This window comes from Phyllobates terribilis, unplaced genomic scaffold, assembly GCF_046119375.1.
Source record: "Phyllobates terribilis strain yellow unplaced genomic scaffold, ASM4611937v1 Scaffold_13__5_contigs__length_258822181, whole genome shotgun sequence".
In the NCBI taxonomy this organism is placed as follows: Eukaryota; Metazoa; Chordata; class Amphibia; order Anura; family Dendrobatidae; genus Phyllobates; species Phyllobates terribilis.
This window is the reverse complement of record NW_027362773.1, coordinates 116854189-116926277: the sequence shown is the minus strand read 5'-3', so window position 1 is coordinate 116926277 and position 72089 is coordinate 116854189. Positions and strand designations below refer to the sequence as shown.

Below are 72089 nucleotides of genomic sequence, written 5' to 3'. Positions count from 1 at the left end.
TAGGCAGCTGGTGGTTGGGGGCAGCCCGTTCCTGCCTGCTGTACCTGACTGGACACAAATATAGGGCGAAGCCCCACATCAATTTTTTTTAATTATTTCATGAATTTCCTGAAATGATTTAAAAAAAAAAATACTTGAAGCTTCTCCCTATTTTTGTGTCCAGCCAGGTACAACTAGGCAGCTGGGGGATGGAATCTGCAGCGCAGGGAGGCCCAAGCTTTCTGCCCCCCCCCCCCCCGGCTGAAAATTGCAGTGCGCAGCCACCCCGGAAAATGACGCGTTCATAGAAGCTGGATGCTGTACCTGGCTGGCATACAAAAATATGGCGAAGCCCACGTCAAAAGTTTTGGGAAAAATTAATTAAAAAATAAATAATAATTTAGGGACTGCATCTTTATTAACTCCTCAAATGTCATTTAGTGTTAAAATAAAGGATTTATTTTAAAAAAAATTGATGTGGGGCTTCGCCCTATATTTGTGTCCAGCCAGGTACAGCAGGCAGGAACAGGCTGCCCCCAACCACCAGCTGCCTATTTGTACCTGGCCGGACACAACAATATAGGGAAGCCCTTTTTTAAAAAAATTATTTCATGAAATAATTAAAAAAAAATTGACGTGGGGCTTCGCACTATATTTGTGTCCAGCCAGGTACAGCAGGCAGGAATGGGCTGCCCCCAACCACCAGCTGCCTATTTGTACCTGGTTGGACACAACAATATAGGGAAGCCCTTTTTTTCTTAATTATTCCATGAATTTCATGAAATAATTAAAAAAAAAAATGCGTGGGGCTTCGCCCTATTTTTGTGCCCAGCCAGGTACAACTAGGCAGCTGGGGCTGGAATCCGCAGCGCAGGGAGGCCCAAGCTTTCTGGGCCACCCCCGCTGCAAATTGCAGTCCGCAGCCGCCCCAGAAAATGGCGCGTTCATAGAAGCGCCATCTTCTGGCGCTGTACCCAACTCATCCAGGGCCCTGGTGCGGTGGCTCACTGGGTAATAAAGGGGTTAAGGCCAGCTTGGCATTATCAGCTGGCCCTAAGCCCGAAATTCATGGGGTCACGCCAATATTAGACATGACCACCATGAATTTCTAGTAAAGTATTTAAAAAAACACAACACCCAGAAAAAAGTCATTTAATTGAAATAAACACACAATTCTTTAATGTTCTAAATTAAACCATACTTACCGTCACGCCCATTCCAGCTGAAGCCAACGATCTCCTGCAATAAAAGTAAAATAATAAAGCAACATCATCCTTACCTTTCCATAGCTCCCACGACAGCTTCAGCTCTGCTACATCGAGATGACAGGCTGGACCGCAGCAGAACGCTGCCATCCAGCCTGTCATCCCGCAGACACTGAGAAGCGCAGGCATACTTCCACTCCTCAGTGTCTGGCTGTGACGGCATCCAGATGAGCCGAGGTCATGTCCAATGAACTCAGCTCACCTCATGTATGTCACTGACAGCGTGGGAGAATTCTCACGCTGAAGCGCTGAGTGCAGGAGAATTTTCCCACGCTGTCAGTGACGTGCATGAGGTGAGCTGAGTTCATTGGACATGAACTCGGCTCATCTGGATGACGTCACAGAGAGACACTGAGGAGCGCAAGCATGCCTGCGCTTCTCAGTGTCTGCGGGATGACAGGCTGGATGGCAGCGTTCTGCTGCGGTCCAGCCTGTCATCTCGATGTAGCAGAGCTGGAGCTGTCCTGGGAACCATCGAAAGGTAAGGATGAGGTTGCTTTATTATTTTACTTTTATTGCAGGAGATCGTTGGCTTCAGCTGGAATGGGCGTGATGGTAAGTATGGTTTAATTTAGAACAATAAAGAATTGTGTGTTTATTTCAATTAAAGGACTTTATTCTGGGTGTTTGTGTTTTTCTTTAACTTTGACTATGGGGTTAGTAATGGGGGTGTCTTATAGACGCCTCTCCATTACTAACCTGGGCTTGATGTCAGCTGGCATTATAAGCTGACATCAACCCCAACCCTATTACCCCACTGCCACCGCTACAGGGCAGTGGGAAGAGCGAGGCTAAGTGCCAGAGTTGGCGCATCCTATGGATGCGCCATTTCTGGGGCGGCTGACGGCTGGTGTTTCTAGCCTGGGAGGGGGCCAATATTCATGGCACCCTTCCTGGGCTATTAATATCAGCCCCCAGCTGTCTGCCTAGCCTGTGCTAGCTATTAAATTAGGGGGGACCCCACGTTATTTTTTTTGGGGGGTTCCCCCATTTTAATAGCTAGTAAAGGCTAGGTATTCAGCTGGGGGCTGATATTAGTAGCCTGGGAAGCTCCGTGGGTATTACCCCCTTCCCAGGCTTCAAACATCTGCCCCAGCCGTCTGCTTAACCTCCGCTAGAGCCTAAAATTAAGGGGAACCCCACGCCAATTTTTTTTTAAATAAATCCTTTATTTTAACACTAAATGACAAGTACAGTAATCAACACTGTCACTGTACTTCATATATATGTGACTGACATGTTTCTATCTATCTAATCTATGTGTGAAGCTCTATTCTGTCTGTTATAAATTGTCGGGTACCGCTGCTGAATTGCCGGCCGGCTTTTTTAAAGAGACGGTGCACGAAAACACTAATATTTTTTTTAATAAATCCTTTACACTAAATGACAAGTACAGTAACCAACACTGTCACTGTACTTCATATATATGTGACTGACATGTTTCTATCTATCTAATCTATGTGTGAAACTCTATTCTTTCTGTTGTAAATTGTCGGGTACCGGTGAATGCCGCTGATGAATTGCCGGCTTTTCATGTCATTCTACATTATTCTTAGTTGTTTTACTTCATGTAGAATTAACCTACAAGGAAAGAAAGGGTTTATTTTCATTCCGATATTTCTGTCCCATTGACTTGCATTGGTTTCCGGTATCGGAATCGGCGATATCCGATACTTTTTGGGTATCGGCCCGATCCAATCTGATACGATATTTCCTGATATCGGAAGGTATCGCTCAACACTAGCAACAAGTTGTCTTTTTCACACGAGATTGGTGCAATTAACTTTTCATCACTTCCGACGGTCATGATGTCGTACCTCTTCAAACGTCTGTAGTGAATACTCTGTTTAGGTACCGCCACCTTAGCCTCCTTCACTTCTTTCAATATATTCTCGTATTTATCGTCCGTGAGATAAAAATTATTATCTCGCTTTTTCTCCACCACTTCATTCAAGAGCTCCGAAAAACGATCTTTCATTTCCTCACTCATGATCTGACAATCAGCTAGTGCCTGTGCAGCTTTGCCAGGCAGTCGGCTATGCAGCTTTGAGCAGTATGTGCAGCTTGCAAAACACTCAGGCAGTCGTCCAGCATGAGGACGCAAACAGGAAGTACGCCCATTTACCCACACTGCTTGGCAAGAATCCCATGTTCTTTTGTAATAGGGTTACTCAGCATTGTGTGAAAGACTGTACAACAGCACCATCTACTGGTCTAACACTGCCATTGATGAGTTAGTGATTTTCTTCAGGCAGTGATTGGGCAGCAATCTAAGAAGAGAACCCCAGGAAACTAGGACTTGAGGCAGGAGCTATTTTAGGGAGAGTGAGAGGACTGGTGCTGTGCTGACTAGCCTGAGCCCAGACAGGGCTGTTGCGCTGTTTTCTTCCAGCCTTTTCTCGGAATGCGCTGTCTTCCGATTCCCCTGATCAGAGACTACGGTGCTCGGGTGGAACAGACCGTTCATGGCACCCAGCAACTCCGGCTCAGAGCTTATCTGCATATCTTCTGGTTCTACCACATTGGAGCGGCAACGGTAAATCGTGTGAGCGGTGTTAGCGTCCACCTTGCAAGGGGCCCTTGGAAAGACTTTGGACTCTGCGCTCTACAGGAAGCTAAGTACAGGACAATTTATACACTATTACACCGGCAGCGTGAGTACTTCTTGTAACTTTTTGTGAGAGGGTGCTGCAGAACACTGATACCCTAAGACTCATAGGACGTTCTCTTTTGCATATTTTAGTGTGGGGTTAGTGGTTGTATGTTAGCGGGAAGTGGGCACTTTTTGTATGATCGGAACAATAATCATAGGATAGTCAGGATTGACATCTGTATATATAGAACGTACATACGTTAAGGATAGTCAGGATTGACATCTGTATATACAGAACGTACATACGTTACAGGGTAGCAGATACCTTACAGGGTAGCAGATTTTGTTCATTGTTATTACCATATTTTCCCCATTTACTCTTATTACATTTATAAAAACTTTGAACACTGTGTCCTCCATTTCCTCGCCGTATCTGCCTAATCAGACACCTTTCCCACTGTGTCCTCCATTTCCTCGCCGTATCTGCCTAATCAGACACCTTTCCCGCGGTGGCTTACACTTTTTGTTACACCCTTCTCAGCTACATTTACCAAGAAGCCGTGGTAAATGTGCACATTTACCAACTGCGCTTGGTTAAAGTCAGATGTTCCATCTTCACACCTGATATTTCTGACTTTTACCACGCTCGACGGTAAATGTTAACATTTACCAAGACTTCACAGGTAAAAGTCCAATTTTACTTTTCATTTTGAGCTTTTACCGACGGCCTCGGTAAATGTCCAGATTGACCGGTAAATCCTAGGTTTTACCGGCCTTCTGACTTTTACAGTAACATATATATAACATAGTCCGTGTCACACGTCAAATACAACCTAGGATTATACACTTTACCGGAGGTAAAGTGCCGAAAATTCTCTCCTTTCAACATATACGGACAATTCACACAGCTCAAGCAAGGGAAACATCCTGTTCTTTTCCTCCGTGTCAAAGTTATTTGGCTCTTCTTTTTACTGGGGCCAATATCGGAATGGACCACATCATCCTTCAAATTCCTCCAACGCTTATGCGAAAAAAGGGGTGGAACTGTAAACTCATCAACACCTGATATACATTTTCCCAACATATCCCAATGTCTCCGAATTATACCCGCAACTTGGTTGCTTTCCTCTGAATAAGTTGAGACCACAGGGATCCTTTTAGTCGTGTCTCTATCTCGTTATATATTATTTAACAATGTAGAGCGGTCGATATAGCTCTATACTTATATTTTTTTAAAACTCTCATGGGATAATTTCTATCTTTACATTTTTTCGTTAAAGCATCAAATGTTATTTGTACATTAGACTCATCACTAGTGATTCGCGTTGCCCTCAAGTATTGGCTAAAGGTTTATATGTGTGTATATATACACTGCTCAAAAAAATAAAGGGAACACTTAAACAACAGAATATAACTCCAAGTACATCAAACTTCTGTGAAATCAAACTGTCCACTTAGGAAGCAACACTGATTGACAATCAATTTCACACTGTTGTGCAAATGGAATAGACAATAGATGGAAATTATTGGCAATTATTAAGACACCCTCAATAAAGGAGTGGTTCTGCAGGTGGGGACCACAGACCACATCTCAGTACCAATGCTTTCTGGCTGATGTTGTGGTCACTTTTGAATATTGGTTGTGCTTTCACACTCGTAGTAGCATGAGACGGACTCTACAACCCACAGAAGTTGCTCAGGTAGTGCAGCTCATCCTGGATGGCACATCAATGCGAGCTGTGGCAAGAAGGTTTGCTGTGTCTGTCAGCGTAGTGTCCAGAGGCTGGAGACGCTACCAGGAGATTGGTCAGTACACCAGGAGACGTGGATGGGGCCGTAGGAGGGCAACAAACCAGCAGCAGGATCGCTACCTCCGCCTTTGTGCAAGGAGGAACAGGAGGAGCACTGCCAGAGCCCTGCAAAATGACCTCAAGCAGGCCACAAATGTGCATGTGTCTGCACAAACAGTAAGAAACTGACTCCATGAGGGTGGTATGAGGGCCTGACGTCCACAGATGGGCGTTGTGCTCACAGCCCAACACAGTGCAGGACGCTTGGCATTTGCCACAGAACACCAGGATTGGCAAAGTCACCACTGGCGCCCTGTGCTCTTCACAGATTAAAACAGGTTCACACTGAGCACATGTGACAGACGTGACAGAGTCTAGAGATGCCGTGGAGTGCGATCTGCTGCCTGCAACATCCTTCAGCATGACCAGTTTGACAGTGGGTCAGTAATGGTGTGGGGTGGCATTTCTTTGCAGGCCTCCATGTGCTCGCCAAAGGTAACCTGACAGCCATTAGGTACCGAGATGAGATCCTCAGACCCCTTGTGAGACCATATGCTGGTGCGGTTGACCCTGGGTTCCTCCTAATGCAAGACAAGGCCAGACCTCATGTGGCTGGAGTGTGTCAGCAGTTCCTGCAAGATGAAGGCTTTGAAGCTATGGACTGGCTCGCCCGTTCCCCAGACCTGAAACCGATTGAGCACATCTGGGACATCATGTCTCGCTCCATCCACCAACGTCACATTGCACCACAGACTGTCGAGGAGTTGGCGGATGCTTTAGTCCAGGTCTGGGAGGAGATCCCACAAGAGACCATCCGTAACGTCATCAGGAGCATGTCCAGGTGTTGTAGGGAGGTCATACAGGCACGTGGAGGCCACACATAATACTGAGCCTCATTTCGACTTGTTTTAAGGACATTACATCAAAGTTGGATTAGCCTGTAGTGTGTTTTTCCACTTCAATTTTGGGGGTGACTCCAAATCCAGGCCTCCATTGGTTAATAAATTTGATTTCCATTGATGATTTTTGTGTGATTTTATTGTCAGCACATTCAACTTTGTACAGAACAAAGTATTCAATGAGAATATTTCATTCATTCAGATCTAGGGTGTGTTATTTGAGTGTTCCCTTTATTTTTTTGAGCAGTGTATATATATAAATATATATATATATATATATATATATATATATATATATATATACGCAGTACAGACCAAAAGTTTGGACACACCTTCTCATTTAAAGATTTTTCTGTATTTTCATGACTATGAATATTGTACATTCACACTGAAGGCATCAAAACTATGAATTAATACATGTGTAATTATATACTTAACAAAAAAGTGTGAAACAACTGAAAATATGTCTTATATTCTAGGTTCTTCAAAGTAGCCACCTTTTGCTTTGATGACTGTGTAGCGCCCCGAGGGTTCGGCCGCTACAGGGGTATTGCACCTCTGCCAGAGGTGTGGTATTCCACTCCCAGGTAAGGATGGAGTATGGACCAGGGCTCAGTTAGCTGCATACAGCACACACACCCCATTTCCGAGGGACAGCTCAACGGTGCTCCCACTAGACAGAAGTGCAGGCACGACTGACTATGTCCCTGGCTGGAGTGGGGAGGGGGGTGGAACACCGAGTGCTGTAGGGGCAGATAGGGGTTGGTTCCTGAGCGTAGGAAGGAGCCCATTGGTTGCTGGTCACCTGGGCTCATGGTTAGAGGGAGGTATAAAAGGTGGGCACCATCTTAGCTCTGGGTGAAGTTCAGTGAGAGGAGGAGACCGGGAGTGGAGGCTCTGTAGGAGCTCCACTCAGGAGCGGGCCTAGAGAGAGGCCGAGGAAGAGAGAGAGAGGAGGTGAAAGGGAGCTGTGATTAAGTCTCATCCCAGTTCCACGAGAAAGGAACAGAAAGGAACAGAGAAGGAGAAGAAGAGACAGAGAAACAGAAGGGCTCAGGAACAAGAAGGTGGAAGGGACCCTAAGAACCCACGAGAATACAGGGTGAAGGGTCAGGCAGATTAAGGGTGCCGGATCCCAAGTTGGTGGAGGAGAAACTACCCTCAGCCAAAGACCGGACGTCGTGATCATTTATTGGTGCGACACCTCATCAAACCTGCTAGGAAGGCACCATATAGGACAGCGGAGAACGGGGCCCACGTTTACCCGCACAAGTCCGCGGCAGCTGGACAAAAGTGGGTCACTGGTGAGGCAGGCCAGAGAAAGGAAAGAAGGGTGTCCTGTGCCATATTCCTGAGCTGCCTGGGAGTTGACCGAGCCCCTCACCTGGTGGACGCAGCACGGCTCGGGCGGTCACTACCTGTACAGAAGTGACCCGGAGTACCTGAACTGTAAGTAAAAGACATTGGACTGCAGTACGTTGTCTGTGTACTCTTTCGCTCCTCCAGCACTAACGGTACTGGGACTCCCACCACCATCACTCCCACCATCCACTACACTGCCCTGGGGCCGCACTCTTCCCGTGGGGAGTCACACCATCCCAGCTGCACCCACCATCGGCCCCAGCGGTCTGCCCTGCAGCGGCGGTTCCTAATAACCGCAATCCACGGGTGGCGTAGTCGGACATTATCTAAAACATCTAAAAGACTGCCACTGGTCTGACCACCCTGAGCCACGGAACCGGGTTGCCACTACTACCCCCATCGTTCCCCAATTGCCCGGATCCGAGTGCCCCATGGCCCAGGGGGCGAGTCAGCTTTGGCGTAGTCGGCAAGATTTCGTGCCCGCTAACAACGGGTACTGCGTGCCTGAAAAGAGACTGTTTCACTGTACTAAAGATGGCGCCCGCTCCAGAAGAACGAGCGCCATAATGTGCATGCCGAAAGACAGCAGGAAGCCACGTCCCAGAATGGCGCCAAAGAAGGAGTCCACCCCCAACAGCCATGAATACGGCTGTGGAAATGTCCGTCAACGTGGGGGGGCTGCCCCTGAGAGTGATTGTCAGCAGAATGCCCCAGGACCACCCCCCATGGGGGCGGAAAGAGAAGAAAACTGTGGGGCAGGGGGTGGTCTGGATCAGTCTGGCCAGACCACACCCGGAGAAGGAGAGAGGAGCCAGCTCCAACACCTTGGCAAGGGGCCTGCTGCAGGCCGAACCACCATGCAGCTTCACGGAGCTGCTAGAACACCTCCCCAAGGAAGACCCCGAGTATGCGCGCGCTGCGCTGAAGGAGCTGGACCGGAGGATGGTCCGGGCGCAGCGGGACGTGATTGCCGGGTGGAAGGAGGAGATGACCCGGCGGGCCTTGATCCCGCAGCAGGAGGCACCGCCGACATCCAGCAGCACACCAGTCACCGAGGGCAATGAAAACAAAGCGGAGGCCCAGGACGCCGCCGCGGAGGAGGCCGCGACAGCAGAGGCAGGTAACGGAGACGCCCCTACCCCGAACCCGGGGGCCACCGACCTGCCCCTGCACCCTGTTGCGGAGCCCAACGTACCTGAACCCGCCATCGACACCGTGCCTCCACCGCTACCAACTGGTTCCCAGGCCGTCGACGCCGCCAGCGAGCCCCGCCCCACGCTGTGCCCTCTGACCCCGGGCGTGATCAAGAGACCACCATCACAGGCCTGGTCGCAAGGCCTAGCGCCCCCGGGCGCCGCTGCCCCGCCAGAGCCCCCTGCTTCCGCTGTGCCATCCCCGGGTGCAACCAGGAAACGACCACAGCGGGCCTGGTCGCAAGGCCGAGTACCCCCGGGCGCCGCCAACCTGCTCGCGCCCCCTGCCTCTGCAGTACCACCTCTGGGCACAGATCTTTTCGCCCAACATACTGGTCCGGATGGGCTTCCTTTCATCTGGCCTCCCGAGTATGTTAACCCCCGCCTTCGGAGAAGCCCGTCCGCGGAGGCTGAAGTACCATCTGAGCCCCTCATACCCGCTCCGGAGCCTCTGGAAATCTCCCAGCTTTCGTTGGAGGATGCTCAGTACGAGTGGGATCCAACCGGAGAGGACCTGATGGGGTTCACGCAAGAAACGCGGGCCGACGCAGCCAGCCGACGGGAGGCCTGCCGCCAACAGCTAGAGATGTTCGAGAGGGAGCAGCGAGAGCGGCGCGTGAAACAAGAGAAGTTGCAGGCCCGAAGTGCGGAGCAGAAAATGAAGGCCCGGCGGGATCCCCGAACTGCCCGCGGTCCCCGAGTCACCGGGACTGTCGTGAAATTTCAGATGGAGCATGTCTGGGGCTTCATCAGAGATCCGGACACCATCAGTGACGTATTTGTGACCCGGAGAGATGTAGAAAGCCACCTGCCAGAAGGTCATCGAGGGCGGGATCTATATCCAGGGGATGTGGTGTCTTACACCCGACACCAAGGCGTGAAGGAATGGTACGCCCTCCACGTCCGCAGAGTGGTGGAAGAGGAGGAGCAGTACCACTTGGACCCCGAGTACCGAGAGGGCCCAGACGGGCCTGAAGATTATGAAGAGCAAGGAGCAGCTGGAGGGTATCGCTACCAGTGAGCAGTGGCATACCAGTGTAAATAGTTACCCGTCGGGGTACTTTCGTGAAACTGTTTCCCGCGTGAACGTTATCCCCTATATCCCCTACCAGGCTGAGGACTGTGAGCAGCCATTCCCCTCCCCAAAACCGGCCGAGGACTGGGAACGGCCAATCCCCTGTAAATAGTTACGCTTTCTAAAGCGCCCCCTGCTGGTTTTATAAAAAGACTGCAATGTCTACCTCAAGATAAATCTGCTGGACTGTTGCACCTTTAAGAAGAAAGAACACCTGGTCGCAAGATGCACCGCGGCCATGATCCAAGAATACAAGAATGTGTTTTGCCTAAAATTGTTTTATATGAAGAGTTTAATATGCTGCTAGAAAATGTTTTACATAATCTTGCAACCGTTTTATATGACAAGTGACAAAAGAGTTCCAGTAGTGTTGAAAATATTTTATAATGCCTAGTGAAAGAAAAGTGTGTCCCATAAAGGGAATTGAACAATGTCGTCCGTTTCTGATGTAAAAGGTTATTGAAATAGTTTTGCATGTCCTGTACTTAATTGTTTTTGCTCTTTTCCAGCCCGAGGACGTGCTGTGGTTTACCAGAGGGGAATGTAGCGCCCCGAGGGTACGGCCGCTACAGGGGTATTGCACCTCTGCCAGAGGTGTGGTATTCCACTCCCAGGTAAGGATGGAGTATGGACCAGGGCTCAGTTAGCTGCATACAGCACACACACCCCATTTCCGAGGGACAGCTCAACGGTGCTCCCACTAGACAGAAGTGCAGGCACGACAGACTATGTCCCTGGCTGGAGTGGGGAGGGGTGTGGAACACCCAGTGCTGTAGGGGCAGATAGGGGTTGGTTCCTGAGCGTAGGAAGGAGCCCATTGGTTGCTGGTCGCCTGGGCTCATGGTTAGAGGGAGGTATAAAAGGTGGGCACCATCTTAGCTCTGGGTGAAGTTCAGTGAGAGGAGGAGACCGGGAGTGGAGGCTCTGTAGGAACTTCACTCAGGAGCGGGCCTAGAGAGAGGCCGAGGAAGAGAGAGAGAGGAGGTGAAAGGGAGCTGTGATTAAGTCTCATCCCAGCTCCACGAGAAAGGAACAGAAAGGAACAGAGAAGGAGAAGAAGAGACAGAGAAACAGAAGGGCTCAGGAACAAGAAGGTGGAAGGGACCCTAAGAACCCACGAGAATACAGGGTGAAGGGTCAGGCAGATTAAGGGTGCCGGATCCCAAGTTGGTGGAGGAGAAACTACCCTAAGCCAAAGACTGGACGTCGTGATCATTTATTGGTGCGACACCTCATCAAACCTGCTAGGAAGGCACCATATAGGACAGCGGAGAACGGGGCCCACGTTTACCCGCACAAGTCCGCGGCAGCTGGACAAAAGTGGGTCACTGGTGAGGCAGGCCAGAGAAAGGAAAGAAGGGTGTCCTGTGCCATATTCCTGAGCTGCCTGGGAGTTGACCGAGCCCCTCACCTGGTGGACGCAGCACGGCTTGGGCGGTCACTACCTGTACAGAAGTGATCCGGAGTACCTGAACTGTGAGTAAAAGACATTGGACTGCAGTACGTTGTCTGTGTACTCTTTCGCTCCTCCAGCACTAACGGTACTGGGACTCCCACCACCATCACTCCCACCATCCACTACACTGCCCTGGGGCCGCACTCTTCCCGTGGGGAGTCACACCATCCCAGCTGCACCCACCATTGGCCCCAGCAGTCTGCCCTGCAGCGGCGGTTCCTAATAACCGCAATCCACGGGTGGCGTAGTCGGACATTATCTAAAACATCTAAAAGACTGCCACTGGTCTGACCACCCTGAGCCACGGAACCGGGTTGCCACTACTACCCCCATCGTTCCCCTATTGCCCGGATCCGAGTGCCCCACGGCCCAGGGGGCGAGTCAACTGCTTTGCACACTCTTGGCATTCTCTTGAGGAGCTTCAAGAGGTAGTCACCGGAAATGGTCTTCCAACAATCTTGAAGGAGTTCCCAGAGATGCTTAGCACTTGTTGGCCCTTTTGCCTTCACTCTGCGGTCCAGCTCACTCCAAACCATCTCGATTGGGTTTCACACTTTTTTGTTAAGTATATAATTCCACATGTGGTAATTCATAGTTTTGATGCCTTCAGTGTGAATGTACAATTTTCATAGTCATGAAAATACAGAAAAATCTTTAAATGAGAAGGTGTGTCCAAACTTTTGGTCTGTACTGTATATATACTGTATATACATACACACATATGTATCTACACACATCTGCCACATTTTGGCTCAGCATCCTCCAAATTTGATGCATACATACATATTTACAGCACCTATGTACTTACCAATGAAATAATATCCCGTAAGTGGGTATGTTTTAGGATAACAGCTGGTTCACATGTGCCCATATCATATTCATGGACCATGGAGTCCTTGTACAAGCTAATATTTCATTTTGCAGATCGCTGGACCGCTCACAGGTGTTCCTGATCCGTCCATCCTCAGGACTGAGACTCCGCTGCCCATTGAGATCTAAACACCAGCTTTGCTCCCATCCATTAACCAGAATAGGTTCTCTTGACTTTCTCCCTGTACAAATCTTATTTCTTGCTGAGTCTCTCAAAGATATTGCTTAAAAAGGTAAAAAAAAATATGCCCTTCAAGAGGGGATGCTTGATATGGTAATTATATGGTCCCAACCCAATTTATAAGGCAAGAAATCCCACTTATTAAACCTGGCAGGGCACACCTGTGAAGTGAAAACTATTTCCGGTGACTACCTCTTGAAGCTCATCAAGAGAATGCCAAGAGTGTGCAAAGCAGTCATCAAAGCAAAAGGTGGCTACTTTGAAGAACCCAGAATATAAGACATATTTTCAGTAGTTTCACACTTTTTTGTTAAGTATATAATTCCACATGTGTTAATTCATAGTTTTGATGCCTTCAGTGTGAATGTACAATATTCATAGTCATGAAAATACAGAAAAATCTTTAAATGAGAAGGTGTGTCCGAACTTTTGGTCTGTATTGTATGTGGCACCCATAGGCGGATTATAATGAGGGCAATCTGGGCTACCGCCCGGGGCCCCGAGCCTCCAGGGGGCCCGGGGCTCCAGTGTGTCTATGGCCAGATTGCCCTCATTATACAGTGGTGGCCAAAAGTTTTGGCAGTCCTGCAATTCTGTCAGATAATACTCAGTTTCTTCCTGAAAATGATTGCAATCACAAATTCTTTGGTATTATTATCTTCATTTAATTTGCTTGCAAGGAAAAAACACAAAAGAGAATGAAGCAAAAATCAAATCATTGATCATTTCACACAAAACTCCAAAAATGGGCAGACAAAAGTATTGGCACCCTCAGCCTAATACTTGGTTGCACAACCTTTAGCCAAAATAACTGCGAACAATCGCTTCCGGTAACCATCAATGAGTTTCTTACAATGCTCTGCTGGAATTGTAGACCATTCTTCTTTGGCAAACTGCTCCAGGTCCCTGATATTTGAAGGGTGCCTTCTCCAAACTGCCATTTTGAGATCTCTCCACAGGTGTTCTATGGGATTCAGGTCTGGACTCATTGCTTGCTACCTTAGAAGTCTCCAGTGCTTTCTCTCATACCATTTTATAGTGCTTTTGGAAGTGTGTTTTGGGTCATTGTCCTGCTGGAAGACCCATGATCTCTGAGGGAGACCCAGCTTTCTCACACTGGGCCCTACATTATGTTGCAAAATGTGTTGGTAGTCTTCAGACTTCATAATGCCATGCACACGGTCAAGCAGTCCAGTGCCAGAGGCAGCAAAGCAACCCCAAAACATCAGGGAACCTCCGCCATGTTTGACTGTAGGGACCGTGTTCTTTTCTTTGAATGCCTCTTTTTTTTCCTGTACACTCTATGTTGATGCTTTTTCCCAAAAAGCTCTACTTTTGTCTCATCTGACCAGAGAACATTCTTCCAAAACGTTTTAGGCTTTCTCAGGTAAGTTTTGGCAAACTCCAGCCTGGCTTTTTTATGTCTCGGGGTAAGAAGTGGGGTCTTCCTGGGTATCCTACCATACAGTCCCTTTTCATTCAGACGCCGACGGATAGTACGGGTTGACACTGTTGTACCCTCGGACTGCAGGGCAGCTTGAACTTGTTTGGATGTTAGTTGAGGTTCTTTATCCACCATCCGCACAATCTTGCGTTGAAATCTCTCGTCAATTTATATTTTCCGTCCACATCTAGGGAGGTTAGCCACGGTGCCATGGGCTTTAAACTTCTTGATGACACTGCGCACGGAATACACAGGAACATTCAGGTCTTTGGAGATGGACTTGTAGCCTTGAGATTGCTCATGCTTCCTCACAATTTGGTTTCTAAAGTCCTCAGACAGTTCTTTGGTCTTCTTTCTTTTCTCCATGCTCAATGTGGTACACACAAGGACACAGGACAGAGGTTGAGTCAACTTTAATCCATGTTAACTGGCTGCAAGTGTGATTTAGTTATTGCCAACACCTGTTAGGTGCCACAGGTAAGTTACAGGTGCTGTTAATTACACAAATTAGAGAAGCATCACATGATTTTTCAAACAGTGCCAATACTTTTGTCCACCCCCTTTTTTAGGTTTGGTGTGGAATTATATCCAATTTGGCTTTAGGACAATTCTTTTTGTGTTTTTTCATTGAAGACAAATTAAATGAAGATAATAATACCAAAGAATTTGTGATTGCAATCATTTTCAGGAAGAAACTGAGTATTATCTGACAGAATTGCAGGGGTGCCAATACTTTTGGCCACCACTGTATGTGCGGCGTCGCAGCACATACCAGCAGACAGTGGCGGGGGGCCCCCGGACCGCTCCCCCAGCAGCGGCGCATGACCGCTACTTCTTCTTCGGCCGGGCCAGCACTGCAGCAGTTAACTTCCCTGTGCTGGCCCGGCAGCGTCACTGCTAGGAGACACTTCCCTGTGCGCGGCCGTGTCTCCTAGCTGTGACGTCACGTAGTGCACGCCCGGCCTGCAGTGCTGCACCGGAGAAGAGTAGGAGGACTGGAGCCAAGCCGGGGGATGGTGAGTCTGTGTGTCTGTGTGTGTGAGTGAGTGTGTGAGTGTGTGTGTGAGTGTGTGTATGTGTGTGTGTGTGCAGGCAGATATCATTGTGTGATGTCTGTTTATATGTATTTTTGTGTTTCAAATGTGTTTATGCGTGTATGTATATGTCTGTATATGTTTGTGTATTGAGTGACTACGTGCGGCCTCCTGCTGAGTGTAGATGGCGCTGTGCGGCATCCTGCTGTCTCTGGGGGGGGCGCCGTGCGGCCTCCCGCTGCGTATAGATGGCGCCATGCGGCCCCCTGCTGTGTATAGATGGCGCCGTGCGGCCTCCCGCTGTGTATAGATGGCGCCGTGCGGCCTCCCGCTGTGTATAATTGGCGACGTGCGGCCTCCTGCTGTGTATAGATGGCGCCGTGCAGCCTCTTGCTGTGTATAGATGGCGCCGTGCGACCTCCTGCTGTGTATAGATGGCACCGTGCGTCCTCCTGCTGTGTATAGATGGCACCATGCGGCCTCCTGCTGTGTATAGATGGCTAGGTGCGGCCTCCTGCTGTGTATAGAGGGCACCGTGTGGCCCCCTGCTGTGTATAGATGGCACCATGCGGCCCCCTGCTGTGTATAGAGGCACAGTGTGGCCCTCTGCTGTGTATAGATGGCGCCGTGAGGCCTCCTGCTGTGTACAGATGGCTATGTGCGGCCCCCTGCTGTGTATAGATGGCGCCGTGCGGCACCCTGCTGTGTATAGATGGCTACGTGTGGCCCCCTGCTGTGTATAGATGGCGCCTTGCGGCCTCCTTCTGTGTATAGATGGCGCCGTGCGGCCTCCTGCTGTGTATAGATGGCGCCGTGCGGCCTCCCGCTGTGGATAGATGGCTACGTGCGGCCTCCTGCTGTGTATAGATGGCTCCGCGCGGCCTCCTGCTGTGTATAGATGGCTACGTGCGGCCTCCTGCTGTGTTTACATGGCACCGTGCGGCCTCCTGCTGTGTATAGATGGCGTTGTGCAGCCTCCCGCTGTGTAGAGGTGGCTGCGTGAGGCCTCCCGCTGTGTATAGATGGCTACATGCTGCCCCCTGCTGTTTATCGATGGCTCGGTGCGGCCTCCCGCTGTGTATAGATGGCTACGTGCGGCCTCCCGTTGTGTATAGATGGCGCAGTGTGGCCTCCCGCTGTGTATAGATGGCGCAGTGCGGCCTTCCGCTGTGTATAGATGGTGCAGTGTGGCCTCCTGCTGTGTATAGATGGCGCAGTGCGGCCTCCTGCTGTGTATAGATGGCGCAGTACAGCCTCCTGCTGTGTATAGATGGGTACGTGTGGCCTTCTGCTGTGTATAGATGGCTACGTGCAGCCCCCTGCTGAGTATAAATGGCGCCGTGCGGCCCACTGCTGTGTATAGATGGCGCCGTGCGGCCTCCTGCTGTGTATTGATGGCACCTTGCGGCCTCCCGCTGTGTATAGATGGCTACGTGTGCTCCATATTGAGTCATACAATTAATGTAAGGCTATGTGCTCACGATGCAAAAATGCTCCGGATTTTTTTTGAGCGTTTCTGCATTTCTCTGGCCCTGGCATGTTATTCACATGCATTTCCGCATGCGGGTTGACAAGCGCTTTCCAAGTGATTTTAGCATCACTTGGAAAGTGCTTGACAACTTGGTTACACTATATAAATCCATGCAACCGGCATGGATTTATATAGTGTGACCGTAAAAGAATGGTAAAAAATAAAAAATAAATATATACTTACCTTCTGATGGCCTGCCGACGTCAGCGGTCGCGTGACCCATCACATGACTAAATGATGTCACGGCAGGTCCTTTTCAGACCATCGCGAGCTGCCGGCAAGCCAGGACTCATCGGATAAAGACACCGGGGGCCATCAGAAGGTAAGTATAACATTTATTTTTTATTTTATTCTTTTTTCACGGGTTCTATGGTACCCGGGTCCGGAGGAGAGTCTCCTCTTCTCCAAACCCGGGTACCATCTGCACATTGAAACGCATGGATTCCGCATCTACCGATGCAGTGATGCGGATTCCATGTGTTCCAATGCAAGTCAATGGCGGTGAAAACGCAGCGCTTCCGCAAAATAATTGGTAGTGCTGCGGATTTTTCTGCAATAATAATCCGCAGCGGAAATTTCCGCAGCATGAGCACAGCACATGCGGATTATCATTGGGGAACATGGCAGACCTTCTACGAAGCTTTTTTTAAGCGTTTCTGCAGCGGAATTGCCACTGCGGAAATGCTTGAAAAACGCATAGTGGGCACACAGCCTAAAAAAAATTATTATAATTAATATTGTGCCAAATTAATTTCACGTGAACTATGACATGATCTATCACAGGGGATCATGTGACATGTGATACATCAGGTGTGTGTGTGTGTGTGTGCGGGGGGGGGGGGGGCGCTCCTTCTAAACTGCCCGGGGTCCTTGCTACTCTTAATCCACCACTGGTGGCACCCTAGGAGTCCGGTTGCCACAGTGGAATTGCCTCCCTCACAAGAGGTGATGCCATGCCTGGAATCAAGCAGGGGTCCCTTAGTCAGGTATACTAACATGCAACATGTTCCTGGCTCCAGACCAGCAAGGGGACCTCGTCCCCTTAGCAACTGGGATCTGGAGGCGGGGTTAGTGAGACTTAGTGAGAGGAGTTGAAGTCAGGACGTCGACGAGGAAAGACCTAGGGAGTGGAGCTGCGCGGCAGTTCACCCCTCAGGATAGAAGCATGGAAGAACCGGACACCGGAGTCCGAGGCTGTGAGGCACCGAAGGCTCAGCAGCAGAAACTGGAGGGCAGGTCTCCTGGCCCCACCAGACGCCCGGAGGCTTGGCAGCACCGCAGGACCCAGCACCGCTACGTGGGAGCGACGCATCAGCTAGGCCCGAGCTGCCTGCCATACGGGTGAGCACAAAGACATTGTACTCAGGGACGAGGGCCACAGCACAGCTACAAGCAGCAGGGCCAGAGAGATTAGTGCAAAAGGGAAGGCCTACAACTGCACCTGGCGAGGTGGATTCCTTACTTGCTTCCAGGCTGCCCGGACTTCCATTTCTAGCCAGTACCCGTGTTCCGGTCTGCCTAATCACCGCAAGTAAACATGAGAGGAAACCGCCATTGAGTTGTGGACAGATTATTAACTGCGCAATCAACCCCTGCACTACATCACCCAGCATCATCTACTTCACTACAACATCTACACTGCCCTGGAGCTAAGCTCTACCTGTGGAGAGCCAAACCAACTCTGCTGCATTAAACACCAGCTTCAGAGGACCTGCTCTGCAGCGGCGGCTACCTATAGCCGCATACCACAGGTGGCGTCACAAATTGCATACATAAAAACGAAAAAATTCCCCTTTTTACTGACTGCCCTGGGTCACGAACCCAGTCACCGCCACTGTGACATCACCCCTAGCAACGACCGGCCCGGCACTGAGTACCCCACGGCCCAGGGGGCGCGTCACATACAGTGTCAAACCCGCAGCGTCAAGATGTTGCAGCATAGTGGATGGGATCTCTAGAAATCCCATGTCCGCTATGCATGCTGTCGCAGAGTGCATCTTCTTACAGTCACCACTGTACTTACGAGAGCTTCAATCAGCAAGATATCTTGAGTAAACAGTATTTACTTCATACTGGATAAACATGAGATACAATTCAGTGTCACACAGTCCGTGTGCTGCTGACATAGCACATTCAGAAAAGAAGAAAAACACAGGAAGTAAAAACAACCAACAATTGAGAGCTTTCCTCCCCCACATTACAGCAAGCATATAACTTTACACACTATCGCCATCTGCTGTCTAGTTAGTATAAAGTCCTCCTTTCACTTATAATAAGTCCTAATCTGTTGCATATGCCAACACCCTTTCTCAACAGTAAGGACTTATTTAATCAAACCCAACTTTTTTATTAATCTCTGGTGTTTATCAGCATTCAACGCCTTCATGAAGATGTCTGCTGTCATTTCTTCAGTAGGACAATACTCTAACTTCAAGACTCCTTGTTCCTGATGATCTCTCAAGAAATGATATTTCACATCAATATGCTTGTTTTTTGGATTGACTCTTTCCATCTGAGCAAGAACAAGACATCCTTGATTGTCCTCTTTCAGTTTTGTTGGTTCCAACTGTGGTTGTCCTAATTCTGTCAACAATTGTCTTAACCAACGTACTTCTTGACTCGCATGTGCTGTGGCAACATATTCTGCTTCTGTTGAAGACAGTGTCACAATTGACTGTTTCTTACTTGTCCAACTAATTGGTCCACCTGAGAGAAAAAAAATATGTCCACTGGTAGATCTTCTGTCAGTTGGATCTCCAGCCCAATCTGCATCAACATATCCTGTTAAAATGCAATTATCACTTGTGGGTAATTTCAGCTTAACATTGCTAGTTCCTTTCAAATAACACATTACTCTCTTCACGGCATTCCAATCAGCTTTATTTGATTTTGATACCTTTCTACTCAGGATTCCTACTGCTGCTGCGATGTCTGGTCTTGTAACGGTCACTAGATACAGTAGTTTTCCTATTGCTGTTCTGTATTCTTCATTATTTGGTAGAATATTTTTTTCACTGTTCATCTCTTTGAGATAATTAGTTTCCATTGGAGACTTTACTGTTTTTGCATCCTTTAATCCAAATTTTTCTGTTATGTCTTGAATCATGTGATTTTGATTCAGTAGGAAACTTCCGTCTTCTTCTCTTTCTACCTGTATTCCTAGGTACTGTTTTACATTTCCCAAGTCTTTGATTTCGAAATGTTGCTTCAGGATTTTTAGAATGTTTTCTTTATCCCTTTCTTGTTTAAAACAAAACAAAATGTCGTCTACATATATGAGTACATAAATCCATTTATTAATCAACCTTTTTATGTACAAGCATGGATCAGCTTTGCTTCTTTGAAATTTTTCATTTGTAAGTACTTCCGTGATTTTGTCATTCCACGCTTTAGCTGCTTGCTTTAAACCATATATGCTTTTCTGTAGTTTGCTAACTTTGTTTGGATTTCTTTCATCTTTGAATCCTGGAGGTTGTTCCATGTAAATGTCTTCTGATAAATCTCCATTCAAGAAAGCTGTCTTTACATCCAGATGTCTCAGTTCCATCTGTTTCATTGCTGCCACTGTAAGTGAAGTTCTTATTGTAGTGTGTTTGACAACTGGAGCAAATGTCTCATCATAGTCTCCTCCATATTTTTGAGAATACCCTTTAGCTAATAGTCTTGCTTGGTATCTTTCTGCTGTGCCATCTGTTTGGTATTTTACTTTAAAAATCCATTTACATCCTATGGCTTTTCTTCCTTCTGGTAAATCTGTTAGTGTCCATGTATTTGAATCATGCATAGATTTAATTTCTGTTTCTGTTGCTTCTATCCATTTATTAGCTTCTTCTTCAGGAAGTTTAGATATGTCTTCCCAAGAGGTAGGCTCATAGATTTTTCTTATGCTTGTCTTGTATGAGAGACGTTTTGGTGGTTTTCCTTTGTTCTCTCTCATTGAACGTCTTGGTTCTGTGTCTGTTTGTAGTTGTGATTCTTCACTTTCAGTATTTTGTTCTTCATTAATTTCTACTTCTTTCTCATCAGATATTTCTTCAGTTATGTCACTATTGTTTTTCTCATTTTTTGTTTCAACTGAAATCATAATGTCTTCATTTAAATCTTCAATGAATGTCACACTGTTACTCAACGTAACTCTGTCTGTTTTGGGATCTAGGATTCTATATCCTTGGCAATTTTTACTATATCCAATGAATATTCCTTCCATGGAACTGTTTTGAAGTTTGGAACGTTTTTCTGTTGGAATGAATATAAAAACTTTACATCCAAAAACTTTTAAATGATTGACACTTGGTTTCATACCTTGCCACAGTTCATATGGAGTTTTCGTCAGTTTTCTGTAGATATGTAGCTGTCATTGCTGCCTCACCCCAATATTTCTTTGGTAGTTTGGAATCTGTCAGCATACATCTTATCATTTCTGTTAGAGTTCTCTTTTTCCTTTCTGCTACTCCATTTTGTTCAGGTGTGTATGGAACAGTTTTCTGGTGTTCTATTCCATTTTGTCTTAAGTAGTCTTCTATTCTGTGACCTGTAAATTCACCTCCATTATCACTTCTGATGACAATTGGCTTCCTTTGAAATTTGTTACTTGATCTTGTTACATAGTCTACAAGTTTATCAAAAACTTCACTTTTGTTCTTAATTAAGTATGTGACTGTGTATCTTGAGTAGTCGTCTATAAAAGTCAACATGTATCTATTGCCTCCTGATGTAGTCACTTTCATGGGTCCACATACGTCAGTATGCACCAAATCAAGTGGTCTTTCGCTTTTCATCTCACTTTCTTTTGGAATAGATATCCTTGTGGCTTTGGATTTTATACAACATTCACATCTTATGGTAATTGAGCAATCTGATATCTTTAAATCTTTTGTCAATTCTTTTCTCTGTAGTTCCCTTATACTGTCAGGGTGTCTATGTCCTAGACGTCTATGCCACATATGAATACAGTTTTTGTGATCATGTGTACATACCTTCATCTGTTCCTTTGGTGTGTCAAAATAATATAATTGTTCATCTGCCTTGACTTTGGTTATCACCTTGTTTCCTGCAATAATTGTACACTCATTGGCTTTGAATTTTACTGTAAGTCCTTTTGCTGTTAAATGTTTCACAGATAATAATCCGCCTTCCAATTTTGGAACATACAACACATCCTGTACAAGTATCTTTGAATCTTGTCCGAACTTGTTTGAACAATTTAGCATACCTTCTGAGGTTATTTTGCTTCCATCTGCAAGATAAATGGCTTCTTTCTTATCTAAATCAAGATCAGTAAAGAAATTATTGACACTTGTCATATGACTCGTTGCTCCTGAATCAATAAACCAACCAAGTGATGATTTCTTGTTTGTTACTTTAGAGTGCTACCAATGTCTATCAATCAGAGCATCCTATTGACTTTCTCCCAGGCAGATAGATTGCTTGCAATAGATGTAATGAGTGAATGGAATAATGAAATAATACAAGAGAATGGGACAATGGAACAATGAAATAATGCAAGAATGGAAGAATGGAATATCATTGCACGTGTCATTATGGGCTCCTAGCCTTTATCTGGCTGTGCTGCTGCAGTCAGCTACAGTCTGCAGGGAGCCTGCAGACTAGGAAGAAGGAGGACCGCTGCTTGTTTGTTCACTAATTAGTTATACTCTCCCCATCCCCTTGTCTGCAGATGCATGGGACATTGGGGGGGAGGGGAGAATGTTTGAAAATAGGCAGACTCAAGCAGATTAAAAATGCATGCGTGGGCTGCAGCTGCAACAAGCAGTAAAGTTGTGGGTTTTAAGCTGTCTATTGATGAACAACATGTCCACCTAAGGGGAGTCTTTGTCCAAATCCCTACAATGGGTGCCTTCTTGAAGCCAGGGTGCAGTCATAGGCCAAAACCAATTCAGGTTATCGCTTCTCGGCCTTTTGGCTAACATCAAGTGTAGTATCTGTTCTCATTTAGTATATGTACTTTGCCTTTACCAATATATTGTATTGTAATGTTATTTATCTATCTATCTATCTATCTATCTATCTATCTATCTATCTATCTATCTATCCCTTCCTTCCTGAGATAAGCTGCAATAATGCATTTGTCCTTTGCTACACCGTTGCACATACACCATATACCTAGTCAGTGGCCTTGTTATCAGCTGCTACTCTTTTAATTCAACTGTCCCATCAGTTGGGTGTTGCTGAGTATCACGCATTTAAAAAAAATTGTGGGGGCGTTACGATTTCTTTAGTGAAATGCTGGCTCCCTCTGGTGGAGCACTGACTTCTTTAATTTTCTATCTGTGGATGAAAAAAAGATAAAAAACAGTTTGGTCTATGATGTTGTTTTAAAGTGCTACCTATGGCTGTCAATCAGAGCATCCTATTGGTTTTCACCCAGGCAGATAGATTGCTTGCAATAGATGTAATGAGTGAATGGAACAATGGAATAATGCAAGAGAATGGGACAATGGAACAATGGAATAATGCAAGAATAGAATAATGGAACATCATTGCATGTGTCACAATAGGCTCCTGGCCTTTATCTGGCTGTGCTGCTGCAGTCAGCTACAGTCTTCAGGGAGCCTGCAGACTAGTAAGAACATGGACCGCTGCTTGTTTGTTCACTAATTAGTTTTCCTCTCCCCATCCCCTTGTCTGCAGGTGCATGGGACATTGGGGGGGAGGGGAGAATGTTTGAAAATAGGCAGACTCATGCAGATTAAAAATGCATGCGTGGGCTGCAGCTGCAACCAGCAGTAAAGTTGTGGGTTTTAAGGTGTCTATTGATGAACAACATGTCCTCCTAAGGGGAGTCTTTGTCCCTATGCCTACAATGGGTGCCTTCTTGAAGCCAGGGTGCAGTCATAGGCCAAAACCAATTCAGGTTATCACTTCTCGGCCTTTTGGCTAACATCAAGTGTAGTATCTGTTCTCATTTAGTATATGTGCTTTGCTTTTACCAATATATTGTATTGTAATGTTATCTATCTATCTATCTATCTATCTATCTATCTATCTATCTATCTATCTATCTATCTATCCCTTCCTTCCTGAGATAAGCTGCAATAATGCATTTGTCCTTTGCTACACCGTTGCACATACACCATATACCTAGTCAGTGGCCTTGTTATCAGCTGCTACTCTTTTAATTCAACTGTCCCATCAGTTGGGTGTTGCTGAGTACTACGCATTTAAAAAAAACGTGAGGGCCGTTATGATTTCTTTAGTGAAATGCTGGCTCCCTCTGGTGGAGCACTGACTTCTTTAATTTTCTATCTGTGGATGAAAAAAAGATAAAAGAAAGTTTGGTCTGAGATGCTGTTTTAAAGTGCTACCTATGTCTGTCAATCAGAGCATCGTATTGGTTTTCACCCAGGCAGATAGATTGCATGCAATAGATGTAATGAGTGAATGGAACAATGGAATAATGCAAGAGAATGGGACAATGGAACAATGGAATAATGCAAGAATGGAAGAATGGAACATCATTGCACATGTCATAATGGGCTCCTGGCCTTTATCTGGCTGTGCTGCTGCAGTCAGCTACAGTCTGCAGGGAGCCTGCAGACTAGGAAAAAGGTGGACAGCTGCTTGTTTGTTCACTAATTAGTTATCCTCTCCCCATTCCCTTGTCTGCAGGTGCATGGGACATTGGGGGATAGGGGAGAATGTTTGAAAATAGGCTGACTCATGCAGATTAAAAATGCTTGTGTGGGCTGCAGCTGCAACAAGCAGTAAAGTTGTGGGTTTTAATGTGTCTATTGATGAACAACATGTCCTCCTAAGGGGAGTCTTTGTCCCAATCCCTACAATGGGTGCCTTCTTGAAGCCAGGGTGCAGTCATAGCCAAAACCAATTCAGGTTATCGCTTCTCAGCCTTTTGGCTCACATCAAGTGTAGTATCTGTTCTCATTTAGTATATGTGCTTTGCTTTTACCAATATATTGTATTGTAATGTTATCTATCTATCTATCTATCTATCTATCTATCTATCTATCTATCTATCTATCTATCTATCTATCCCTTCCTTCCTGAGATAAGCTGCAATAATGCATTTGTCCTTTGCTACACCGTTGCACATACACCATATACCTAGTCAGTGGCCTTGTTATCAGCTGCTACTCTTTTAATTCAACTGTCCCATCAGTTGGGTGTTGCTGAGTACCACGCATTTAAACAAAATGTGGGGGCCGTTACGATTTCTTTAGTGAAATGCTGGCTCCCTCTGGTGGAGCACTGACTTCTTTAATTTTCTATCTGTGGATGAAAAAAAGATAAAAAAAAGTTTGGTCTGAGATGTTGTTTTAAAGTGCTACTTATGTCTGTTAATCAGAGCATCCTATTGGCTTTCACCCAGGCAGATAGATTGCTAGCAATAGATGTAATGAGTGAATGGAACAATGGAATAATGCAAGAGAATAGGACAATGGAGCAATGGAATAATTCAAGAATGGAAGAATGGAACACATTGCATGTGTCATAATGGGCTCCTGGCCTTTATCTGGTTGTGCTGCTGCAGTCAGCTACAGTCTGCAGGGAGCCTGCAAACTAGGAAGAAGGTGGACCGCTGCTTGTTTGTTCACTAATTAGTTATCCTCTCCCCATCCCCTTGTCTGCAGGTGCATGGGACATTGCGGGGGAGGGGAGAATGTTTGAAAATAAGCAGACTCATGCAGATTAAAAATGCATGCGTGGGCTGCAGCTGCAACAAGAAGTAAAGTTGTGGGTTTTAAGGTGTCTATTGATGAACAACATGTCCACCTAAGGGGAGTCTTTGTCCCTATCCCTACAATGGATGCCTTCTTGAAGCCGGGGTGCAGTCATAGGCCAAAACCAATTCAGGTTATCGCTTCTCGGCCTTTTGGCTAACATCAAGTGTAGTATCTGTTCTCATTTAATATATGTGCTTTGCTTTCACCAATATATTGTATTGTAATGTTATCTATCTATCTATCTATCTATCTATCTATCTATCTATCTATCTATCTATCTATCTATCTATCTATCCCTTCCTTCCTGAGATAAGCTGCAATAATTCATTTGTCCTTTGCTACACCGTTGCACATACACCATATACCTAGTCAGTGGCCTTGTTATCAGCTGCTACTCTTTTAATTCAACTGTCCCATCAGTTGGGTGTTGCTGAGTACCACGCATTTAAAAAAAATGTGGGGGCCGTAACGATTTCTTTAGTGAAATGCTGGCTCCCTCTGGTGGAGCACTGACTTCTTTAATTTTCTATCTGTGGATGAAAAAAAGAAAAAATATGTTACGGATCCGGGTGGTGGAACCTCTGTGTCGCGGTGCAAGGATGGACCCAGAGGGGCGTAACTAAGTATCAACTCAGCCTGACCCTGGTCGTACGGCGGCTAACGACTCCGTGACCAGGGAGGGACCGAGCAGAGGGACCAGGTGCTACTCTGGGGACGACCTTGTAAGAGAGCAGGTGGCTCCCACGGGTCAGCAGACTGGGACTGACCGGTATAGCGAATGGACACAACAGGCAGGCAGAAGTCTCTGGATAGTTGACAGGTGGTTACGGCACGTGACAGCAGAGCAGGTAGAAGTCTCTAGGTAACAGACAGGTGGTCACGGCAAGTGACAGCAGGAGCCTCCAGGTAGGCTACGGCAAGTGACGGCCAAGCAGGCTGAAGTCTCTAGGTTAGCAGGCGGGTGGTCACGGCAAGTGACAGCAGGAGCCTCCAGGTAGGCTATCAGGTAACAGGCAGGTAACAAGCTAGTGCTCCCAGGTGAGCGGGCTAGCAGGCACGGTAGGAAGCAGGCAGGTAACTGGCAGGTGCTTCCTGGTAAGCAGGCGGACATGCCCATAGACAGACTGGTGGGTAGAACGGAAGGCAGACTGTCGGGCTGGAGGGTAGTCAGACTGGCGGACTGGAACAGTAGTCAGGCTGGCAACTGGACCTGAGGGCTGAAGCAGAGGTAAGTATGCTGTGCATCAACTTTTGCTTGGGCACCTCCATTTTGGAGGAGGTGCCTTATATATGGGAGGACCCTCGGTTATTGGCCGGGGACTCCTTAGGACGGCGCGCACAGCCTCTTTAAGAGAGAGGGAGCGTGCGCGTGCGCCCTAAGCACAGTGCCCGGGAAGCTGCGCGCTCCAGCAGCAGCAGGAAGAGGAGCGCAGGAGGACGCCGCGCGGGGAGCGGGGAGGTGAGAGGGACAGCGTCTCTGCCTGGCAGGAGGCAGAGACACCGATGCTACAAAAAAAAGTTTGGTCTGAGATGTTGTTTTAAAGTGCTACCTAAGTTTGTCAATCAGAGCATCCTATTGCTTTTCACCCAGGCAGATAGATTGCTTGCAATAGATGTAATGAGTGAATGGAACAATGGAATAATGAAAGAGAATGGGGCAATGAAACAATGGAATAATGCAAGAATGGAATAATGGAACATCATTGCACGTGTCATAATGGGCTCCTGGTCTTTAACTGGCTGTGCTGCTGCAGTCATCTACAGTCTGCAGGGAGCCTGCAGACTAGGAAGAAGGTCGACTGCTGCTTGTTTGTTCACTAATTAGTTATCCTCTCCCCATCCCCTTGTCTGCAGGTGCATGGGACATTGGGGGGGGGGAGAATGTTTGAAAATAGGCAGACTCATGCAGATTAAAAATGTATGCGTGGGCAGCAGCTGCAACAAGCTGTAAAGTTGTGGGTTTTAAGGTGTCTATTGATGAACAACATGTCCTCCTAAGGGGAGTCGTTGTTCCAATCCCTACAATGGGTGCCTTCTTGAATCCAGGGTGCAGTCATAGACCAAAACCAATTCAGGTTATCGCTTCTCGGCCTTTTGGCTAACATCAAGTGTAGTATCTGTTCTCATTTAGTATATGTGCTTTGCTTTTACCAATATATTGTATTGTAATGTTATCTATCTATCTATCTATCTATCTATCTATCTATCTATCTATCCCTTCCTTCCTGAGATAAGCTGCAATAATGCATTTGTCCTTTGCTACACCGTTGCACATACACCATATACCTAGTCAGTGGCCTTGTTATCAGCTGCTACTCTTTTAATTCAACTGTCCCATCAGTTGGGTGTTGCTGAGTACTACGCATTTAAAAAAAACGTGAGGGCCGTTATGATTTCTTTAGTGAAATGCTGGCTCCCTCTGGTGGAGCACTGACTTCTTTAATTTTCTATCAGTGGATGAAAAAAAGATAAAAGAAAGTTTGGTCTGAGATGCTGTTTTAAAGTGCTACCTATGTCTGTCAATCAGAGCATCCTATTGGTTTTCACCCAGGCAGATAGATTGCTAGCAATAGATGTAATGAGTGAATGGAACAATGGAATAATGCAAGAGAATGGGACAATGAAACAATGGAATAATGCAAGAATGGAAGAATGGAACATCATTGCACGTGTCATAATGGGCTCCTGGCCTTTATCTGGCTGTGCTGCTGCAGTCAGCTACAGTCTGCAGGGAGCCTGCAGACTAGGAAGAAGGTGGACAGCTGCTTGTTTGTTCACTAATTAGTTATCCTCTCCCCATCCCCTTGTCTGCAGGTGCATGGGACATTGGGGGATAGGGGAGAATGTTTGAAAATAGGCTGACTCATGCAGATTAAAAATGCTTGCGTGGGCTGGAGCTACAACAAGCAGTAAAGTTGTGGGTTTTAATGTGTCTATTGATGAACAACATGTCCTCCTAAGGGGAGTCTTTGTCCCAATCCCTACAATGGGTGCCTTCTTGAAGCCAGGGTGCAGTCATAGCCAAAACCAATTCAGGTAATCGCTTCTCGGCCTTTTGGCTCACATCAAGTGTAGTATCTGTTCTCATTTAGTATATGTGCTTTGCTTTTACCAATATATTGTATTGTAATGTTATCTATCTATCTATCTATCTATCTATCTATCTATCTATCTATCTATCTATCTATCTATCTATCCCTTCCTTCCTGAGATAAGCTGCAATAATGCATTTGTCCTTTGCTACGCCGTTGCCCATACACCATATACCTAGTCGGTGGCCTTGTTATCATCTAGTACTCTTTTAATTCAACTGTCCCATCAGTTGGGTGTTGCTGAGTACCACGCATTTAAAAAAAATGTGGGGGCCGTTACGATTTCTTTAGTGAAATGCTGGCTCCCTCTGGTGGAGCACTGACTTCTTTAATTTTCTATCTGTGGATGAAAAAAAGATAAAAAAAGTTTGGTCTGAGATGTTGTTTTAAAGTGCTACCTATGTCTATCAATCAGAGCATCCTATTGGCTTTCACCCAGGCAGATAGATTGCTTGCAATAGATGTAATGAGTGAATGGAACAATGGAATAATGCAAGAGAATGGGACAATGGAACAATGGAATAATGCAAGAATGGAAGAATGGAACACATTGCATGTGTCATAATGGGCTCCTGGCCTTTATCTGGCTGTGCTGCTGCAGTCAGCTACAGTCTGCAGGGAGCCTGCAAACTAGGAAGAAGGTGGACCCCTGCTTGTTAGTTCACTAATTAGTTATCCTCTTCCCATCCCCTTGTCTGCAGGTGCATGGGACATTGCAGGGGAGGGGAGAATGTTTGAAAATAGGCAGACTCATGCAAATTAAAAATGCATGTGTGGGCTGCAGCTGCAACAAGCAGTAAAGTTGTGTGTTTTAAGGTGTCTATTGATGAACAACATGTCCACCTAAGGGGAGTCTTTGTCCCTATCCCTACAATGGATGCCTTCTTGAAACCAGGGTGCAGTCATAGGCCAAAACCAATTCAGGTTATCGCTTCTCGGCCTTTTGGCTAACATCAAGTGTAGTATCTGTTCTCATTTAGTATATGTGCTTTGCTTTTACCAATATATTGTACTAGCTATTGAACCCGTTCTACGCCCGGGTGGCGAGCATTTTTATTGGTATATGGTCTCCCATGCTGGTATGTGCTGCCCCCCTCCTTGTATTTGTGCTGCCCCCATCCTGTCCCCACCATCCAATCCTGGTATGCGTGGCACCCCTCACCCCCAATCCTGGTACGCATGGCACCCCTCACCCCCAATCCTGGTATACGTGGCACCCCTCACCCCCAATCCTGGTATGCGTGGCACCCCTCACCCCCAATCCTGGTATGCGTGGCACCCCTCACCCCCAATCCTGGTATGCGTGGCACCCCTCACCCCGAATCCTGGTATGCGTGGCACCCCTCATCCTGGTATGTGTGGCTTCCCTCACCCCCAATCCCGGTATGCGTGGCACCCCTCACCCCCAATCCTGGTATGCATGGCACCCCTCTTCCCCAATCCCAGTATGCCTGGCACCCCTCACCCCCAATCCCGGTATGCGTGGCACCCCTCACCCCCCAATCCTGGTATGCGTGGTACCCCTCACCCCCCAATCCTGGTATGCGTGGCACCCCTCACCCCCCAATCCTGGTATGCGTGGTGTGGCGCCCCTGAGGGTTCGACCGCCACAGGGATGCTGCACTTCTTGAATGGAGTGTAGTGTTCCTCCTCTGAGGTAAGAACAGTGTGATAGTCGTGACCCAACCCTTGCATCCAACACCACATTTCTCCACCAGAGGGGGCTAGTATGCACTAGGTGCTGCTCCCCTGGTTACAGGGAGACTGGGGAACTAAGAGTTAGGGGAACCAGTTAGTGGGTGAGGGTGGAGGACTTGCAAGTTAGTTACACTTTAAATTTCATATTTAATTAAAAAGCCATCTTGATTCTTGGTTCTTTTGACTGCTCTTTTATCGCTCTTGGACTGTCTCTATGCTGTCAATTGCGGAGGGTACTGTGATCTCCCACCCTCACGCGGATCCTGTGTGGGCCCGCACCGGATGGAGACACAGCCCTCGTGCCCCGGCCTTGGGATGAGGGGTAGGTTGTAGACAAGGAATGTCTCGACCCAGTCAAGGACCACGATCAAGAAGGCCCGGAGCTTAAGAGTGTGGCTCCATAGCAAATGGATCCCAGGCAGGATGCAGACGGAGCGGTGTATGCCACCTGTCCTCGCCAACCTGATATATTCAGAGGGAGTCTGGCTGCAAGAGGGGTACTGGCCCCCGACACCCGACCTTGCTACTCCATGTCCTGGTCGGGGAAGCCCGGTAGGCCCTGAGGATCTCATCGGGTATCGGAAGGAGCGGAGCTGCCACCCGTACCCTTGTTCTGAGAGGAGTTTAGAGGGAGACCCGGCCTATCTACACACAAACTGACAGGAAAGGATTCGGTCTGTAGTTTAGGAACACTCTGGAGTAGGGTCCCGACTGAATTCTTGACTTACTTGGAGGTTGTCGGACCCCCGTCCCTGGTGACCGCAGGACTCCGCGGGGAGCAGGGAGTCGCCTTTCTTTTGCCATCTCTAAAGTGAGTAAAGCCTTGGAAGTTCACCCCTACGGCCTCCGGACTGTTTATTCTGCGCTACACCACACGACGCGGCACCCGTACTCCTCTACTACTACCCCCTCCATCCTGTCTCTACCTGCCCTGAGGCCCTGCTCCGCCTGTGGGGAGTAGTAACAACCATGGTTGTCCTAACACCAGGCCTCAGCGGACTGCAGCAGCGTTGGTGGCATTCACCAGGTGCCACAGGTGGCGTAGTCGGAATCAGCCACTCAACCCGGAAAAGCCCACACCATCCTTTTAATGTGACAGCCCTGAGCACGGGTCGGGTCCGGGCCATGGCTGCACCCCATCTCTCCATCTCAGGACCCGACCCCGAGTCCCCCATCTCCCAGGGTAAACAAAAGGGCTATCGAGTAGAGGCGTCACAGAACCCTGGAATGGTATTGTGCTCACAGAACCCCTGGGAAGCACGATGTCAGGGTAGCCAACAGGTACATTGCACCTCTAAGGGACATGACCGAAATTTGCTATGGCTTTCTTCACCTGGCCCCTCATTTATTGTATTTTAACTTCCGGGAGGTAGCATTCTTGAGATTCATAATCCCCAAAAACTGCTGAACTGTCGAGTAATCTGGATCGTGTGCTCGCGGTTCCGGCCGAAATCTGTGACACAGTGACGGCAGGGTGAGATATTGCGTGATCTCCACGGTGCCGTCTCTGAGGAATCCCTGACGCTGCGCATTAAAAAGAATATTGCACAGTGACAAGATCCTGCTGAGCAACTGAGAGTTAGAATTGACAACCGACACATGCGCAGAGTAGCAAGGACTAGCCCAGCCCCTGAAACAGGCATCACTGATGACGCTTCATTCATGGTGGGGAAAGAGGCAGCATCAGTGACCGCAGCCTCTGGTCCCTGATCACATCCGTCTTCATATCCCAGGATGCACTGGGGATTTTCAAACTAAATATTATCAAACAGGAAGTTGGTAAAAAAAACAAATATATACACACACACACACACACACACCCCAGTTAGATCAATTAAGATTAACTTTTAATTAAAGTATATTAGAAAAGCAATTAGATTATTACATTAAGTAGAGATTTAGGATTAACTCAGTGTTGGTTTCGGACAACCCCTTTAAATGGTTAATTGAAATAAAAACAGTTCCCCGTTGTATTAATAAGGCAGTGATTCCAACTGTATTACCACTGGGAGACCCCCAACTCACACTCCTATTTCCCGAGTGCCTTCCATGCCATGCTTGGTTATGGAGGCTTTGGATTACCATCCATACTGTTGGGCACGGATCATGCTTCTTATGTCTTCATCGATCCCCCAGAACACAGCCCTGCATTACAGCGTCCTTCAGGCTTTGTCCAATTATTTTCTCCAAATTTGTTTGCCGATCAGTGGCAAGAGGCTGTTGAGCTACTCAATCTCCTTGTTCCTTTGGAAAATTGGCACATTCTTGCATATAACAGTAGAGAGTGGCCAAATCTTACGGAGACACTGGTAGATCGCAACGAAACATGGAGAGCAGATGTTCAGCAGTGAACTTGAAGTCTCTCTCCTCTACGAAACTTTGTCGTACACATCTGACTTACTCGTGAGGACTTCTCATAATTCACATGTGCAAAAATAGTTCAATCCACAACTAAAACGCTTGAACCAACTCGTGGAAAACTGGATAAAGATAGATAAAAGGCAGATTACCTGTGGGTAGCCCAAGTGTGAAGTAATTGTCGGGTCCAGGATTGAACCCGGGCGATGCAATTACTTATGTATTTTGCTGCCTATTCGCTGGCCAGGGCATAGTCATCAAGAATCACCAGCCTCATGATTGTGACCACAAGCTCTGTCCTGGCAGCATGTGGCTAACAATCTGAAAAGAGAGGAGATACACAAGATAAGAGGTGACACAATAATATACAAAAGAGGTAACACAATAATACACAGTCAGCAAGTTTGGAGACTGAAACACATTCTGGCTTTCAGAAAGTTGGCTGCTTCAGTTTTTATTGTGTCAATTTGCATTAACTGTAGATTGTTATGAAGAATGATCAGATGAATTGTTAAAAAAAATGCATATTAATGTCTTCACAAGGAAATTACTTAACCACATAACCCCCATTTCCACTGAATTTCTGCCCTACCACAAAATGATCTGCTTACATCATTTCAGTGATCTTCTCGTTAGCTCAGGACAAAGTGTAAAAGAGGACAAGGCAGCTGATAGCACTCAGTCATGCTTACTGAATTACAAGAGCAGGCTGGTGCTTCAAATCATTGTCTTCTGATTACCTTCAAGGAAATGTGTGCAGTCATCATTGCTTTGCAGGCAAGGACATTGCTGCTTATAAGATTGCCCCTAGATCAACCATTTATCGGATCATTAGGAATTTAGTCTGCGGTGCATCATATATGTGTTGTGACAGATCAGCTCTCGGGTAGGCGCAGGTTCACACAGGAATGCAGGTTTCAAAACAAACTGGTGGTTTATTAAATGTCCATAAACCAACCAGGAGAACAAAACATAACAGCTCTTTCAGCTGCTTGTAAAACTCGGCCCTTTAATCCAGGCCCATTAACTCCCTACACTATGTGTGCTGGAGCCTGCTTCTTCCGGTCCTACATCACCAAAGTTTTGTACTTCGGGGACACATACTTCCCGTCCACGACCTGTCCGGCAGCAACCTTACATACCCTCCCTCTGCCCAAAGATGGGGGGCAGGGCACCTTCTGCCACCATACATTAGATACACAGAAGGTATAACAGAACAAAACTCAAAATAACCAGTCCATACAGCATGGCATCAGCCGTTTAAATGTGGTGCTTTTGAGGCGCCCCCTGGGCCGTGGGGTACTCGGCAGCCGGGCCTAGGGCTGCTTGCAGGGAATATCACGGTGGCGGGCCCGCAGGGCCGGCGTCAGCACCCGGCGCACCCGGGCAAGTGCCGGGGCCCTGAGCAGGCAGGGGGGCCCACTGGCAGTCGCGCACCCCGCTGGGCTATGGGCGGAGGAGAGCGGTGTCCGCGCCCGCCCTTCTCCGCCGCTTGCTCAGGGCCCCGGCAGCCGGATACTTACCTCTCCCCGTGCCTCTGCAGATCCGCTGTTTTCCTGCTCTGCGCTCTCAGGTCAGAGGGCGCGGTGACGTCTTTCCACCACGCGCTCCCCTGAGCCGTCACAGGGAGCGCAGAGCGGGAAGACGCCGGCAACGCTGGAGTCCCCGGACCCGAGCAGCGGGCAGCAGGTGAGGAGGAGGGAGGTGAGTATTTGATTTTTTTTTTTAATGTATGGAGGCATGGGGCATAATATGGGGGGGTGACATCCTGCATGGGGCATTATAAAGAGAAGGGGGGGGTGACATCCTGCATGGGGCATTATAGAGAGAGGGGGTGACATCTTGCATGGGGCATTATAGAGAGAGGGGGTGACAGCCTGCATGGGGCCTTATAAAGAGGGGGGGTACATCCTGCATGGGGCATTATAAAGAGAGGGGGGTGACATCCTGCATGGGGCATTATAAAGAGAAGGGGGGGGGTGACATCCTGCATGGGGCATTATAGAGAGAGGGGGTGACATCTTGCATGGGGCATTATAGAGAGAGGGGGTGACAGCCTGCATGGGGCCTTATAAAGAGGGGGGGTACATCCTGCATGGGGCATTATAAAGAGAGGGGGGTGACATCCTGCATGGGGCATTATAAAGAGGGAGGGGAGTGACATCCTGCATGGGGCATTATAAAGAGAGGGGGGGTGAAATCCTGCATGGGGCATTATAGAGAGAGGGGGTGACATCCTGCATGGGGCATTATAGAGAGAGAGGGGGTGACATCCTGCAGGGGGCATTATAGAGAGAGGGGGTGACATCCTGCATGGGGCATTATAGAGAGAGGGGGGGTAACATCCTGCATGGGGCATTATAGAGAGAGGGGGTGACATCCTGCATGGGGCATTATAGAAAGAGAGGGGGGTGACATCCTGCATGGGGCATTATAGAGAGAGGGGGTGACATCCTTCATGGGGCATTATAGAGAGAGGGGGGTGACATCCTGCATGGGGCATTATAGAGAGAGGGGGTGACATCCTGCATGGGGCATTATAGAGAGAGAGGGTGACAGCCTGCATGGGGCCTTATAAAGAGGGGGGGGTACATCCTGCATGGGGAATAATATGGGGGGTGACATCCTGCATGGGGCATTATAAAGAGAAGGGGGGGTGACATCCTGCATGGGGCATTATAGAGAGAGGGGGTGACATCCTGCATGGGGCATTATAGAGAGAGGGGGTGACAGCTTGCATGGGGCCTTATAAAGAGGGGGGGTACATCCTGCATGGGGCATTATAAAGAGAGGGGGGTGACATCCTGCAAGGGGCATTATAAAGAGAGGGGGGGTGACATCCTGTATGGGGCATTATAGAGAGAGAGAGGGGGGTGACATCCTGCATGGGGCATTATAAAGAGAGGGGGGTGACATCCTGCATGGGGCATTATGAAGAGAGGGGGGGTGACATCCTTCATGGGGCATTATAAAGTGAGGGGGGTGACATCCTGCATGGGGCATTATAGAGAGAGGGGGTGACATCCTGCATGAGGCCTTATAAAGAGGGGGGTACATCCTGCATGGGACATTATAAATAGAGGGGGTAACATCCTGCATGGGGCATTATAAAGAGAGGGGGTTACATCCTGCATGGGCATTATAAAGAGAGGGTGGTGACATCCTGCATGGGGCATTATAAAGAGAGGGGGGGTGACACCCTGCATGGGGCATTATAAAGAGAGGGGGGGTGACATCCTGCATAGGGCATTATAAAGAGAGGGGGGGTGACATCCTGCATGGGGCATTATAGAGAGAGGGGGTGACATCCTGCATGAGGCCTTATAAAGAGGGGGGGTACATCCTGCATGGGGCATTATAAAGAGAGGGGGTGACATCCTGCATGGGGTATTATAAGGGGGGGGGACAGCCTGCATAGTGCATTATGTGGGGGGAACAGCCTGCATGGAGCATTATAGGGGGGGGACAGCCTGTATGGGGCAGTATGTGGGGGGTAACAGCCTGCATGGAGCATTATAAGGGGGGGACAGCCTGTATGGGGCATTACGTGGGGGGTAACAGCCTGCATGCAGCATTATATGGGGGCTAGTATCCTGTATGGAGCGTTATAAGGGGACCAGTATCCTGTATGGAGCGTTATATGGGGGCCAGTATCCTGTATGGAGCTTTATAAGGGGACCAGTATCCTGTATGGAGCGTTATATGGGGACCAGTATTCTGTATGGAGCGTTATATGGGGGCCAGTATTCCGCATGGAGCCTTATATGGGGGCCAGTATTCTGTATGGAGCCTTATATGGGGCCAGTATTCCGTATGGAGCCTTATATGGGGGCCAGTATTCTGTATGGAGCCTTATATGGGGGCCAGTATTCTGTATGGAGCCTTATATGGGGGCCAAGTATTCCGTATGGAACCTTATATGGGGGCCAGTATTCCGTATAGAGCCTTATATGGGGGCCAGTATTCCGTATGGAGCCTTATGTGGGGGCCAGTATTCTGTATGGAGCCTTATATGGGAGCCAGTATTCCGTATGGAGCCTTATATGGGGGCCAGTATTCCGTATGGGGCCTTATATGGGGGCCAGTATTCCGTATGGGGCCTTATATGGGGGCCAGTATTCCGTATGGGGCCTTATATGGGGGCCAGTATTCCATATGGGGCCTTATATGGGGGCCAGTATTCCGTATGGGGCCTTATATGGGGGCCAGTATTCCGTATGGAGTCTTATATGGGGGCCAGTATTCCGTATGGGGACTTATATGGGGGCCAGTATTCTGTGTGGAGCGATTCGCTGGTTTCTGAGCTATTGTGGAATTTACAATAGATATCGCTCATGTAATGTAAGAAGTGAAATCTTTGCATTGTACTATATATATATATATATATATATATATTTCTCTGTGGTATCTGGGCATCATGAATCGTGGTATGTATTAAAGGGACCCACTGAGACTCTTTCGCCCAGGGCCCAGAAAAACCTGGAGCCGGCCCTGCGGGCCCGGTCCGTGACCCAGGGCGGTCAGTAAAAAAGAGGGGGGAATATTTATAGGGGATTTGTCGTGACGCCACCTGTGGTGTCTGGTGAAGATCGCCAGCACTGCAACAGTCCTCTGAGGCAGGTGTTTGGGCAGCTGGAGATGGAACGGCTCCCCACAGGTGGAGCAGGCCTCAGGGCAGTGTAGGGGTAGATGGATGGTGGTGCAGGGGAGAGACGGCAGGACAGTCCCGGAGGAAAGACAGACACTCACACGGGGCGTGTGCTTCAGTACCTTTACTGATGATGATGCAGGCACGGTCCAGGGTACTCCAGGCGAAGGGCACACTTTTGGACTTCTCCCCAGTGAGCGGGTATAGGGCCTCCTGATCGTCTGCCTCCACTTGATAAGCTCTGACCTGCCTGAAGCTAGGCCTAGCTTGGTTACTGTCTGTCTTTGCACCTGCTGATCTGGTGGTAGGGCCTTCTCTTTGGAGTCACTCTCTCTGGTCGCTGGGGCCTCCGTGACTCCTAGCCCTGGTACTGCAGTCAGCTTTTGGTGAACCTGGGACCTGTAGTTCTCCAGGGATTCCAGTAATTCCTACTGGGTATAATGAGTCCCTGTAGGCGCGGACCCGGTGTCTGGTTTGTATAACGGGGTGAGCTTACTATGCTCCTCTGTCCCCTTTGTAATTCCTTCCTTCCTGCTGCCTTCGGCCACACTCGGGGCCCTCTCTAGGCTTCAGGGCTACTGGAGGCCTAGCTTGCCTCACACAGCAGCCTGCGTGCTGCTCCCTCCCGATCACACTGCACACTCAACTCTCACTGAGCTGCCTGGCTCCACCTTCCCTATATATATCCCTATCCGGGCTCCCTCTGCTGGTATGAGGTGGAAGGTGGAGGTGTTTGAATGTAGCGAGGGCCTCTTGTGGAGAAATCCATCCATGCACCCTTCTGGGTTCTGTGGCACCAATGCACAGCAGGGCGCCACACTTTTCTCTGCCTGCAACAGACTGAGCAGCACATGCAAGGTTTGCTCACCTTGCACAACACACAGCACCACTGAGACAGGCGCAGCTGTCTTAAATCAGGCCTTCCAAGACCTGGACTGGAGGTAAGTGAGCAGCTGTTCCCCCCCCAGCTCTTTCAGCTGCTTGTAAAACCCGGCCCTTTAACTCCCTCTCAGCACTATGTGTGCTGGAGCCTGCTTCTCTGTGTCCTACATCATCGAAGCTTGGTACTTCGGGGACACATACCTCCCGTCCACGACCTATCTGGGAGCAACCTTACAGTGTGCTGCACTGAGTAAGACCAGAATTTAACCAGAAGATAACAGAAGGTAACTGCACAGCCATAGTAAATAAAATTCTCTTTGTTTTCACTCTCACCCCTATAGTCCTACACGTTCTACTAACCCTTCTCATCTCTACACCTAATAATGAAGTGGTCATCTCTCCCTCCGTCTCACCTCCTCCTCAGATCTGTTCCTTAACATACAATCCTCTGTCTCCAAACACAGACAGCCACCTCACGCTCTCTTCTGCTCCCATTAATATCACTTTCTCTGCTCCTCCTCACTGCTGGCGATATCTCTCCAAATCATGGCCCTCCTCATCACATTCCCACAGTCACTTCTACCTCTCATCCACAATCTATCAAATTTCTGCAACCTGTCTAACCTATACCCATTGCCCACCCCCCCCCTTCCCCAATCCCACCAACAGGAGCTCTATGGAGCGCTCTCTCCGTCTGCAACAAACTTTTCTACATCCATGACCTTTTCATTACTAACAAACTTTCCTTCCTTGGCATCAATGGTATCTGACTCACTCCCTCTGACATGGCCTCTCCAGCTGCACTTTGATACATTGGATTCCACCTTTCCCACACCCCTCACCCCATCGGCAAGCATGGCAAAGGAGTTGGTTTTCTCCTGTCAGATAACTCTACTCTGCTGCCCGACTAATCCACCTGTCCCCCCCCCCCCCGCTATTCCCTGGCCTCTCCCCTCTGTCAATCCCTTCACTAGCTCCCCATTATCCAGAGACTCCAGTTGAAAACCCTAACCATGGCATACAAAGCCATCCACAGCCGGTCTCCTCCATATAAATGTGACCTAGCGTCCCGGTACTTACCTGCTCCCCTCTTATCTTCTTTTCCCACAATCGCACGCAAGATTTCTCCCGTGCATCCCCCTACTCTAGAACTCTCTACCCCAACATATCAGACTGTCGCCTACCGTGGAAACCTTCAAAAGGAAGCTGAAGACCCACCTCTTCCGACAAGCCTACAGCCTGCAGTAACCACCGCTCCACGAACAGCTGTGCCCTCACCTACTGTATCCTCACCCATCCCTTGTAGACTGAGCCCTCGCGGGCAGGGTCCTCGCTCCTCCTGTACCAGTTGGTGATTTGCTTTTGTTCAAGATTATTGTACTTGTTTTTTGCTATGTATATCTGACGCGCCCCCTGGGCCGTGTGTGTGGGAATACCCGGAGCCGGGTCTCTGTATAATGCTGGGGGTTGTATCTCCATGGCGGCGACCCGGTCCCATGGCTCAGGGTGGTCAAACCAGTGGCGGATCTGTTTATCTGGTTTTTAGTGTTTGAATGTCCGACTACGCCACCCGTGGATTGCGGTCACTGAGAACTGCCGCGGTCTGCCCCTGAGGCTGATGTAGTGTGCTCAGCAGAGAGTAGTATAACTCCCCACGGAAGGAGTATAGCCTCAGGGCAGCGTATGTAGATGGTGAGGGTTGTAGTGCAGGAGCGCAGCAGAAATGATTCAGAGTCCGTGCAGTGCAGTTCAGGGTCTTTACTGTTGGTAATGAAGAAGTCCCTGCCGGGAGTACTGGCTAACATTAGAGGCCTGGTCAGTCTGTGAGCGAACAAGAGTCCCCCTGGCCAGGTGGAGGTGTAGGCCTTCCAGTCTGACTGCACTCTCCCTGGCTACCCTGCTGTAGTCGTGTAGTAGACCACGTCCCTGAGTGTACCGTGTGGTGTTCATCCGTATGGCTGGTTACTTGGGGCCTTTGGTTCCTTCTGCTCCTCGATGGTGGTACCGTTCCCTTGCGTGTGACTGAGCCTCCGGGCTTTCTATGGCCAGGGGACCTGAAATCCCCTGCCAGGTGGTTTCTGCTGCTGGATGTAGATATCCCCACAGCCTCGGACTCCGGTGTCCGGTTCTCTGCGTCTTCTGCCAGGACGAGCTCTGCTCCAGCCCCTGGTTTTCAGCTCCTGGCTCCTACAGAGCTCCTTGCTGCTGCTCTGTCCCTTCTCTGGAACTAGACTCTTCTCTGCTAAACCCACCCCAGATCCAGTTTATAAAGGGCAGGATCCTCCCCTCCCTGGACTGGGGCAGGAGGTGTGGAATGCAATAATGCTCCTGACCAGGAAAACCCATGCTCGCTCTCAGACATGGTATTTCTACCACTGTGGCAACCAGACCCCCTGGGGTGCCACATATCCCTATTCACATGTAAAGCTCCATGTAATAAACGGCACTAAAATAGTAACTTAATAACTTGGTATTGGTTCAACACCAGTGCTGAGCTTGCTCAAGAATGGCAGCAGGCAGGCGTCAGTGCTGTTAGGGACATATGGAAGAATGAATGTCCGGAGAAGAAAAGCTGAGCACTACTTTGAGTCCAGTGTTATGCCAACATTAAAGCACCCCAAGACGAGTCATGTGTGGAGTTATCCATCATCAAAAGGGAGTGGGCTCACTCACAATTTTGCCTAAGAACACAGCAGGAGCATTTTTGGTGATTAACAATGCATTTACCAGCATGACGGAGAATATGTCACAAGGCAAAAGTGACAACTAAGTGTCTGGGTAACATTGACATTTTGGGTTCATAGCCAGTAAACTCTCCAGATCTCAATTTGATTGTGGTCAATCCTCAAAAAGCGGGTGGACAAACAGAAATGTATGTAGTCAGCTCCAAGCAGTGATTAGACAAAAATTGTCCGTAGTCAGTCAGGATTTGGCCCAGCAGCCGATGTCCAGCTGCCAGGGCGAAGGGAACGAGTCTTGAAAAATAAGGGTCAACACTGTGAATATTGAATCTTTCCATAAACTTGATGTATTTGTCAATAAAAGTGTAAAACTTATAAAATGCTGATAATTGTACTACAGTAACCACAGAAACATCTGACAAAGATCTAAAAACACTGAAGTGAACACCAAAATTTGTATCAGTCACAAGACTTTTGGCCACGACTGTACATAAAGTGACACAAAACAAGATACAAGACATAGGTAAAAAAAAAAATTCTCCATCTTCTGCATTACGTCAATCCATGAAAAATGGATATTAACTTAAGGACGAATTCACACATCCGTGGTGGGATCAAGCACCCGGCCCGGCTCTCTGGACCTGATCAATGCCTCATCTATTCCTAGGAGGTAATCACAGATCAGCACTGGTGACCCAGCGGTTGTCAGATCTGAGCTCGGTCCGTGGAGCACAGATGTGTGAATTCAGCCTTACAGAAGTTTTCCCAGAGTAGAAAGCCAGCGCTGATGGATTACAGCGCCACCCCTGGGCACAGGCTGTGTGTGGCATTACAGCTCAGCACCTGTCACGTCACTAGACCGGAGCTATAGTACCAGACACAACCTGTGGCCAGGACTGGCACTCTGTGTTCCTTTTCCTCCTTGACAAACATTGTGCATAAAAATACAGAATCCGGGAACCTCCAAACATTGCAGAAATCGCCAAGTTCTAACAGTGCATAATGGGCGCAGCTCCAGCCATACTGTCAGTGACTGGAAACCTGGTTTATAGCCCAACTGCTGACAGGTGAGAGGCTGCGGCTCCCTGTAATCACTGGCTCTGACCCGTCACGACCATTGCTGCTATACAGCAGTCTATGAGCCACTCTCTATAGTGCAGGGGACTAACCACATCCACTGGAAGCCAGGCTTCCCCCCGGGACTGAGGCTGCCCCCCGGGACTGAGGCTGCCCGGGAGCTCAGTGTGTGATGCGGAGTCATCCGCCATGTCTCCCCAGTACTCAGCAGCCTCACCATCCACCACGGTAAAAGCAAGAATGTATGAGCTCCTTCCACATATAACGTCATTTACGGGGGCGTGTCCTGACTGTGCATTATGGGTGTGTTCTAGTTTAGCACCAGGCGCCATAGTCTCATGCAGAGAGTGACACAGCTGCCGGTGAAGCTGCAGGAGGAGGTCAGTGCTGCGGGGCTGGTGGCGGCGGCAGCTGTGGGGGCACACTGCTAGGTGTGTGGGGGCTCTATGGGGATGCTGCGGGCTGGTGGCGGTGGCGTCGGCTCTGTGGGGGGATGCTGCGGGTTTGAGGAGGCTCTGAGGGATGGTGGGAGTTCGGGGGGAAAGATGCACGCTTGGGGCTTGTGGGGGCTCTGGGGGGACATTGCGGGGCTTGTGGGGGCTCTGGGGGGATGCTGCGGGCTTGTGGGGTCTCTGGGGGGACTGTAGGCATTCTAGGGGGATGCTGTGAGGCTTGCATGCACTCTAGGGGGACGCATGGTGCGGGACTGTGGGCACTCTAGGGGGACGCTGTGAGGTTTGTGGGAGCTTTGGGGGGACGCAGCGGGCACTCTAGGGGGACGCTGCAAGGTTTGTGGGGACTCTGGGGGCATGCTGTGAAGTTTGTGGGGGCTCTGGGGGAACGCTGCAAGGTTTGTGGGTGCACGCTGTGGGCTGGTGGTGGCTTTGGAGGGATTCTGGGGTGATGCTGAGGGTTTGTGGGGGCAACGCACGGGTTTGTGGGGGCTCTGGGGCCATGCTGCGGGTTTGTGGGGGCTCTGGGGCCATGTTGCGAGGTTTGAGGGGGCATGCTGTGGGCTCTGGGGTGATGCTGCGGGCTTGTGGGGCCTCTGGGGGGGGACTGTGGGCACTGTAGGGGGATGCTGCGAGGTTTGCATGCACTCTAGGGGGACGCATGCTGCGGGACTGTGGGCACTCTAGGGGGGCGCTGTGAGGTTAGTGGGGGCTCTGGAGGCATGCTGCGGGATTGTGGGGGATCTGGGGGATGTTGCAGGCTGGTGGTGGCTCTGGGGGCATGCTGCGGGTTTGTGGGGGCTCTGGAGGCATGCTGTGGGTTTGTGGGGGCTCTGGGTGGATGTTGCGGGCTGGTGGTGGCTCTGGGTGGATGCTGGGGTGCATGCTGTGGGCTTGTGGGGGCTCTGGAGGCATGCTGCGAGTTTCTGGGGGCTCTGGGGGGATGCTGCGGGCTGATGAGGGCTCTGGGGGGACGCTGCAAGGTTTGTGGGGGCATGCTGTGGGATGGTGGTGGCTCTGGGGGCATGCTTCGGGATTTGTGGTGATGCTGCAGATTTGTGGGGGCATGCTGCGGGTTTGTGGGGGCTCTGGTGCCATGCTGCGAGGTTTGTGGGGGCATGCTGTGGGCTCTGGGGTGATGCTGCAGGTTTGTGGGGGCTCTAGGGGCCTGCTGGGGGCTTGGAGCGACGCTGCGAGGCTTGGTGGGACGCTGCAGGGCTTGGGGGGCCTCTGGGGGGGATGCTGCGGGGCTTAGGGGGACGCTGCGGGGCTTGTGGGGGCTCTAGGGGGACGCTGCGGGCACTCTAGGGGGACGCTGCAAGGTTTGCATGCACTCTAGGGGGACGCATGCTGCGGAACTGTGGGCACTCTAGGGGGATGCTACAAGGTGTGTGGGGGCTCTGGGGGCATGCTGCGAGGTTTGTGGGGGCTCTGGGGGGATGTTTCGGGATGGTGGGGATGCTGCGGGCTTCTGGGGGCTCTGGGGGGATGCTGCAGGCTTGTGGGGGGTCTGTGGGCACTCTGGAGGGATGCTGCAGGTTTGTGGGGGCTCTGGGGGGATGCTGCGGGTTTGTGCGTACTCTGGGGGGATGCTGTGGGCTGGAGGGATGCTGGGGGTGGATGCTGCGGGCTGGTGGGGGCTCTGGGGGCATGTTGCGAGGTTTGTGGGGGCTCTGGAGGCATGCTGCGAGGTTTGTGGGGGCTCTGGAGGCATGCTGTGAGGTTTGTGGGGGCTCTGGGGGGATGCTGCGGGGTTGCGGGGGCTCTGGGGGGATGCTGCGTGTTTGTGGGGGCTCTGGGGGGATGCTGCGGGTTTGTGGGGGCTCTGGGGGAATGATCGGGGCTCTGGGGGATGCTGTGGGCTTGTGGGGGCTCTGGGGGGACGCTGCAGGGCTTGCGGGGGCTCTGGGGGGGATGCTGCGGGCTTGTGGGGGCTCTGGGGGGGACACTGCGGGGCTTGGGGGGCTTGAGGGGATGCTGCGGGGATTGGGTGGCTCGGGGGGGACGCTGCGGGGCTTGTGGGAATGCTGCGGGGTTGTGGGGACGCTACGGGAATGTTACAGAGCTTGTGGGGGCTCTGGGGGGATGCTGCTTGGCTTGTGGGGGCTCTGGGGGGACGCTGCAGGGCTTGTGAGGGCATGCTGTGGGTTTGTTGGGGCTCTGTGGGCATGCAGCAGGCTCTGTGGAGGCATGCTGCGGGTTCTGGAGGGGGGGATTATGCACGCTTGGGGCTCTCTGGGGGGGCATGCTGCGGGCTCTGTGGGGGCATGCTGCGGGTTCTGTGGGGGCATGCTGCGGGCTCTGTGGGGATGCTGGGGGAGACTGTGGGCACTCTGGGGGGACACTGCGAGGCTTGTAGGGGCTCTGGAGGGATGCTGCGGGCTTGTGGGGGCTCTGGGAGGGACTGTCAGCACTCTAGGGGGGCGCTGCGAAGTTTGCATGCACTCTAGGGGGATGCATGCTGCGGGACTGTGGGCACTCTGGGGGGACGCTGTGAGGTTTGGGGGCTCTGGAGGCATTCTGCAGGTTTGTGGGGGCTCTGGGGGGATGTTGCGGGCTGGTGGGGGCTCTGGGGGGCATGCTGTGGGCTTGGGGGGGCTCTGGAGGCATGCTGCGGGTTTGTGGGTGCTCTGGAGGGATGCTGCTGGCTGGTGGGGGCTCTAGGGGGATGGTGGGGGCTCTGGGGGATGCTGCGGGCTTGTGGGGGCTCTGGGGGGATGCTGCGGGCTTTGGGGGAATGCTGCGGGCTTGTAGGGGCTCTGGGGGGATGCTGCAGGGCTTGTGGGGCCTCTGTGGGGGATGCTGCTGGCTTGTGGGGGCTCTGGGGGGACGCTGCGGGGCTTGAGGGGCTTGTGGGGATGCTGCGGGGCTTGGGTGGCTCTGGGGGGATGCTGCGGGGCTTGTGGGGATGCTGCGGGGACATTGTGGGGCTTGTGGAGGCTCTGGGGGGATGCTGCGGGGCTGGTAGGGGCTCTGGGGGGACGCTGCGGGGCTTGTGGGGGCATGCTGCGGGTTTGTTGGGGCTCTGTGGGCATGCAGTGGGCTCTGGGGAGGCATGCTGCCGGTTCTGGAGGGGGGGATGATGCACGCTTGGGGCTCTCTGGGGGGGCATGCTGCGGGCTCTGTGGGGGCATGCTGCGGGCTCTGTGGAGACATGCTGCGGGCTGTGTGGGGATGCTGGGGGAGACTGTGGGCACTCTGGGGGGACGCTGCGAGGCTTGTAGTAGGGGCTCTGTGGGGATGCTGCGGGCTTGTGGGGGCTCTTGGGGGGACTGTGGGCACTCTAGGGGGGCGTTCCGAGGTTTGTGTGAGGGCACTCTAGGGGGACGCATGCGGCGGGACTGTGGGCACTCTTGGGGGACGCTGTGAGGTTTGGGGGCTCTGGAGGCATGCTGCGGATTTGTGGGGGCTCTGGGGGGATGTTGCGGGCTGGTAGTGGCTCTGGGGGGGCACGCTGTGGGCTTGTGTGGGCTCTGAAGGCATGCTGCAGGTTTGTGGGGGCTCTGGGGGGATGCTGCAAGCTGGTGGGGGCTCTGGGGGGACGCTGCAAGGTTTGTGGGGGCACGCTGCGTGCTGGTGGTGGCTCTGGAGGGATTCTGGGGACATGATGCGGGCTTTGAGGTGATGCTGCGGGTTTGTGGGGGCTCTGAGGCCATGCTGCAAAGTTTGTGGGGGCATGCTGTGGGCTCTGGGGTGACGCTACAGGTTTCTGGGGGCTCTGGGGGGACACTGCGGGGCTTGGGGGGACGCTGCGGGGCTTGGGGGGGCTCTGTGGGGAAGCTGCGAGGTTTGTGGGGGCTCTGGGGGGATGCTGCGGGTTTGTGGGGGCTCTGGGGGGATGCTGCAGGCTGGTGGTAGCTCTGGGGGGATGGTGGGGACACTGCGGGCTTGTGGGGGCTCTGGGGGGGACTGAGCACTCTGGGGGGATGCTGTGAGGTTTGTGGGGGCTCTGGGGGGATGCTGCAGGTTTGTGTGGGCTCTGGGGGGATGCTGCTGGTTTCTGCGTGCTCTGGAGGGATGCTGTGGGCTGATGGTGGCTCTGGGGGGATGCTGGGGGGGACACTGCGGGCTTGTGGGGGCTCTGGGGACATGCTGCAGGTTTGTGGGGGCTCTGGGGGGACACTGCGGGGCTTGGGGGGACACTGCGGGGCTTGGGGGGGGCTCTGTGGGGAAGCTGCGAGGTTTGTGGGGGCTCTGGGGGGATGCTGTGGGTTTGTGGGGGCTCTGGGGGGATGCTGCAGGCTGGTGGTAGCTCTGGTGGGATGGTGGGGACACTGTGGGCTTGTGGGGGCTCTGGGGGGGACTGAGCACTCTGGGGGGACGCTGTGAGGTTTGTGGGGGCTCTGGGGGGATGCTGCAGGTTTGTGGGGGCTCTGGGGGGATGCTGCTGGTTTCTGCGTGCTCTGGAGGGATGCTGTGGACTGATGGTGGCTCTGGGGGGATGCTGGGGGGGACACTGCGGGCTTGTGGGGGCTCTGGGGGCATGCTGCGAGGTTTGTGGGGGCTCTTGGGGCATGCTGCGAGGTTTGTAGGGGCTCTGGGGGCATGCTGCAAGGTTTGTGGGGCTCTGGGGGCATGCTGTGAGGTTTGTGGGGGCTCTGGGGGGATGCTGCGGGTTTGTGGGGGCTCTGGGGGGATGCTGTGGGCTGGTGGTGGCTCTGGAGGGATTGTGGGGGCTCTGGGGGGATGCTTCGGGCTGGTGGTGGCTCTGGAGGGATTGTGGGGGCTCTGGGGGGATGCTGCGGACCGGTGGTGTCTCTGGGGAAGGGGAGGCTGATGGTGCACGCCTGTGGGGGCTCTGGGGAAGGAGGGGGTGATGGTGCACGCCTGTGGGGCTCTAGGGAAGGGGGGGGTGATGGTGCATGCCTGTGGGGGCTCTGGGGAAGGGGGGGGGTTGATGATGCATGCCTGTGGGGGCTCTGGGGAAGGGGGGGTGATGGTGCACGCCTGTGGCGGCTCTGGGGAAGGAGGGGTATGATGGTGCATGCCTGTGGGGGCTCTGGGGAAGGGGGGGGTGATGGTGCATGCCTGTGGGGGCTCTGGGGAAGGGGGGGTTGATGGTGCACGCCTGTGGGGGCTCTTGGGAAGGGGGGTATGATGGTGCATGCCTGTGGGGGCTCTGTGGGGACACTGCGGGGCTTGTGGGGGCTCTGGGGGGAAGCTGTGAGGTTTGTGGGGGCTCTGGGGGGATGCTGCGGGTTTGTGGGGGCTCTGGGGGGATGCTGCAGGCTGGTGGTAGCTCTGGGGGGATGGTGGGGACACTGCGGGCTTGTGGGGGCTCTGTGGGGGACTGGGCACTCTGGGGGAACGCTGCGAGGTTTGTAGGGGCTCTGCGGGGATTCTGCGGGTGTGTAGGGGCTCTGGGGGGATGCTTCTGGTTTCTGCGTGCTCTGGAGGGATGCTGTGGGCTGGTGGTGGCTCTGGGGGGATGCTGGGGGGGACACTGCGACTTGTGGGACTCTGGGGGCATGCTGCGAGGTTTGTGGGGGCTCTGGGGGCATGCTGCGAGGTTTGTGGGGGTTCTGGGGGCATGCTGCGAGGTTTGTGGGGACTCTGGGGGCATGCTGCGAGGTTTGTGGGGGCTCTGGGGGCATGCTGCGAAGTTTGTAGGGGCTCTGGGGGCATGCTGCAAGGTTTGTGGGGGCTCTGGGGGCATGCTGCGAGGTTTGTGGGGGCTCTGGGGGGATGCTGCGGGTTTGTGGGGGCTCTGGGGAAGGGGGGGTATGATGGTGCACGCCTGTGGGGGCTCTGGGGAAGGGGGGGATGATGGTGCATGCCTGTGGGGGCTCTGGGGAAGGGGGGGGATAATGGTGCACGCCTGTGGGGGCTTTTGGGAAGGGGGGGTATGATGGTGCACGCCTGTGGGGGCTCTGGGGAAGGGGGGGGGGGTGATGGTGCATGCCTGTGGTGGATGATGCACGCTTTTGGGGCCTCTGGAGGGGGGGGGTAATATTTGTAGAGGGCAGTCTGCTGGGATTTGGGGTGGGGGTTTATGCTTGGGGAGGCGGCTGGTGTGGGTTTGCTTGAAGGGGTGGAGACTGGTGGGATTTGGGGGGTTTATGCTTTGGGGCCCTCTGGTTGATGTGGGGGGATTAATCCTGGGGACCCTCTGTGGGGGGATTTGGGGTGGGGGGTTAATGTTTCATTGGGGGACTCAAAAAACCTTGGGTGTATGTTGCTGACACTATGCAAAAAAAGTTAGCTCTTCCCCAGAAGGGTGCATTATCAACTGGCAATTCGTTTTAGCTTAGTGTCAGTAGGAGGCAGACACGGGTCTGGACCCAGGCCCATCTCTACCTTAGGGTGTTTTCACATTGTGTTCTGTGTCCCCGTCGGGCCGTACGTCTCATATCCCCGGCAAAACGGGGTTTTTACGTATGTGCTGACAGTGACCATAGACTGCAGTGGTAATGGCAAAGCGAACGTGTGCTTTCTGGAGTGTACGCCCACAGGAGGCGGACACTCAGACATAGGCTACTGTGTTTGAGAGTCCGCCTCTTGTAGGCGCACACACCCGAAAAAAGTGCATTTTCGCTCTGCCATCACCATTGCAGTCTATGGCCCCCTTTAGCGCATACGTCAGACCCCGTTTTGCTGGGGATTTCGGATGTATATGTGGAACCCCAGGGGTCTGGTTACCACAGTAGTAGCAATATTACGTCTGAGAGCAGGTGGGAGGTCTCCTGGTCAGGTGCCCTAAGCATGCCACACCTCCTGCCCAGTCCTGGGAGGGGAAGAACCTCCCCTATAAAAACTGGGGGCTGAGGCAGGGTTAGTGAGGAAGAAGAGGAGTCCCAGACAGAGACACAGTCTGGTCTGGAGTGGAGCAGATACAGGGAGAGCAAGATCAGGAGCTCTGTGGGAGCAGTGATAAAAGGGGTCAGAGATTGGAAGCTGTAGAGCTCATCCTGACTGAAGAGATCTCACCGGACACGGAGTCCGAGGCTGTGGGGACTGATCCATACCCAGCAGCAGAAACCGACCGGCAGGGGATTTCAGGTCCTCTGGCCAAGAAACCCGAAGGCACGGTCACACGCAAGGGACCAGCACCGCCGGCGTGGAGCGGAGGCTACCAGAAGGCCCCGAGTCACCGGCCATACGGGTGAGCACCACACGGTACACTCAGGGACGTGGGCTACTTCTACCCGCTTCTAGCAAGGTAGCCAGGAAGAGTACAATAGTTGGGGAGGCCTACAACTCCGCCTGGCCAGGGGAGATCCTATCTGCTCACAGACTGACCAGGCCCCGATCGCTAGCCAGTACTCCCGGGAGGGTCTACCTTTGCCACCAGTAAAGACCCTGAACTACACCGCACCGTCTCTGAGTGGTTCCTGGTGCCCGCGTGCAATTCTGCTATCCCCATCATCATCTCCACAATAGCTGCCCTGAGGCAATACTCTTCCCGTGGGGAGTCATCCCACTCCCAGCTGCACAAATAACATCAGCCTCAGCGGTCTGCAGTGCAGCGGCGGTCCCCACTGACCGCAATCCACGGGTGGCGTAGTCGAACTCTATAACATCTTATTCTAAGTTCTGCCACTTGGTTTGACACCCTGGGCACGGACCGGGTCACCTCCACGAGGACTACTACCCCTATCAGATCCGGCTCCGGGTATTCCCCGCATGCGCAACGCTGCCCAACATGGCCCAGGGGGCGCGTCATATACCCCGACTGGGACACAGAACGCAATGTCTATGTAGCCTTAGTTTTTTTGTTTTTTTTTATTAATGATTCCCCTTTTTCTTTCAGATACGGTTTGTGAGGGCGACAGTGGAATTGTTTCACTACTGTATCTGACTCGCCCCCTGCGCCGTGGGGCACTCGGAGCCGGGCAACAGGGTAATAATGGGGGTAGTAGTGGCAACCCTGTCCATGGCTCAGGGTGGTCAGACCAAATGTTGTGGCAGTCTATTTGTAGGGTTTTAAATGTCCGACTACGCCACCCGTGGATTGCGGTCAGGGTTAACCGCCGCTGCAGTGCAGACCGCTGGGGCAGATGTAAATGTGCAGCACTGAATAGTACAACTCCCCACGGGAGGAGTATGGCCCCAGGGCAGTATATAGATGGATGATGGAGGGGATGATTCCGACCGCAATAGCCAGGAAACGGAGGCCTCTTAAACAGTTCAGGGTCTTTATTAGAACAGATGAGACGACCCAAAAACAGTCCCGGCTAGGAGGGGGCCTGGATGTCTGAGAACAAATGGGAAGCTGGCCCTGGTCAGGGTGAGGGTGAAGGCCTACCGTACTCTCTGCGCTCTTTCTGGCTATTTCCCTCCTTGTGGTGTAACAGCCCACGTTCCTGAGCTCACCGTGTCTTCTCGCCCGTATGGCTTGCAACTTGGGTCCCTTTCTACTCTTGGCTTGGTGCAGCTCTGCTGGTCCCTTCTGCTGTGGCGGAACCTCCGGGATTCTTAGGCCAAGGAACATACAATCCCCTGCGGACTGGTTATTTGCTGTAGGACTTGGAATCCTAACAGCCTCGGACACCAAAGTCCGGTAGTTCAGTTTCTCTCTCAGCCAGGACAGGCTCCCCTTGCCTTCCGTCCCTGGCTTGTGGCTCCTCTACTGCCACTCGTCCTCCTCAGCCTCAGCTGAACTGGCTCTCCCTTCTCTGGGACACCTCTCACTCCAGTGACAGGTCATCCAGAACTCTCTAACCCTGCCCCCAGTTCCAGCTTTTATAGGGGCAGCCTGCTCCCCCTACTGGCCTGGGACAGGAGGTGCTGCATACTAATGGTCCCTGACCAGAGAACCTCCCCCTTGCTCTCAGACACAGCTTTATTATACATTTGTGGCATCCAGGCCAGGGTGACACATATCCTCTGTGGTCTACGAGGCAGGACCCTAACACAACAAGAGTGTTTGGGATTACCTGACAGACTGTCCTTGGCACTAATCCCCTGCCCACTCGCCCCCCAGATCCAGAAGGATCAGGTTATCTCATACCCAGCTTCATCATCGGTCTGCGAAGAAGGATTCAGGTTCTTCACTATAGATATATCCTACCAGGCAGTGAGGGTGCTCGATTCGCCACCTCCACGCCCTCCACCTATCAGGGCACACTTTGCATTCTGGTGCACAAGATTCCTGCACGTGTTTTTCCTGACGCTGCCTCTTTCTCCTCCTTATTCTACTCGGCCCCATCTTTCTGTCGCCAGTTTATAACACTGCCGCAGCTCACCTGAACTCTGCTGCCTCATCGCCTGGTTCTGCCGTATCACCGCCACCTTCAGCCTCTCAAGCTCCTCAGGATGCAGTGTCTGAGTAAGTTCTGCCACCTGGGGCAGTTCTTTATCCACAGCCTAGCTCCCCTCTAGCACCTGTTTCTTTCTTTTCTCTCTATACCTAACCCCAGGGAGTCTCATTCCCATTGTCCTGCATTTTGCATGTTTCTCCTGTAACAAAAGGTTTCCCTCTGGTCAGACCTGGTCCCTCTGCCAGGACTGGTGTAACAGCCCACGTTCCTGAGCTCACCGTGTCTTCTCGCCCGTATGGCTTGCAACTTGGGTCCCTTTCTACTCTTGGCTTGGTGCAGCTCTGCTGGTCCCTTCTGCTGTGGCGGAACCTCCGGGATTCTTAGGCCAAGGAACATACAATCCCCTGCGGACTGGTTATTTGCTGTAGGACTTGGAATCCTAACAGCCTCGGACACCAAAGTCCGGTAGTTCAGTTTCTCTCTCGGCCAGGACAGGCTCCCCTCGCCTTCCGTCCCTGGCTTGTGGCTCCGCTACTGCCATGCGTCCTCCTCAGCCTCAGCTGAACTGGCTCTCATTTCTCTGGGACACCTCTCACTCCAGTGACAGGTCATCCAGAACTCTCTAACCCTGCCCCCAGTTCCAGCTTTTATAGGGGCAGCCTGCTCCCCCTACTGGCCTGGGACAGGAGGTGCTGCATACTAATGGTCCCTGACCAGAGAACCTCCCCCTTGCTCTCAGACACAGCTTTATTATACATTTGTGGCATCCAGGCCAGGGTGACACATATCCTCTGTGGTCTACGAGGCAGGACCCTAACACAACAAGAGTGTTTGGGATTACCTGACAGACTGTCCTTGGCACTAATCCCCTGCCCACTCGCCCCCCAGATCCAGAAGGATCAGGTTATCTCATGCCCAGCTTCATCATCGGTCTGCGAAGAAGGATTCAGGTTCTTCACTATAGATATATCCTACCAGGCAGTGAGGGTGCTCGATTCGCCACCTCCACGCCCTCCACCTATCAGGGCACACTTTGCATTCTGGTGCACAAGATTCCTGCACGTGTTTTTCCTGACGCTGCCTCTTTCTCCTCCTTATTCTACTCGGCCCCATCTTTCTGTCGCCAGTTTATAACACTGCCGCAGCTCACCTGAACTCTGCTGCCTCATCGCCTGGTTCTGCCGTATCACCGCCACCTTCAGCCTCTCAAGCTCCTCAGGATGCAGTGTCTGAGTAAGTTCTGCCACCGGGGGCAGCTCTTTATCCACAGCCTAGCTCCCCTCTAGCACCTGTTTCTTTCTCTTCTCTCTATACCTAACCCCAGGGAGTCTCAATCCCATTGTCCTGCATTTTGCATGTTTCTCCTGTAACAAAAGGTTTCCCTCTGGTCAGACCTGGTCCATCTGCCAGGACTGCAGTCCGCCCACAATGTCACCTCCCCAGGAGCTCCTCACTGCCTATAACGAGAGCGTGCCCCCCCCCCCCCCCCCCTGCAGCCGCCTATTCAGCCCTGGCAGCCGGCAACATCACCATCCACATGGCCTCATAGCAGAAATCATGGAACGTGGATTCAGCTTCCAAAAAGTCCACCAGCCTCACCTTCCAGGGCTCCCGCCTTTTCGAAGAGCTAGATAAGATGATCTCTAATGCCATGGGGGGTAAGAATATTTTGCTTCCGCAACAGAGGGCCAAATGCCCTCCTCCCAAGAGACGCACAGTCCAGTTTTGGTCCTTTCGGAAATTTTCAGTGTATAACAGCAGCCAAAAGGACAACTCTCCGGCCCGCCAGGAAAAGAAGAGACCTTCCTTTAGGCTAGCCCCCTCCTGGCATCAACGAACTCATCAGTGCCGGTCCAGATCTAGCAGATTCTCTTTGGTATGACGCGGTGTTCCCACCTGGGATGTTTCTGAGGGTGGATGGCTGTCTCCTTTGGTTCCGGGATGAGTGGCTCTCAGTAGTCAACAACGCTTGGGTCTGAGATGTTGTCGACTACAGCCACAAAATAGAATTTTCCACGCTGCCTTGTTTTCGAGACCAATTTCCCCAAAGACCCCCTTCACCTATTCCCGGGTTTTTCAAGGCTATTGATTTGCTATCTAAAGCAGGCATCATGATCTCAGTTCCAGGACGCTGAAACATCAGACACCGGAGGCAGGCTGAGGGGTTGGGGCAAAGCCAAAAACCTTACCCACAATCCTCCCATAAATGCACTTTTATAAAATTAGAATTATTTCTATACATAATGTTAAAATGTTATTTATATAATATTTATTCAATTAAACGTTTGAGATTTCTGTGGTAATTGTTATTTGTTTATTTTAAACCTGTTCTGAATGTAAATAAAACATTTCTCTGATTAAGTTTCCACATTGTATTTTAGCCTTTCATTTTACTCATAGGGCAGGAAAAGCCCATGATGCATCTGTGTAAACCATGTAAAAGGTACTATAATAACATGGCTTAGAAAGGTAACTCACTTTTGATACAATGAACTTCACTTGTACAAGCTCCATAGATGAAAACCTGCTTAAAGGAAATCTGTCACATGGTTTTCCCCATATAAAGTATGACCACCACCTGTATGCCCTAGAATGCTGTATATAAGTCCCCAAGCCGATCTGCATAACGTAAAAAAAAACACCTTATATTAGACTCACCTACAGGGTGGTGCCGTCCAATGGGTTTCTCTAGTGTTAATCTGGCGCCTCCTCTTCCTGAGATTGCTGTCCTTCTTTCTTCAAGTGGATGACGTGTCCTACATCATCCAGACAGTGTCTTTCATCGCTCTCCTGCACAGGCGCACTTCTCTCTGCCTTTTTCTCCGCACAGAGCAGACAAGTGTGCCTGCGCAGGAACGTGATGGCAGAGGCTGTGTGGCTGACATTGGACGTGTAATCCACATGAAGCAGAGAAGGAGGACAGTGTCGGATGAAGACCAGCGACATCCATAGGACTGGACGTTACTAGATTGTGCCTGCCGTGCCCTAGACCACACGTGAGAACGGTACTAGATGGTGCCTGCTGTGCCCCAGACCACCGTGAGGACGGTACTAGATAGTGCCTGCTGTGCCCTTCACCACACGTGAGGACGGTACTAGATGGTGCCTGCTGTGCACCAGACCACACGTGAGGACGGTACTAGATTGTGCCTGCCGTGCCTCAGACCACATGCTGCAGATAGAGCAGAAAGGCAGTTATCTATAATATAACCGGAGATGCGCGTCTCAGTTTGAAATACACTGCTCAAAAAATAAAGGGAACACTCAAATAACACATCCTAGATCTGAATGAATGAAATACTCTCATTGAATACTTTGTTCTGTACAAAGTTGAATGTGCTGACAACAAAATCACACAAAAATCATCAATGGAAATCAAATTTATTAACCAATGGAGGCCTGGATTTGGAGTCACCCCCAAAATTAAAGTGGAAAAACACACTACAGGCTGATCCAACTTTGATGTAATGTCCTTAAAACATGTGAAAATGAGGCTCGGTATTGTGTGTGGCCTCCACGTGCCTGTATGACCTCCCTACAATGCCTGGGCATGCTCCTGATGAGGTTGCGGATGGTCTCCTGTGGGATCTCCTCCCAGACCTGGACTAAAGCATCTGCCAACTCCTGGACAGTCTGTGGTGCAACGTGACGTTGGTGGATGGAGCGAGACATGATGTCCCAGATGTGCTCAAACGGATTCAGGTCTGGGGAACGGGCGGGCCAGTCCATAGCTTCAATGCCTTCATCTTGCAGGAACTGCTGACACACTCTAGCCACATGAGGTCTGGCATTGTCCTGCATTAGGAGGAACCCAAGGCCAACCACACCAGCATATGGTCTTACAAGGGGTCTGAGGATCTCATCTCGGTAGCTAATGGCAGTCAGGCTACCTCTGGCGAGCACAAGGAGGGCTGTGCAACCCTCCAAAGAAATTCCACCCCACACCATTACTGACCCACTGCCAAACCGGTCATGCTGAAGTACGTTGCAGGCAGCAGATCTCTCTCCACGACGTCTCCAGACTCTGTGACGTCTGTCACATGTGCTCAGTGTGAACCTACTTTCATCTGTGAAGAGCACAGGGCGCCAGTGGCGACTTTGCCAATCCTGGTGTTCTGTGGCAAATGCCAAGTGTCCTGCACGGTGTTGGGCTGTGAGCACAACCCCCATCTGTGGAAGTCCGGCCCTCATACCACCCTCATGGAGTCGGTTTTTAACTGTGCAGACAAATGCACATTTGTGGCCTGCTGGAGGTCATTTTGCAGGGCTCTGGCAGTGCTCCTCCTGTTCCTCCTAAAACAAAGGCAGAGGTTGCCTTCCTACTGCTGGGTTGTTGCCCTCCTATGGCCCCCTCCACGTCTCCTGGTGTACAGGCCTGTCTCCTGGTAGTGTGGCGCCCTGCTGCGGATGGTGCCACAGAACCCAGAAGGGTGCATGGATGGATTTCTCCACAAGAGGCCCTCACTACATACATACACCTCCACCTTCCACTTCATCCCAGCGGAGGGAGCCCGGATAGGGATATATATAGAGAAGGTGGAGCCAGGCAGCTCAGTTTCAGAGAAGTTACCGTCAGTCAGGTTTAGAGTCAAGTGAGTGCTCAGAGTCAGAGCAGAGCAGGCTGCTGTGTGAGGAAAGCTAGGCCTCCAGCAGGCCCTGAAGCCTGAGAGCGTGCCGACGCTCAGAGAGCGGTGAAGACGCAGCACGTCAGCAGCCTAGTAGTGAAGGCCTTGAGTGTGGCTGACAGCGAGGAGAAAGAGAGTGAAACCAAGGGGGCAGAGGAGCATAATAGGCTCACCCCATGATACAAACTGGACACCTGGTCTACAGGGATCCATCATACCCAGTAGGAACAACCGGAATCCCAGGAGGACTACAAGTCCCTGGCAAACCTGAAGCTAGACTCACAGGACCAGGAACCATGGAAAGTGGTTACCAACCGGAGGTCCTACCTCAGAGCAACAGGTTAAGTAAAAGCAGGACACATAAGCTAGGCACAGTTGCAGGCTGGCCAGGAGCATACACAGAGACAGACACAGAACAGGAGGCCTTATACCCGCTCCCTGGGGAGAAGTCCAAAAGTGCGCTCTTCACCTGGAGTACCCTGGACCGTATCAACAGCTGTACCAGGAAAGGTAACGAAGCAAAAACCCCTGTCTCTGTCCGTTACTTCTGCGGCGCCATCGTTCTCTCCCTGCACCACAACGCCCAGCACAACCTGCATCGTTCTATACTGCCCTGAGGCCTACTCCGCCTGTGGGGAGCCGTACCATCCTTAGCTGCCCTGACACCAGCCTCAGAGGACTGTTGCAGCTCTGGTGACCTTCACCAGACACCACAGGTGGCGTCACGAATTCTCGGAACTTTTATTGAAAGTGATACCCCCTTTTTGGCACTGACCGCCCGGGGCCAGCCACCGTGATAAACCCCGGTGATCAGCCGCAGGCCCCCTGGGGGCGAGTCATCTCCAACTTGGTGTCGCGAACAGGATTACGTGCCCGTTGCCACCGGGTACTGTGCGCCTTAAGAGACTGTGAAACTCACTGTGGTGAAGTTTTTCCCGCCATTCCTGGAGTTTCCCGCCACTAGCCGCCATTTTCCGGTCGCCGCGCGGGAAGAAGAGGGGCGTGACCGCTGGAAGCGCGCGAAGAAGAGGACACGCCCCGCCCCTGACGTCGCACCAGGAAGCGTCAGGTCCTGGAAGGAGCCCCGGTGAGCGCTCTGACGTGGGACGCAAGCGACGCAAGGTCCTGAAGGAAGACCGTCACCTGCGGAGCTGCGGCCTACCGGAAGCAAAGAAAAAGAAGGTAGTCTGCGGTTCATTAGAGGGGGGGACGCAACGATGTCCGAAGCCCAGCAGAACGCCGGAATACCGGTTAACGGCCCCGATGTCCCACTTGCGTCCAGCGCTGAGCAGGTTGAAGCGGCCGCTCCAGCCGCAGGGCCTGTAACCCCTGTCATACCTATGGCCCTGCCGTATATCCCTGGAGCGAAGTGGTTCCCCCAGTATAACGGCAAACCGGACACACTGTCCGGATTCAAGAGGAAAATATGCAGCCTACTGGACATGTACTCTATGACTGGCAAGCAGAGAGCCGCTGTAGTGTTAGGACAATTGACTGGTGCCGCTGAGCGAGAAGTTGAAACCTGGCCAGGCGCAGACCAAGAATCAGTGTTCACTATCTTTAAAAGACTGCAAACAGCATTTGAAAACCGCACTGAGACAGATCTCCAGATGAGGTTCTACCATTGTGTCCAGAAACCTGAGGACAGTATCCGGGACTATGCCTGGCGCTTACAGGAAGCCCTGCGGTCCCTGAAACAGGTTAGTCCAGCCAGCATCCATGATGAAAATAAAATGCTGTCAGAACATTTCATCCGGGGGTTGAAGACCCAGGAGGAGAGCAGAACTGTACGGTGGTGGGCCCTAGACCATCCAGATGCCACCTTTGACACCCTTAAGGACATGGCTATAAAGGGTCTGCAGCCCCTGGAAACAACAGATACTGCTATCCAGCGTTACCAGGGTGGGGCCACCCCAGTGCCCGCAGCACCCGCTGCTCCTTCACTAACGGCTGAAACAAGGATGCAAACAGTGCCCCCTAGCGATCAGGACAGCCTACGCTCTGAAGTGCGCCAGTTAAGTAAAAGCCTGGCCACTGTCATGAGCACCCTGCAGCTACAGACGGAGCCTGAGCCGGAAGGAAGAATCCTGCTAGCCGACAGCCCTGAGGATGTCCCCTGGATGAGGAGAAGAAGAAGGACAACGCCACCCCGTAGGAGGACAACACCACCCCGTGGGAGGACAACGCCACCCTGTGGGAGGTCCCACGACCAACGTCATCTTCCAGAAGACTTCATCTGCTACCGCTGCCATAAAGCAAGCCACACCACTCGGGCCTGTCCTTTAAACGAGAAAACCCTGGGCCGAGGGCCGACACCCAGGAGTAGGCCAACCAGGCCCATCAAACTGGTACCGCCGGTTCGTGGGAGGAAGACCTTCCTTGTCCATTGCGTTGGATGGCATCGCGACACCTGCCCTGCTGGACACAGGATCTCAGGTAACCATCGTGCCTGATGTCCTCTACAAAAGGTTCTGGTCCATAGACGAACTAAGCCCGCCAGCTCCAAACTTTTCCGTGTATGCCTCTAATGGCCTCCCCCTTAACCTAGTCGGGGTTAAGGATGTGGCAGTAAAGGTGGGAAGAGTGGAACTGAAGGACCAGGGACTAATTGTAGTAGAGACTAATCCTGATGATGCAGACTTGTATATGGTACTTGGCACAATATTGTTAGTAACTGTTTGGGAGAAGTGTTGTTCTTGCTCCAACAGATGGCTGACACAGCCAGACCAGGGCAGAGGAGGGTGCTCCAGAAAGAGATCCGAGCCCTTATGTGCCAGCAACAGGTAAAGCTATCAGATGGTGAAATTGGTAATGAACGGGTGACAGACCCGATACCTATTGTGATTCCCCCGATGAGTGAGATGCTGATTTGGTGTAGAGCAGCAATAGGTCTCAAAGGACGGAGCTACCAGGCTCTAGTAGAGCTCCTTAGCTCGGAGCATAGACCTACACTCTTGACTGCCAGAGGGGTACTGGATGTATGCAATGGGAGGGTTCCCGTACGCCTCCTAAACTGTGGAGAGGAAGAGGTTAGATTACCACGCTACGCCACTGTTGCTAAACTGTACACAGTAGATAACAACTCCATACACACGGCGGAGTCCTTAACCTCACTAGACGAAGTGGAGGATAATGACCCGGGACCCCAGGTGGAGGACTGGTGTCAACAGCTCCACGTTGGGACAGACACCACTCCTGCCCATCAGAAACAGGGTGTACACCGGGTGATTCAGGAATATGGGCAGGTATTCAGTAAGCACCCACTTGACTTTGGGAGGATTAAGGGGGTGCAACACCATATACCCACAGGTGACCATCCACCAATCAAAGAACGTTACAGGCCAATACCACCAGCACACTACAAGAAAGCAAAGGAGATGTTGCACGACATGAAGAAGGCAGGGGTAGTAAGGGATAGTTGTAGTCTCTGGGCAGCTCCCCTAGTTCTAGTCAGAAAAAAGGAAGGAAGCATGGGAATATGACTCGCCCCCTGGGCCGTGGGGCACTCGGAGCCGGGCAATCGGGAAACGATGGGGGTAGTAGTGGCAACCGGGTTCAGTGGCTCAGGGTGGTCAGACCATTGGTAGTCTGCGACGCGCTATTGGTGTGTCCGACTACGCCACCCGTGGATTGCGGTCAGTGCGGACCGCCGCTGCCATGTAGACCGCTGGTGCTGATGATGTATGCAGCTGGTATAGTGTGACTCACCACGGGAAGAGTGCGGCCCCAGGGCAGTATAATGGAAGATGGGGGTGATGGTGCAGGACGTTCCAGTATCGTTAGTGCTGGAGGAGCAAGGAGCACACAGACAACAGGTTGCAGTCCAGGGTCTTTACTAGAACAGGTGAACTGACCCACAAACAGGCCCGGCTAGGAGGGGGCCTGGACGTCTGAGAGCAAACGGGAAATTGGGCCTGGTCAGGGTGAGGGTGTAGGGGTACCGTGCTCTCTGCGCTCCTTCTGGCTATCTCCTTCTGGTAGGGTAACAGCCCATGGTCCCGAGCTCACCGTGTCCTCTCACCCGTGTGGTTTGCAACGTGGGTTCCTTTCTACTCCCGGCCTGGTACGGCTCTGCTGATCCCTTCTGCTGTGGCGGAGCCTCCGGGCTTCTTAGGCCAAGGAACGTACAGTCCCCTGCGGACTGGTTATCTGCTGTAGGACGTGGAATCCTCACAGCCTCAGACGCCAAAGTCTGGTAAATTTGGTTCTTTATCTGCCAGGATAGGCATACTTCACCTCTTGTCCCTGGCTTGTGGCTCTCCTACTGCCACACGTCCTCTTAGGGTGCAATACAACTGTCCCTCACTGCTCTGGGACACCTCTCAATCCAGAGACAGGTCGTCCAGTTCTCTCTAACCCTGCCCCCAGTTCCAGCTTTTATAGGGGCAGCGTGCTCCCCCTACTGGCCTGAGACAGGAGGTATTGCATGCTAATGTTCCCCTGACCAGAGAACCTCCCCCTTGCTCTCAGACACAGCTTTATTATATTTGTGGCATCCAGGCCAGGGTGACACATTCCCCCCTAGTAGAATTTAGTACTCCGGGACTAAACAGTAAACCAAGATAATATGCATGACCATAAAACATTATCAGGCAAGTGACGCACAGATTGAGTTCTTAAGGTCACAGTGTGGTCTGTGACCGGGCGTCCATCTCACCAACACAACGGGGAGCCTTAACCAGGTGGGGGTCTGTCCTACCCCAAGTCCTTTACAGTCTTAGTTCATTCCTTGGTCAGGCTCCGAACGCAGTCCATACAAAGTCCCGGTTATTAAAAGTCCATAACCTTTGGGTCCGTACGGTAACTGTAAGAAACTGAAGCACAGAATTACCAATCATGCAGGTAACTTTGCAAACATTTCAACACTTGGCAACAGGGTTATTTACAATTTTAGTGCACCCTATATTCTCCAGCGAGCGGGTATCTGCCCCTTTGTGCTCCTGGTTGACCTGCGTAACCCACTGTCTGGTGGTGGACCGACCTGGCTTTCCCCACTAGCGTTAGGGGTGCAGCTACCAGCTGGACTTACAGGCAGGGCAGGCAGCTGTCTGCGGGTCCTTTGGCTTACCGCAGGCATGGCAGGCTCACTGTCAGCAGAGGGTTGATTTTCCTGGGCTGCTGGTACAGGCTCTTTCACCTCTGGAACTGCTTGCTCTTCTTCGCCTTCCAGCTCTGATGTAGGTTGTTGCTGAGCAGGTTGCAGGAAATGCAGGACGGGTACCACTATGGCATCGTTTATTCGAGTCCAGGACTGAGGGAACTCTCTGAGAACGGTGCTGATCATTTCTTCCTTGTCCTCTGCGGGTTCAAGGTCACTTTAATCCTCTTCTGCACTACGGAGTTGCTCCGGGCACCTTTTTAGGTGGTCTCTGGAGACGGTACTAGTGGTTTCTCCTCCATCCTTGGTGATCACGCACACCTTCAAGTTGTCGTGATCAGACTGCAGTACGGTGTAGGGTTCCCTTTCCCACTGGTCGTCCAACTTATGTAGCCTTCTCTTCCGCTTCAGGACCTGCTCACCAGGTTCTAGGGGACCAGCAGGGGCGTGTTTGTTGAAGAGTTTTTCTTGCCTCTCTCTCACCTGGGCCAGGCTCTTCTCCACACTCTCCTGTACCTTCTTGTACTGCAGTTGCCTTTCCGTATCCCAGTCAGCATCCGGGGAAATGTCCTCAGGTGTTAGGACTCCCATCTCCAGGTCTACAGGCAGCTTACCTGGTCTAGCTCGCATCAGGTAAGCCGGGGTGCAGTTTGTAGCATTCACCTGGATATGGTTGTATAAGTCTATTAGATCCGGCAGTTTTTCTGGCCACAGGCTGCGTTCCTCCAGGGGCAACGTCTTCAGGAGATCAGTGACTATATTGTTAATTTTCTCACACATCCCGTTGGTTTGTGGGTGGTAAGGTGTTGTCCGAATCTTCTTACAGCCATAGAGGTTGCAGAACTCTTGGAAGATTTCGCCCTCGAACGCTGGACCCTGGTCTGTCAGGACTTGTTCCGGATACCCGTGTGGATGGCAGAAGTATTGCTGGAAGGCTCTGGCCGCCGTTTGGGCTGTCAAGTCTTTTACCGGGACCACCACTAGAAAACGGGAATAGTGGTCCACGATTGTCAGGGAGTAAATGTATCCTGACCGGCTTGGAGCCAATTTGACGTGGTCCAGAGCTACCAGCTCAAGAGGCTGTTGGGTGACGATGGGCTTCAAGGGTGTCTTCTGGCTGGTGCGGTCTTTTCTCCTTAAGTTACAAGGGCCACAGTCCCCGCACCACTTCTCTACAGCCCCTCTCATGCTGACCCAAAAGAATCGTCCTCTTAGCAGGAAACCAAGCAATGTGAACTGAGGTCTAAGATGGTAGACATGCAAGAAATAGGAGCATGTTCACACTAGCAAAAAGAAGCAAAACCTACAAAAGACAAAAATATATCTCATACCCTACCATCATTATATATAAATGTAAAGCAAAGTTGCATAATAAATATAGGGTACTTAGTGAACTATTTTTGATCAAAAAAAGTATACAAGCCGTCCCACCAGCGGCAAGGTGACCCTAAATTGGGACGGTACCTATACTGCCTATATTAAAAACCTTACTGTATATCAAAGTTGAAGTAATGCATATAAAAGGGTAGACAAATAGGACCGGGTCCCAACTCCAGACCACCTAGGCCCGTGGTAAGCTACATATATACTAATCAGCTCAACAAAGGGGATGCCACACCCTTAAATTGCACAGAATGCAAACAAGACAAAAAACCAAGCAATGTGAACTGAGGTCTAAGATGGTAGACATGCAAGAAATAGGAGCATGTTCACACTAGCAAAAAGAAGCAAAACCTACAAAAGACAAAAATATATCTCATACCCTACCATCATTATATATAAATGTAAAGCAAAGTTGCATAATAAATATAGGGTACTTAGTGAACTATTTTTGATCAAAAAAAGTATACAAGCCGTCCCACCAGCGGCAAGGTGACCCTAAATTGGGACGGTACCTATACTGCCTATATTAAAAACCTTACTGTATATCAAAGTTGAAGTAATGCATATAAAAGGGTAGACAAATAGGACCGGGTCCCAACTCCAGACCACCTAGGCCCGTGGTAAGCTACATATATACCAATCAGCTCAACAAAGGGCATGCCACATGCCTTTAAGGGTGTGGCATGCCCTTTGTTGAGCTGATTGGTATATATGTAGCTTACCACGGGCCTAGGTGGTCTGGAGTTGGGACCCAGTCCTATTTGTCGACCCTTTTATATGCATTACTTCAACTTTGATATACAGTAAGGTTTTTAATATAGGCAATATACGTATCGTCCCAATTTAGGGTCACCTTGCCGCTGGTGGGACGGCTTGTATACTTTTTTTGATCAAAAGTAGTTCACTAAGTACCCTATATTTATTATGCAATTTTGCTTTACATTTATATATAATTATGGTAGGGTATGAGATATATTTTTGTCTTGCTTCTTTTTTGCTAGTGTGAACATGCCTCTGTTTCTTGTATGTCTGCCATCTTAGACCTCAGTTCACATTGTCTGGTTTTTTGACTTGTTTGCATTCTGTGCAATTTAAGGGTGTGGCATGCCCTTTGTTGAGCTGATTGGTATATATGTAGCTTACCACGGGCCTAGGTGGTCTGGAGTTGGGACCCGGTCCTATTTGTCTACCCTTTTATATGCATTACTTCAACTTTGATATACAGTAAGGTTTTTAATATAGGCAGTATAGGTACCGTCCCAATTTAGGGTCACCTTGCCGCTGGTGGGACGGCTTGTATACTTTTTTTGATCAAAAATAGTTCACTAAGTACCCTATATTTATTATGCAATTTTGCTTTACATTTATATATAATTATGGTAGGGTATGAGATATATTTTTCTCTTGCTTCTTTTTTGCTAGTGTGAACATGCCTCTGTTTCTTCTATGTCTGCCATCTTAGACCTCAGTTCACATTGTCTGGTTTTTTGACTTGTTTGCATTCTGTGCAATTTAAGGGTGTGGCATGCCCTTTGTTGAGCTGATTGGTATATATGTAGCTTACCACGGGCCTAGGTGGTCTGGAGTTGGGACCCGGTCCTATTTGTCTACCCTTTTATATGCATTACTTCAACTTTGATATACAGTAAGGTTTTTAATATAGGCAGTATAGGTACCGTCCCAATTTAGGGTCACCTTGTCGCTGGTGGGACGGCTTGTATACTTTTTTTGATCAAAAATAGTTCACTAAGTACCCTATATTTATTATGCAATTTTGCTTTACATTTATATATAATTATGGTAGGGTATGAGATATATTTTTGTCTTGCTTCTTTTTTGCAACTTTGATATACAGTAAGGTTTTTAATATAGGCAGTATAGGTACCGTCCCAATTTAGGGTCACCTTGCCGCTGGTGGGACGGCTTGTATACTTTTTTTGATCAAAAATAGTTCACTAAGTACCCTATATTTATTATGCAACTTTGCTTTACATTTATATATAATGATGGTAGGGTATGAGATATATTTTTGTCTTTTGTAGGTTTTGCTTCTTTTTGCTAGTGTGAACATGCTCCTATTTCTTGCATGTCTACCATCTTAGACCTCAGTTCACATTGCTTGGTTTTTTGTCTTGTTTGCATTCTGTGCAATTTAAGGGTGTGGCATCCCCTTTGTTGAGCTGATTAGTATATATGTAGCTTACCACGGGCCTAGGTGGTCTGGAGTTGGGACCCGGTCCTATTTGTCTACCTTTTTATATGCATTACTTCAACTTTGATATACAGTAAGGTTTTTAATATAGGCAGTATAGGTACCGTCCCAATTTAAGGTCACCTTGCCGCTGGTGGGACGGCTTGTATACTTTTTTTGATCAAAAATAGTTCACTAAGTACCCTATATTTATTATGCAACTTTGCTTTACATTTATATATAATGATGGTAGGGTATGAGATATATTTTTGTCTTTTGTAGGTTTTGCTTCTTTTTGCTAGTGTGAACATGCTCCTATTTCTTGCATGTCTACCATCTTAGACCTCAGTTCACATTGCTTGGTTTTTTGTCTTGTTTGCATTCTGTGCAATTTAAGGGTGTGGCATCCCCTTTGTTGAGCTGATTAGTATATATGTAGCTTTCCACGGGCCTAGGTGGTCTGGAGTTGGGACCCGGTCCTATTTGTCTACCCTTTTATATGCATTACTTCAACTTTGATATACAGTAAGGTTTTTAATATAGGCAGTATAGGTACCGTCCCAATTTAGGGTCACCTTGCCGCTGGTGGGACGGCTTGTATACTTTTTTTGATCAAAAATAGTTCACTAAGTACCCTATATTTATTATGCAACTTTGCTTTACATTTATATATAATGATGGTAGGGTATGAGATATATTTTTGTCTTTTGTAGGTTTTGCTTCTTTTTGCTAGTGTGAACATGCTCCTATTTCTTGCATGTCTACCATCTTAGACCTCAGTTCACATTGCTTGGTTTCTTGTCTTGTTTGCATTCTGTGCAATTTAAGGGTGTGGCATCCCCTTTGTTGAGCTGATTAGTATATATGTAGCTTACCACGGGCCTAGGTGGTCTGGAGTTGGGACCCGGTCCTATTTGTCTACCCTTTTATATGCATTACTTCAACTTTGATATACAGTAAGGTTTTTAATATAGGCAGTATAGGTACCGTCCCAATTTAGGGTCACCTTGCTGCTGGTGGGACGGCTTGTATACTTTTTTTGATCAAAAATAGTTCACTAAGTACCCTATATTTATTATGCAACTTTGCTTTACACTTATATATAATGATGGTAGGGTATGAGATATATTTTTGTCTTTTGTAGGTCTTGCTTCTTTTTGCTAGTGTGAACATGCTCCTATTTCTTGCATGTCTACCATCTTAGACCTCAGTTCACATTGCTTGGTTTTTTGTCTTGTTTGCATTCTGTGCAATTTAAGGGTGTGGCATCCCCTTTGTTGAGCTGATTAGTATATATGTAGCTTACCACGGGCCTAGGTGGTCTGGAGTTGGGACCCGGTCCTATTTGTCTACCCTTTTATATGCATTACTTCAACTTTGATATACAGTAAGGTTTTTAATATAGGCAGTATAGGTACCGTCCCAATTTAGGGTCACCTTGCCGCTGGTGGGACGGCTTGTATACTTTTCTTGATCAAAAATAGTTCACTAAGTACCCTATATTTATTATGCAACTTTGCTTTACATTTATATATAATGATGGTAGGGTATGAGATATATTTTTGTCTTTTGTAGGTCTTGCTTCTTTTTGCTAGTGTGAACATGCTCCTATTTCTTGCATGTCTACCATCTTAGACTTCAGTTCACATTGCTTTTTTTTTTGTCTTGTTTGCATTCTGTGCAATTTAAGGGTGTGGCATCCCCTTTGTTGAGCTGATTAGTATATATGTAGCTTACCACGGGCCTAGGTGGTCTGGAGTTGGGACCCGGTCCTATTTGTCTACCCTTTTATATGCATTACTTCAACTTTGATATACAGTAAGGTTTTTAATATAGGCAGTATAGGTACCGTCCCAATTTAGGGTCACCTTGCCGCTGGTGGGACGGCTTGTATACTTTTTTTGATCAAAAATAGTTCACTAAGTACCCTATATTTATTATGCAATTTTGCTTTACATTTATATATAATTATGGTAGGGTATGAGATATATTTTTCTCTTGCTTCTTTTTTGCTAGTGTGAACATGCCTCTGTTTCTTCTATGTCTGCCATCTTAGACCTCAGTTCACATTGTCTGGTTTTTTGACTTGTTTGCATTCTGTGCAATTTAAGGGTGTGGCATGCCCTTTGTTGAGCTGATTGGTATATATGTAGCTTACCACGGGCCTAGGTGGTCTGGAGTTGGGACCCGGTCCTATTTGTCTACCCTTTTATATGCATTACTTCAACTTTGATATACAGTAAGGTTTTTAATATAGGCAGTATAGGTACCGTCCCAATTTAGGGTCACCTTGCCGCTGGTGGGACGGCTTGTATACTTTTTTTGATCAAAAATAGTTCACTAAGTACCCTATATTTATTATGCAATTTTGCTTTACATTTATATATAATTATGGTAGGGTATGAGATATATTTTTGTCTTGCTTCTTTTTTGCAACTTTGATATACAGTAAGGTTTTTAATATAGGCAGTATAGGTACCGTCCCAATTTAGGGTCACCTTGCCGCTGGTGGGACGGCTTGTATACTTTTTTTGATCAAAAATAGTTCACTAAGTACCCTATATTTATTATGCAACTTTGCTTTACATTTATATATAATGATGGTAGGGTATGAGATATATTTTTGTCTTTTGTAGGTTTTGCTTCTTTTTGCTAGTGTGAACATGCTCCTATTTCTTGCATGTCTACCATCTTAGACCTCAGTTCACATTGCTTGGTTTTTTGTCTTGTTTGCATTCTGTGCAATTTAAGGGTGTGGCATCCCCTTTGTTGAGCTGATTAGTATATATGTAGCTTACCACGGGCCTAGGTGGTCTGGAGTTGGGACCCGGTCCTATTTGTCTACCCTTTTATATGCATTACTTCAACTTTGATATACAGTAAGGTTTTTAATATAGGCAGTATAGGTACCGTCCCAATTTAGGGTCACCTTGCCGCTGGTGGGACGGCTTGTATACTTTTTTTGATCAAAAATAGTTCACTAAGTACCCTATATTTATTATGCAACTTTGCTTTACATTTATATATAATGATGGTAGGGTATGAGATATATTTTTGTCTTTTGTAGGTTTTGCTTCTTTTTGCTAGTGTGAACATGCTCCTATTTCTTGCATGTCTACCATCTTAGACCTCAGTTCACATTGCTTGGTTTTTTGTCTTGTTTGCATTCTGTGCAATTTAAGGGTGTGGCATCCCCTTTGTTGAGCTGATTAGTATATATGTAGCTTTCCACGGGCCTAGGTGGTCTGGAGTTGGGACCCGGTCCTATTTGTCTACCCTTTTATATGCATTACTTCAACTTTGATATACAGTAAGGTTTTTAATATAGGCAGTATAGGTACCGTCCCAATTTAGGGTCACCTTGCCGCTGGTGGGACGGCTTGTATACTTTTTTTGATCAAAAATAGTTCACTAAGTACCCTATATTTATTATGCAACTTTGCTTTACATTTATATATAATGATGGTAGGGTATGAGATATATTTTTGTCTTTTGTAGGTTTTGCTTCTTTTTGCTAGTGTGAACATGCTCCTATTTCTTGCATGTCTACCATCTTAGACCTCAGTTCACATTGCTTGGTTTTTTGTCTTGTTTGCATTCTGTGCAATTTAAGGGTGTGGCATCCCCTTTGTTGAGCTGATTAGTATATATGTAGCTTACCACGGGCCTAGGTGGTCTGGAGTTGGGACCCGGTCCTATTTGTCTACCCTTTTATATGCATTACTTCAACTTTGATATACAGTAAGGTTTTTAATATAGGCAGTATAGGTACCGTCCCAATTTAGGGTCACCTTGCCGCTGGTGGGACGGCTTGTATACTTTTTTTGATCAAAAATAGTTCACTAAGTACCCTATATTTATTATGCAACTTTGCTTTACACTTATATATAATGATGGTAGGGTATGAGATATATTTTTGTCTTTTGTAGGTCTTGCTTCTTTTTGCTAGTGTGAACATGCTCCTATTTCTTGCATGTCTACCATCTTAGACCTCAGTTCACATTGCTTGGTTTTTTGTCTTGTTTGCATTCTGTGCAATTTAAGGGTGTGGCATCCCCTTTGTTGAGCTGATTAGTATATATGTAGCTTACCACGGGCCTAGGTGGTCTGGAGTTGGGACCCGGTCCTATTTGTCTACCCTTTTATATGCATTACTTCAACTTTGATATACAGTAAGGTTTTTAATATAGGCAGTATAGGTACCGTCCCAATTTAGGGTCACCTTGCCGCTGGTGGGACGGCTTGTATACTTTTCTTGATCAAAAATAGTTCACTAAGTACCCTATATTTATTATGCAACTTTGCTTTACATTTATATATAATGATGGTAGGGTATGAGATATATTTTTGTCTTTTGTAGGTTTTGCTTCTTTTTGCTAGTGTGAACATGCTCCTATTTCTTGCATGTCTACCATCTTAGACTTCAGTTCACATTGCTTTTTTTTTTGTCTTGTTTGCATTCTGTGCAATTTAAGGGTGTGGCATCCCCTTTGTTGAGCTGATTAGTATATATGTAGCTTACCACGGGCCTAGGTGGTCTGGAGTTGGGACCCGGTCCTATTTGTCTACCCTTTTATATGCATTACTTCAACTTTGATATACAGTAAGGTTTTTAATATAGGCAGTATAGGTACCGTCCCAATTTAGGGTCACCTTGCCGCTGGTGGGACGGCTTGTATACTTTTTTTGATCAAAAATAGTTCACTAAGTACCCTATATTTATTATGCAACTTTGCTTTACATTTATATATAATGATGGTAGGGTATGAGATATATTTTTGTCTTTTGTAGGTTTTGCTTCTTTTTGTTAGTGTGAACATGCTCCTATTTCTTGCATGTCTACCATCTTAGACCTCAGTTCACATTGCTTGGTTTTTTGTCTTGTTTGCATTCTGTGCAATTTAAGGGTGTGGCATCCCCTTTGTTGAGCTGATTAGTATATATGTAGCTTACCATGGGCCTAGGTGGTCTGGAGTTGGGCCCCGGTCCTATTTGTCTACCCTTTTATATGCATTACTTGAAATTTGATATACAGTAAGGTTTTTAATATAGGCAGTATAGGTACCGTCCCAATTTAGGGTCACCTTGCCGCTGGTGGGACGGCTTGTATACTTTTTTTGATCAAAAATAGTTCACTAAGTACCCTATATTTATTATGCAACTTTGCTTTACATTTATATATAATGATGGTAGGGTATGAGATATATTTTTGTCTTTTGTAGGTCTTGCTTCTTTTTGCTAGTGTGAACATGCTCCTATTTCTTGCATGTCTACCATCTTAGACCTCAGTTCACATTGCTTGGTTTTTTGTCTTGTTTGCATTCTGTGCAATTTAAGGGTGTGGCATCCCCTTTGTTGAGCTGATTAGTATATATGTAGCTTACCACGGGCCTAGGTGGTCTGGAGTTGGGACCCGGTCCTATTTGTCTACCCTTTTATATGCATTACTTCAACTTTGATATACAGTAAGGTTTTTAATATAGGCAGTATAGGTACCGTCCCAATTTAGGGTCACCTTGCCGCTGGTGGGATGGCTTGTATACTTTTCTTGATCAAAAATAGTTCACTAAGTACCCTATATTTATTATGCAACTTTGCTTTACATTTATATATAATGATGGTAGGGTATGAGATATATTTTTGTCTTTTGTAGGTTTTGCTTCTTTTTGCTAGTGTGAACATGCTCCTATTTCTTGCATGTCTACCATCTTAGACTTCAGTTCACATTGCTTTTTTTTTTGTCTTGTTTGCATTCTGTGCAATTTAAGGGTGTGGCATCCCCTTTGTTGAGCTGATTAGTATATATGTAGCTTACCACGGGCCTAGGTGGTCTGGAGTTGGGACCCGGTCCTATTTGTCTACCCTTTTATATGCATTACTTCAACTTTGATATACAGTAAGGTTTTTAATATAGGCAGTATAGGTACCGTCCCAATTTAGGGTCACCTTGCCGCTGGTGGGACGGCTTGTATACTTTTTTTGATCAAAAATAGTTCACTAAGTACCCTATATTTATTATGCAACTTTGCTTTACATTTATATATAATGATGGTAGGGTATGAGATATATTTTTGTCTTTTGTAGGTCTTGCTTCTTTTTGCTAGTGTGAACATGCTCCTATTTCTTGCATGTCTACCATCTTAGACCTCAGTTCACATTGCTTGGTTTTTTGTCTTGTTTGCATTCTGTGCAATTTAAGGGTGTGGCATCCCCTTTGTTGAGCTGATTAGTATATATGTAGCTTACCACGGGCCTAGGTGGTCTGGAGTTGGGACCCGGTCCTATTTGTCTACCCTTTTATATGCATTACTTCAACTTTGATATACAGTAAGGTTTTTAATATAGGCAGTATAGGTACCGTCCCAATTTAGGGTCACCTTGCCGCTGGTGGGACGGCTTGTATACTTTTTTTGATCAAAAATAGTTCACTAAGTACCCTATATTTATTATGCAACTTTGCTTTACATTTATATATAATGATGGTAGGGTATGAGATATATTTTTGTCTTTTGTAGGTCTTGCTTCTTTTTGCTAGTGTGAACATGCTCCTATTTCTTGCATGTCTACCATCTTAGACCTCAGTTCACATTGCTTGGTTTTTTGTCTTGTTTGCATTCTGTGCAATTTAAGGGTGTGGCATCCCCTTTGTTGAGCTGATTAGTATATATGTAGCTTACCACGGGCCTAGGTGGTCTGGAGTTGGGACCCGGTCCTATTTGTCTACCCTTTTATATACATTACTTCAACTTTGATATACAGTAAGGTTTTTAATATAGGCAGTATAGGTACCGTCCCAATTTAGGGTCACCTTGCCGCTGGTGGGACGGCTTGTATACTTTTCTTGATCAAAAATAGTTCACTAAGTACCCTATATTTATTATGCAACTTTGCTATACATTTATATATAATGATGGTAGGGTATGAGATATATTTTTGTCTTTTGTAGGTTTTGCTTCTTTTTGCTAGTGTCAACATGCTCCTATTTCTTGCATGTCTACCATCTTAGACTTCAGTTCACATTGCTTGTTTTTTTGTCTTGTTTGCATTCTGTGCAATTTAAGGGTGTGGCATCCCCTTTGTTGAGCTGATTAGTATATATGTAGCTTACCACGGGCCTAGGTGGTCTGGAGTTGGGACCCGGTCCTATTTGTCTACCCTTTTATATGCATTACTTCAACTTTGATATACAGTAAGGTTTTTAATATAGGCAGTATAGGTACCGTCCCAATTTAGGGTCACCTTGCCGCTGGTGGGACGGCTTGTATACTTTTTTTGATCAAAAATAGTTCACTAAGTACCCTATATTTATTATGCAACTTTGCTTTACATT

General features: G+C 49.4%; 7 pseudogenes; all 7 read left to right on the top strand.

Moving 5' to 3' along the window:
• The first annotated feature begins 22575 nt into the window (after positions 1–22575).
• LOC141174712 (U2 spliceosomal RNA) lies at positions 22576–22685 on the top strand (annotated as a pseudogene).
• An 864-nt stretch (positions 22686–23549) lies between these two features.
• Positions 23550–23651, top strand: LOC141174714 (U2 spliceosomal RNA; annotated as a pseudogene).
• An 875-nt stretch (positions 23652–24526) lies between these two features.
• LOC141174716 (U2 spliceosomal RNA) lies at positions 24527–24628 on the top strand (annotated as a pseudogene).
• Positions 24629–25507: 879 nt separating this feature from the next.
• On the top strand, positions 25508–25609 carry LOC141174709 (U2 spliceosomal RNA; annotated as a pseudogene).
• A 1843-nt stretch (positions 25610–27452) lies between these two features.
• LOC141174711 (U2 spliceosomal RNA) lies at positions 27453–27554 on the top strand (annotated as a pseudogene).
• Positions 27555–28413: 859 nt separating this feature from the next.
• Positions 28414–28515, top strand: LOC141174715 (U2 spliceosomal RNA; annotated as a pseudogene).
• Positions 28516–29393: 878 nt separating this feature from the next.
• LOC141174710 (U2 spliceosomal RNA) lies at positions 29394–29496 on the top strand (annotated as a pseudogene).
• The last annotated feature ends 42593 nt before the right edge of the window (positions 29497–72089 follow it).